We start from the raw sequence: 72,089 nt of genomic DNA on the forward strand, positions 1-72,089 counted from the left end.
GTAGGAAACATTCACCAATGCTGTTGTTTAACACAGAGATACACAGAGATGGTCCCTGCTCTCAAAGAACTTAAAGGTAAACAATACTGACAGCAATGCCACATCAACATCACAGGACTGTTATTTTCAGGTACATGAGCTCATCATCCATGTTTAAGGCTTGTATAACTGTGCTGTGAACCCTGGTATGCATCTTTCTAAAAGTGTAGTAATCCAATCATTCTAAACCTATCTTACTTGATTTGAAAGAGCCTGACATTGCAAGGTGGAAATAAAAAAGAAATGTAATTATAAACTGTTTCGAACTGCTTTCTGTGACTGCAAAAGTGGCCAGCATTTACAACTGATTTCCAAATGACTTTATATCATATTCTTGTGTTCACATATATTCTGGGTCACTGGAAGGGAAACAAAATTTGTCAATTTTTTAAAAAATACATCTGTATTGAGATTTAACTGCCTTTAAGTGAAATAAATTCTACTCCATTTTCAGGCAGCTATCCATTTATGATATATGTAAATATCTGTAATTAAAAGTAAAAAATATTTTAATATTAAACTAAAAATAAAATAATTTCTTGCTTGCTATTCTCAAATTTTATATACGGTGTTTTTTTTTTCATTTTCTTTTTTTTATGACTAAAAAACAGGGCTCAGAGAAAGTAATCTGAGTTTTCTAATTTACACTAGAACAATATAAATGTTTGGTCCAAATTTTATTTCAATGCCATTATATTTTCATGTTACGTGTTTGTATTAAACTCTATTCACTTATATACATTTATAAAATCGTTCAGTGTGAGTAACTCCATAATAAATTGCCATTCTGAAGAACAGTACTGTTAATCGGTTCAGAAAAGGTCATACTTTATTTGCTTGTTCTATAAATCATACACACATTTCTTTTAAGTGGCTTAAAGATGTGCAATCTCGATTCCACCAAGCAAAGTAAATGCATATTTTTGAATGAAAATTTTCAACAGCTACGATGAAAGAAATGACACGGTTTGCATTCTCCATAAATACAACTAATACTACCTTCAAGGACAAAAGTCAGCCTGCTAAAATGAAAACCAAAATGACTGGAAACAGAAGGCATACACTAAGTTAGTCATTGATTGATTTTTTGGGGAAGGTCCCAGGAAAAAGCTGACATTGATTTATCTTTTAATCTAACAGAATAACAACAAATCTTAAAGCAATCAGTTAACGGTCTTAATAACTCCAATCAAATTATTCACCTTCCACATTAATATAGGAGGTTGGCTTCATATTTATTCATTGGATTTGTGAAATAAATATCACTGTTTGCCAAACTAACCCCTAGTCCTTCAGTTCTAATAGATGCTATTAGCATTTCGTTTTTAATTGCCCTCCCCTCATAATTAAGGTGACAAGAAGTCCTAGTTTTCCAGGCATGGTCATAGTCCTGGTTTATGCTTTTTGTACTGGCCTAATTTTTAAGAAAGTTTCTCCATTTTCTAAAGTGTCCTGGTTTGAAAGATCAGGCATGTGGCCAGCATGCCCATAACTGCTTTTATTATTCCCTGTTTCTTTAGGGCCTGTTAAAGCTAAAAGTCTTCTTTAAGATAAGTCAGTATGAACAAATATATGAAAGGACCATGACTTAAGTCTATCTGATATTTTCTCACCTACCCAAAGAAAGATATTTTCTTCAGCTACATCACATGTCTGAGCTCTCAAAAATAGTAGCCTAGCAAGATAAAACTTTGCTGACAGGCTGCTCTATAAGCTTTTCTTTTCAAGGACTCTTCGAAAAAAAAATCTTTTTTTTTTGTCCTGACAATAGCAGAAACTGAGATGGTCCTTGTGAGTGACTTCACAATGAAAAGCTGCTTGATTTGGTTTATTTGACCTGAATGTTCTTAATATAAACTTTAAATGTGTAAAGTGGTGTTGTGATAAAAACTTATCACTGTTTATTAATACTGACTACATTTTGCATTGGTTTAATGTTCCATAACCACAGGAATTCTACTGGTGATGAAAATGGTGATAACACAGGAATTTTCAGGACACAAATGGAGTCACACTGAGGCTTTAACCATCAAGGTAATGTTTCTACATAGAAATGTGCTACAAGGGCCACCTGAAGCTCTCCATGGGGTGATGACAGATGACTAAAATGGACAGATAGACAGGAGAGTGCGCTCAATGGATACAAGGCAAGGTTGCTACTTAGAGAAATCAATGCCATAGCAAAACTACGGAGTGTCCAACCGAATGGATTTCTCTTAGCTAGACTGTAAATTTGATCTGTGCAACATTTACTTTCTTTATTTAGCTCAGGATTAAAAACGGAACACCTAAAAAGGCCACATAGGATAAAGAGACTGTGAGATGCCTTCAAAGGGATGAACTTTTCCCAGTGGATATAAATAGATTGTTGTTTTGATTCATTTAAAAGGTCATTAGTCAAATGTTTTGTTTCTTTTTCTCTCGCTCTCACTTCTCTCCATCTTTTTCTCAAACGTTGAGGCATATGTGAGAAAAATAAATTAAATCAACAATCCAACCCAGCCTTGGCTCTAACAACAAAACACAAATTGAGAATTAAATTTTTGAGGTTTTAAAATGCAAGTACCACGTGCATTTTAGATAAAGCAAGTCATTTTCATTTAACTAAAATGTACTTAAAATAATTTCAAAATTAAGGAGATGATGAATTCAAAAGCCTTCTCTCACCATAAAAATTTGAAAAATTACATTGGCAACTTTCGCCCTCTAAGATCATAAACACATAAAACCTTTAACTTGAAGTATTATGCTCCTCTAGTTAAACTGTATATGAAATTTCTAACATATTACTAATAGCTGATAATCATCAGGTTTTACCAGGTTCGCAGAGCCAATTTTGAGGTGCTAATAGACTCTAGTGGGGAAATCAGTCCTCAGTTAAATAAATCAATCATTAGGTTTGAAGTTGAATATTTAAAATAGACACAGTTTAAAATGGATAATCTCATTTATAGCCTAAAATATTGTTCAAGTGAATAATATAAAAATTATCTGAACATTATGTTGGGCAAGATGACCAATGCCAAAAAAGAAAAATATATAGTCTGCAAACTTGAGTTGCAGACACATGCATAAAGCAACAAATAATGATTCCAAGCATATCTAGACTAACATCTGATAAACCCCCAATATCATGACATGACCTATGTCTTAAATAAACCATTTACTATTTAACAAGTTTTTAATAAATACCGATTATCAGGCACTATATTGGACACTGGGATTATGCCAGCAGCAAAGATGTCATCCTTCTTATTGATGGATCTACTGAATCTTAGCAGGTAGGATAATGAATCAAAGTGAGTCATCCCTATGGAGATGACACCCACACTGAGGCCCAAGGTAAGGAAGAGAGTCATGTCATAAAAGAGTGTTCATGATAAGGCAAATGAAGTGTACAATTTCCCAAAGGCGTGACAGACCATTATAGTTACAGAAAACAATCTATGCCTTGCTTCTACTGACGCTCGGACCAAAGACTGTAACATAAAATAGGTCCCAAACAAAACTGAGTTTGAATTAAATTTTGAGGTTTTTTTTTTTTTTTTTTTTTTAAAAGTACAAGTACCCTCTAAGTTATACAGGCATTTTTAAATCATCACTATTCTATTCTGTCCTGGAGAGTGACATGTCCTGAAGTTCTCCTCTCATTTGCTTGCCCCTCTCTGAAACTACTTTGTTTCCTTGGATACCTCTGCAAACCACAAATAGCCTTCTGAATATCTCATAGAAGTCTCAAACTTGACAGATCTAAAAACTGGGCTCTAGATCTATTACTCCAAACCTGGTCCTTCCCTTGCATCCTGTGTGCTTGTGAAGGCAAATTGTATTCACCCTGAATCCAAGCAGAGCCAAGTGATCTTCCTACTTCCCTCTCTCCCTTACCTCGCCACATCATTGAATAATCAAATCCTCTCAATTCTACCTCCTAAATATCTCTAACTAGGTCTCATTTTCTTCATCTCCATTGACAACATTGGTTCAACCCTAGTGTCAATGATTTCTTCCTAACATTTAATTTTGGCCTGTTATCTTGCAAACTGCCCTGCCAGAATGATCTTTCTAAAATGTAAAATTGTCAAGTTACTCCCTTGGTGACAGGCTCCAGTGGCTGTGCATGATCTAGAGCATCCTCTATGATCGGGACACCCTGGGGGATTAAAACGCTGTTGTTTTAGATCCCTTTTTATGCAGCCTCTATGATCAGGACACCCTGGGGCATTAAAACGCTGTTGTTTTGTACACCGAGATCCCTTTTCCTAGAATCTACTCCATAATGGGTGAAAGCTCTCTACATACTTCTATCAAACACTGATCACACCCCATTTTGTAATTTAAAGATTTAAAAGTGTATTTTGATATAATGCAAAAATATAAGAAAAAAGGGAGAAAAATGCTATGCTAATGAACCTAACAACCAGACCAATTTCCATATTTTGCTATATTTTGGGGGGGATTTGTATTAGTCTGAATTCACCACAGAGGATTTCTACTGGCCTCTGCTTAATGGCAGGTTGTGTCTCCCACGTAACACCATGTTAATTTAATATCCCATCTTGGGGTTTCCCTGACTAAATGGTTAGTATAAATTTGAACACCGGACTTATACAAGAGCAGGTTAATAACTATAAATTGTCTGTAAAGAGCTTTGTTAATTACATTTTCCCCTGTAGCAACCTAGGAAATGTCAAATATCCTGGTGGGATCTACTTTTTGACTGGCATTTTTTTCTTCCCTAGCCCATCCTTTCACTATAGGAATAGCCCCGTTGAGGATCCAGGGCTATCCGAGGACTCTCAGGCTCAGGTTCTCAACTTTACAGGAGATGCAGAGCTCGGCCACCAGCTCCTCACACTTTTAAAGCCATCGGTAGATTACGGCTCTACTTTCACCTGACTCTTCATTTAGTTATCTGTGTGTTTACTTGTTTATTTGCATCTATACTGAGTGCCAATATATTGTTCTTAGTTCAGCGATGAATTAAAATATCTATTTGTATTGTAGCATGTGAATATTTGTAAAGAACCTGGCTTGCTATGTTGCTGTCAAAAGTGGAAGTGCTCCACTGATTTGAGCTCTTCCAATGGGGAACAAATGTTTTGTTTTTGTTTTGTTTTGTTTACTAGTATTTCTAATAAAGTAGGGCACAAGGCAAAATCGAATACATAAGGAATTTTTTTTTAAAGTATCATGTTTTAAAATTCACTTTCTAAAAATTTTTATCATGTTTTAAATCCATTTTATAAAAATTCTAATAGCTTTATTGAGGTATTAAAATTGACCTATAAAAATTGTACTTATTTAAAATGTACAATTTGATAAGTCTTGATGTCTTGATAGAAGTATGTAGAGAGTTTGATGTGTGTACACATTTATGAACCCATAACCACAGTCTGTATAATAACATATCATGTCCTTTGTAATTTCTGCCTCTCACTGTCCGCCACCCATCTCTAGGCAACCCTTGATCTGTTTTCTGTGCTTATATATTAATTACATTTAAATTGAATCATCGACTATGTAATCTTTTTTTTTTTTCCTGGTCTGTCTTTATTCACTCATCATAATTATTTTAAGTTTCCACAACATTTTCATTTTCATTTCATTTTCGCCAAAAGTGCACAAGAGTTCTAATTACTTCACTTACTAGAGAAGTCTTGGAATGAGAGGTCTTTTTAATGTATAACCATTGTAATAACTGTGTAGTTGTCTCCTTGTAGCTTTAGTTTCTATTTCCAAATGACTAGAAACATTCTAGTCATTCCAAATAATGTTGAGCACTTTATTAAGTGCCCATTTGCCATCTGTATTTCTTCTTAAGTCAAGTGTCTGTTTAAATCTTTTTACTCATTTCTTATTAGATCATTTTCTTATTTTTGAATTTGAGAGATTCCTTTATATATGCTGGTATAAGTCATTTATCAGATTTACGATTTATAAATATGTTCTCCCAGTCTGTGGTTTCTCTGTCTATTCTTTTAACAATGTCTTTCAAAGAGCAGAAGTTTTTATAAAGTCAGGTTTAGTAATCTGTTCTTTTATGGCTCATACTTGTGGAACCATATCTAATAAATCTTTATGTAAGCCAAGATCATATTTTTACTTCTATAACTTTTATAATTTTAAGTTTTACATGTAGACTCATGATTATGTTTAATCTTTGTATGTAGTGCAAAGATTAAAATGAAGTTATTTTCTTGCATATTGGTGTGCAATTACTTAAGCATCATTTGTTGAAGAACAATAGTTAAACCTATTTCTGGTGATGTAAAACTTTTATAATGGAAATCAAGAAGAATATTGTTTGCTTTACATTCACATTACAGAAAACCTGCTAGAGGATGTCTCTTCCATTATATAAGATGTATGTAGAGCTAAGAATTGTCAAGAAAAGTTGTGCTCTTCCCAGAGAAGACTGTGGTGGAGTCTATGTTAGAGGAATTTGAATTTGCAAAAATGTCTTCTCAATCAGTGCTATTTGTGTGTCTTTCATTGTAAGTTCAAAAGACTAATTCTACATCATTTTTAGAATAAAACATATTAATAAAATATAAATGATATGTCATTTCCATTTAAAATTAAAATCAAGTACTTTGCAAAACATGTGCTTTGTTTTCTGCATCTTACTCTATTTTTTTTTTTTTCCTACTATATTGATCTGAAGAAGACTGGAACTAGTATCACAGACAATTTTTTTTCTTCACACCAACATCTACACTTTACAGACCAGAGGCTATTTGGCCTACAATCAATCCATGTTAAAAAATATATATAATGTGTCTCAGAGATGTTAAACTGCCAAAGTTACACAGCCAGTTACTTATAAAATGAAGATTAAAAGCCAAGTATCTTATTTCTACTCTTAATTTGCTTCTTTCTCCCCGGTTTTATTGAGATGTAATTGATATATAACAGTGTATAAGTTTAAAGTGTACAACATGATGATTTGATACACCTATATATTGTGAAATAATTACCACAATAAGGTTATTAACACTTACATCACTTTACATAATTGCTGTGTGGCAGGAGTGGGGTATGGTGAGAACATTTAAGATCTACTCTTTTAGCAACTTTCAAGTTCATAATAATGTATTGTTAACTGTAGTCAGCATGCTGTATATTAGATACCCATGCTGTCACAAATAACAGGATTTCCTTCTTTTTTCTTATGGCTGAACAATATTCCATTGTATATATGTATCCCACATATTCTTTGCCCATTTATTCATGGATGGACGCTTAGGTCGTTTCTATGTCTTGGCTATTGTAAATAATGCTGCAATGAACATGGGGATTTAGGTATCTCTTCGAGATAGTAATTTTATTTCTTTTGAACATTTCTTTTGGTGGGGTTGCTGGATCCTATGTCAGTGCTACTTTTAATTTTGTGAGGAGCACCCATACTATTTTCCATAAAGGCTGCACCAATTCTATTTTCCTCATACTACTTTTATAATCTAATAAAGCATATTTAGTTCTCTACTACTTTTTTAAGCAAAAATTCAGAGAAAGAAAGAGCTGAAGATATTGGCTCATGAAGATTTTCTCAATATTCCTGAATTTTAAAATCAAATAAAATCACATTTGTTCTAAAAATTTAATTATCTGTTTATTATTATAAATCCTTTTTGGTTATCATAAATTAGGTTTACTATAAATTTTAATATATTCAATTTAAAATTTAATAATTAAGTATTAATTATGTAAAGTGTGTGTTTCAAACAAAGCATTACTTTCACTTTATTAAGAAAGATACTATCGAATTAATAAGCAAATTAAAATGTGTTTTTTAAAGATTCTAAGAAAGATACTATCAAATTAATAAGCAAATTAAAATGTGTTTTTTAAAGATTCTAAGAAAGATACTATCAAATTAATAAGCAAATTAAAATGTGTTTTTTAAAGATTCAGATTATTTATTAGAAAATTTTTAAAGACTAAGTTATGGTAGATTTCCTTACACTTTAATAATTATATATATTTAAATTGATATGAATGATAACATTAACTCAATAAATTCTAATGTGTGTCTATTATGTGCAAAATTCTCCTTAAGGACCTATAAACCAATATAAATAATAATATAAAGTCTATATACCTAAGGAATTTAGTTCAAAGGACAGATCAAGCAATTTCACAAAACACTGATTTGCAACATAACATCGTTGGTAGCAAAAAAAAAAAAAAAAATATGGAGAGCAACCATGTTATGGAAGCTTCGAAAAGGGAAATCAATGAAGGTTTCATAATATATGGGAAATATATTTCTATTTACCCTCAAAATCTTGTAGTACATTATCTATGCCACCTTAAAGAATTATTAAAAGATCTGTGATGTGATCAAAACGCTAACAGAAACAAAACAACTACTGAAAGAAGAAATAAACTATTGCTGTAGGTATGTTTTACCTGTGCGACACTATCTCACCCACAAAATCTGTCCTGTAAATTTACTCAAATGCTCAGTCTTAGGGATCCTATCTTTAGACTGTATGCAGACTTCCTTCTGAATTTATGTATTTTTTTAATTATAAAGAAATATTTTTATATAAGTGATATCAGGAGATATTAATATAAAAAATGATATTGTAATACATTACTTTGTCCCAAATATTTCCTATGCTTTTTTACAATTTGTCATGTGGACCAGAGGTGTGACAAGCCAATAAAGGTTTAGAACAGCAATTCTAATTTGTTTTCTGTCTCAGTGCATATTAAAGACATACTCCCAGTGGTACAGTACAGCAAAGTCTATGTACAGTTCCCAAACAATTAGGTTGTAATTCCACAGATTTCTTTTCAACTCAAAAATGGTTTATTAAAACACAAATGACTGAGTGGTATTATTGTATGAGTAAACTTGGGCCTAATCTAATTTGAAAAACTAAATCATTTATAAAACTTCAACACTTTATAATTAATAACAAATTACTTACGATTTACTTCACAGTTGATAGAACATTCCAGATTCACTGCTGAGAAACAGAGGAAAAATGCCAGAAGAAACCAGGAGATTGTTGTCCAGAGTGAACTCACAGTAGTCCAATGTCTGGTACTCTGCCTTGCAAGTCTTCAGATATATTTCTAATTACTGTTCAGAGTATTGGACCTAGGAAAAAGAGCTCATGTTAACTACCCTTATAAGAGACTGGCATATAAAGCCAAGAGCCAAATGTATTTCTTTACAGAGGACAGGCTATTAAATTATCGGAATCTTATTAACTTTTCCTCAAGGCACATTGTTTCTTCATTTTAAAGTAACTGATAAACTGACATTAATCCAAAAGCTATGTGCTGAGCATAGAATCAGAAGAAAGAGAGGTAAATCAAAAGATCAAGGAAACATTTTATTGGACATCTTTGCTCCCCTCCCAACTTTCTAGTTATCTAGCAACATTTTTATCCCTTTGACTCAATTTCTTCAACTGGTTAAAAACAAGTGTTTCCTTCTCTGAAGTTAGGTTTCCTACATTTCAAAGTCGACCATTCCTTTCTAAGTCAACATAATCTTATAATATTAAACTCCTCTCAAATCTGTGCTATTTTAAATAACCAAAGAACCCTCTCTAGGAATATTGGACTTTTATATAAAAGATTTTTAGAATTGGAAAAACATTTAATTACATATATTATGAGCAATAAAAACAACCCATAGATATATTTGTGTGAATGTGCCTTGTGAATAACTTACAGTGATTTTTTAAACTACCATCTGACCTCTTCATTCCTCAATATATTCCCAGTCTGTTTACACTTGCCTGTGAGTGCTAATGAAATATGACTTATTTTTTATTATTGGTCAAAAACAGAAAATAAATCTAAGTCAAAGATAAAAATAGTTTTATATTCCAAAGCCAAAAAATTTTACCTTCTGTATTTTTTTTTGCATTTACATACAGTATTCCTATTGCTTATCCTAATCAAATATTAAACTATACTTATGTAGGGGGCTTAACGATCAAAAGAGCCTTAGAAGAGTTTAAAAAGGAATCATAGAGTACGGTGCTAGGAGCTCTGGGCTCATGAATAGGCTTCCTGAGTTCAAATAAAAGTTAAGAGATTATCTAATGGCCATATACCTTGGATGAAATTAGAGAGTTACCAAATCTCTCTAACTGCAGTTTCTTTATCTGTTAAATTGAGATAATAATAACACCTCCATCACTGGTATTACTAAGATGAATAGAATAATATATATTGAGGTTTTAGAATAGTAAACAATCAATAAATGTGAGCTATGATTATTAAAAATCCATTTACACAGAATTCTAAAAATTCACTCTAAATTTCACATATTAAGCTATTTCTTTAAAGACTTAAAGACAACATATTCATATGGTTATCTATTATTAAACGCTTTAGTGTTTATAAAAGATATGCTTCTTTCACAATACAAGACTTTAACTATAAATAAAGCAGAATCCAGATATAAATTTCTAACTGACTTTGATCATATAATCACTAACTCAAATAAAGATTAATGGTAAGCCATGGAAAGAAAATATGAATAAACAATATATCCTGAAATTGCACTAATTACTTTGTAAAAATAGAATTTATATTTGAAGTGGTAACACATATTTGTACAAATGAGGCACAAAGCATCCAAGCACCTACACCATGTTGCATACTGATGCATTACAAAATCACTATCACTATGCACAAAAGAAACAAAACATTTTGCCAAAGCCTAATACTTAATTTCTCCGGCTCCTAAAGAAATGTAATTCCCAGCAATGAGTATTTATATACATAGCTTAGTTACAGAATGATCTTCAATTGAGCAAAAATGTAAGCTCTTGGAAAATAATTAAGGGTAAAGCAACATGAAAACAAAGAAAGGAGGAGTCAGAGTAAGAGAGAGACAGAGAGAGAAAGAGAGAGAAACGAAAGTATTTCACTTAATCCTTCCTTTCAAAGACCACCAAATCAATATCCCTGCAATTCTTTAATCATCAGGGTAGATATTTTAGAATACAAAATACAATATTTTTTACAGTGCCTCTTAAGATAATTATGTGTCCATTCCTTTACTTAATTTGGCAAAGCAAAACTATACTGGTGACCACACTGTAAAGTATACAAATATAGAATCACAATGTTGTACACCTGAAACTAATATAATATTGTATGTTAACTATATTTTAATAATAAAAAAAAAAGGCATTATCTGTCAAACCATTTTTCCATTCCTTTTCTCCTGTGGAGCAATTTGTTCTCCAGTTTAATGAACAGAGAATCTACCTTTAGAAGAAAAGATTTGAAATAACAAGGATTACTTATTGTTTTTCTGGACATTGTTAGACATCAACGATAACTTTTGATTTTAATAGAATAGTGAATAAGGTTTTATTTACTACCAGAAACTTAATCTCACTAAAAAACTAGTAGTTAAATATATTATATAGTCCTTTCTGTTCTGATCAAGCAGAAATAACACCTATTTCCACAGAGTCCCCAGAGCCATGTCAGGACATTACCAAAAGTAGGCCTCAGTGAAGTCCACCAGGCAAGCAGTTTTTCAACATCAATTTGCAGTTGAAATCCACAGTACACTTCTACTTTCTCCTTCATGTGTGACAAGCACTATCCTTGAAGATATCTGAAGGATTTACCAATACCCCTGCCCACAGTAACCATCATGAAAATACCAAATTCCATTCCCACCAAGACCGTTCTTACTGTATGCCTTTAAAATGAGCAGCAGTCAGATGTAGGAGCAGTATCTGTCTCCATGCAGACTACTGTGGAATTTTGAATAGCCAATGAGACCTTAGATTTGTAGTTCAAAAAACAAATCATTCATAGCTTCATTTAGTTTTACAGCAGCCATCCGAGGCTACAGACAGGTTGAAGAAATAAAGAAATTATGTGGATTTTAACTAATAAGTCTCAGTGCGGGGACTCAAGCCCACGTCTACCATTTCCAAAGTCTGTGTTGTTTTTTACTTTTGAGTAAACTAAAATTTATTGGTAGATTAACTCTCTTTTAAATTTGCATTTTAACAAAATTGCCTAAGAAAAATCAATAGACATTGATAATTTTGGATAATATAAATTTCTCACAATATAACTTAAAATTTCTTAGGAAACATATTTTAATACCAACAATTGATAAGCTGTTTGGTCAATATAGGATTTATCACATGCAAATATGTCAGCATTTAAAAAATAACTTTCTACAATCTTTTATTGTTCAAAGAAGTGAATAATTTTAAACAACTATAAATATTTTAAATACTTTATTAAATTAAATAATTTCAACAAATTTAATCATTGTAGATTATTTAAAATGCATGTAAATGATAACTTTCCATCATAAAATACATGGAAAACTCAGAAAAATGAACTAAACTTTTTATGAAGCACCTCTACACTGAAATAAAGAATATAGAAATAGTTGAACTAATTAATAAGATCAAAGAGATATTAAACTTTAGGAGACTATTAGTAAAACAAGCATACAGAAAAGATATTAAAATACGAGAGGAACCTTGTTCCATATCTCATTTTATTAAATTGTAATTTATATAAGGAGTGGAATATTAGAATTACTTCCAATTTATAGATATCACATATTATGGGCACTTGTTACTATGTATGACACATAAAATTGGTTGTTTAAAATCATGACAAATTGAAAACTAAAAATAATTCCCCCCATGAAGATATTAGAAAAAAGAGGGGAGAGAGAAAAGAAAGTGAGCCGCATTTATTGTAAATAACTGGGTAGGCAGCTGCATCTCTATAGCAATGGATAGGAAGTATAACTTGCCCCCAAATAAGTCTCCCCATTGGCTTATCACGTGGTCTGAAACCCCACTATTAGAAGTTTATGTTCCTGAGCTTTAAAGGTCTGAAATAGATTGTCTTATTTAAATAGAAATATCACTAAATGTAACAATTCAGCCCTTATTAGATTTTTACAGGCAGGTCAGATTATTTAGTGAGGACCCAATCAAGCGACAAAGGACATGGCATATCAATTAGAAAAGACACTGACCTGAGAAGCAAGTAAATGAATAGTAAGTATGTGATACAGTGTAACTATTGCCTCAAGTCCATCCTCTGAGTTCAATCAATGTATCAATACTATAGAATGTGTACAGTTTGAAAGTAAACATGCTAATATTGATCTAGATCTAGAAAAACAGGGAAATAGCATGTCTTCCCAAAGAATTTATTTTCTTAGAAAAATAAGACTTGTATATCTGGAAAAAAAAAACCAATTTGACAATTCTAGGCATTAACTAGTCAATTATACCACTGTGCATGGACAATATTGTCTTATAAGTATTGAATGGCATATTTTATTTGCATCCAGCTGGAATACCTCATCATAAAGGAGGGAAACAAAAGTGATCCAGTGTGCATTCAATTAATTTAAATTATATTAAATGAAATTCTTTTGTATGATCTAGAAAATTATATATCTACATATCTATCTATATAGATATAGATACTAAGATATATACATAGATTTAGTGTAAATGCTTAGATATAGAAAATAACAGTTGTGCATCCATGATAATTCTTACATAATCATGTTATTTCAAGGTCAGCAAGGTTCTGCTAAAACCATGATGGCCTAGACACACCTTTCTGATTTGGGGCTAGAATAAAATGACCTCCAAGGTCCTCTTGTCAGATAAATGTGATTCCTGAAAGACTAGGTGAACCTTGCTTTTCTCAGGCTTTTCAACATGTTCTCTGTCTTCCTAGTGGATGCTGCTTTAATTTTAACATGTTTTCCAAATGAAATCTGCTTATAGGTACCTATTGATAAATGTTATTACTGCTGTTATCTATAAATGTCTAGGTCTGACGTGCTTTTGAAACTGAGAAAATAGTTGCTTATATATCAAAGCAATAAAAAGGTGAAACAGCACCCTAGATAGCTCAAAATTGTACTGGCACCTTTCTATTCTGCTGTCTCACAATAGGTATAAATCACTGCCGTTTAGTTTAATCAAATCCCATTGAAATATACATTGTATAGTTTCAGAGAAGTGCTATGTCTTACAAATTGAAACATTTCAGGTCTGATTTGATCACTTTAAGTGGAAAATCAGTAATCACAAAAGCAAAGCAAAATTAAATTGATCACTAGGACATATTTTTTTTAAATGAACAAAATGATCACTGGTCAAAATAACTGATTTCCAAAGCCAAACTAAACTGAAAATTGTTCTGACAAATTGTTCTTGCTTTCGTTGTTGTTGTTGTTATTTTGTTTTGTTTTCTCTTGTTTGTTAATCCTCCAGCCAGCTTTCCCTACATTCTCTATAACTCTATCTCTCTAGTTGAAAATATTCAGAATTCAAAATTATAAGCAAACACAAAGCTCTCAGTTGATTTTCATGGTACTGAATTACTTACTTGTGGGAGAATATTAGGCCTGCTATTGCTTTCATGGATTCCAGCACTAAAGGACATGGCAGGGGCTTCTTCCTGGTAGAAATGCATCATCTAGAGATGATCAAGTACCTGGCATTTTGTTCTATAAATTATGGCCATAACAAGTTAGATTCTCAGTGAGTACACATGGAGTACTGACAGGGGAGATTCATCCTTACACTTCCTTAACATGAAGAAATAAGGTTGTTGGGCCCCAAATTTATAATTCTGAAAATGCTAGGGTTTATAAAAAAGTTATTGTAAAACTTTCTTCTATTTGTTATATGACTATCTAATTCAACTCATTATTTTATACCTAAATTGTACTTTTTTTTTTGACAAGTTTTGTTTGAGTAGAGCTTCCTATAAAAAACCATGCCATAATAAGGAAAAGTAAGAGAGAAAAGATGTATTTTAAAAAATGTTAAATCCCTATATAATATTAATATGCTGCCAAGCTTAAAACCAGACTGGAGGCTTAGGTGGAGAAAAGAACATAAATATTGAGGGGGCAGGGGAAGAGAGAATGAGAGATGGAGAGAGAGAAGAGAGGAAGGTTTTTTTTGTTGTTTTACCTTGCTGTTATTGTTTTTTCTTATTTTAAATATCAGACTCTTGAACACGATTTTAGCTCTAAAAAAAAAAAAAGAGAGAGAGAGGAAAAAAGATGAAACTATGGAACAAAGAAGGTACTATGATGGAGCTATGTACCTGGAAGATGAACAGCAATGCATCGGGAAATCAATTGGAAAGATTGGTCTTGAGCAGGAGAATGAACACTCTTCTGACCAAAAGGGAAGGAGCAGTATGAAAATTATGAATGGGCAAAGGCCATGAATTTAAAGAGGTTCAGTTTGACAGTTACATTTTATTAAGTAATCAAAGGCAAATTCAAGTGGTAAAAGAATAGAGGTATAAGTAATTTTAGAAGCCTTTAGATGAGTAGTAAAAATATAAAATAGCTGTTGAAAGAAAAGGGAATAGGATATAAATGAGATTAAAATTCTTACAAAATAAGCCATATTGATATTTCAAGAAAAAAGATAATAAATGAAAAGAATATGTCCATGTAAAAGTAATATAATCAATGTTAATGACTGAGTAAATAATTTGGTACTGGAACTGCCTACATATTAGAAGAGGATGGAAAAACAAAAATAAAGCTACTTACAGAAAAAGGCATTCTCAAAATTTGAACCAAGCAAATTTGCAGGGTTTTTTTGTTGTTGTTAATATATAACAAGAAAATAATTTTAACAGTGTGAAAAACATAGAACTTGGACAGAGAAAACCTGGAACTTTTACATATTTTTTATTTTCATAGTTTTATAGTCGAGTCAGTTATTTAAATGTCAGGTTCTTAAGCCAAAAAATTAATAAAATTTCTGCTCTTTAGCCACTATATAAAGTTATGAAGAAGAATGCCACAGTCTATACTAATATTTCACAAAAACCAAGAGGAAAATTTCTTATGGGCTCTTTTTAGGGTTACAACTAATTTGATATTAACCTTTGTACTTACCCTTTTTAATGTATAGTTTTGCACATTATGGCAAATCAAGATATCAGCTAGATCTGTCACTCTAAAACAACCCCATCTTCCTCTTTGTAGTCATTCCTCCTCCCTTGTCCCTCAGCACCTATGACCCTTGGTTTGTTTTCTCTCGCTGTAATTTTGCCTTGGCAATAATATCATAAAAATAGAGTCAGTCATATATATCTTCTTAAGTCTGGCTTAGTTTACTTAGCATAATACATTTGAAATTCATCCATCTTGTAGGGTGTATCAGTAGTTCATTCTTTTCATTGCTTAGTAATATTCCATTATATGGATGTACTATCTACAATCTGTTGATCTATTCTACAGTTGTGGGGCATCTGGATTAATTCCAGTTTTTGGAAATAAAAGTAATATAAATATTTGTGTGAAGTCTTTTATGTGAAAGTAGACTTTCTATTTATTTATTTATCCATTAATCCATTTTTTTTTTGGTAGGATTCTTTTTTTCACTTGGTAAATACTTAGAAATAGGAATCCTCGCTCATATGGTAAGTGTATGTGTAAATTTATAAGAAACTATCAAACTGTGTTCCAAAGTAGCTTTACCATTTTACAGTCCCACCAATAATATATTAAAGTCCCAGTTGCTTTGTATTTTGTAAGTTCTTGTACTGTTAGTTTTATTTTTTAAAGCCATTCTTATAGGTATGTCATGCTATGTCAGTTACAGTGGTAAGTACACTTTTAAAGCTCAAACTCCTCCTGTTACTGCAGAAAAGTTATCAGAAATATTCAGTGAGGTAAATATATTCAGGGGCAAGCAAAATGGTAACGATGCCTCTTGAAACATGACTTGAGTGTCACTAAGACCCAGCTTTTCTGTAGTTGTTCCTTCATGGATAAGGCGCCAGTTACATCAGAGGACTAAAGCTATTATACCTGAAACAGAGTTTAGTTCCTCCTTAGATCTGCTGAGAAAAACAGTAGTTTCATATAATATTGATAGAAAAAAATGTAATAAATGCACAGAAATTAAGAAACATTTATAGCCAAAACTCAGTAAGTTCTACAAAGTAAGTTCTGCTTATTTATAAAATTCAACAAGTATAAACTACCACTGAACATAAACATTAATTATGACTCCTCTATCTCATTTCACAAGTGAGATAATTATACCATATTTTTTAGAATATTCTCTTATATAGTAAACACACTCTCTTGTTTTCCTTACATCTGAACATGATACATGCACCTGCACAGCTTTAAAAAATACCTCCTGTACATCTCTTTTGTAGATGCTGATACAAAGAGGAAGTTTTGTATGGAATTGTCCCAGAAGGCAAGTTTACAATGATTTCAGAGGGTTAAATATGGGAGGACAAAGGAGAAAATAATAAAGTAATCAGTCCTTTGTTAGTCTCCAGGTGTAACTCCAAGAATTTATTATGCCTCAATGGCATACTTAACCCCAATACTTCCTAATTCAAGATCTGTGTTACTGAATTTATAGGTGCCTGATTTTTAATCTCATGTCCATGGATTTTAGAAAGTTCATAAATACCCTGACATTGTTCATAAATTTAATTTTTGTGTCTATGTGTATGCTTTATGAGTTTTTGTTTGTTTGTTCCCAGAGGGAGGATTTTTCTCTCTGCTGAAAGAAGTTGAGAATCACCACTTTAGAAAATATCAAGACATATTCACATCATAATTTTCCAAAAGGCTAGCATTACATTGACAGACATCCAGGATGCAACAAGATCAGTAAGCATGTAAGGGCTGTCACAATGTTCTCATAGCCAATCACCCAGAACCTAAACACAGTCTTTCATGCCTGAGTAGCAGTGAAAAAGAAGTAATAATTAGGCACTATGTACTTGTCCTTATCTCACCCACAAACATATCACATACACAAACACATACATGCACACAATTATTTTAGTTTTTCTTATTTTCCTATTCTTTATTCCTAATTGTTAGATTCAGTAATAGTGTTTGTAGAAGGTACATTGTGATGCCTAATAATCATTTTGTATACTTTTCGGCACTAATAGTCTTAGAAATTACTTTGGAAAAGCATGAGTAAATCAAGATAAGAAGATCCTTTATGTATCTTCAGCAATTGATAGTATAGTTGGGTAACAACTACCTGAGATGGTGCTATGTGTTTGGTAGAGACTTCAAAATAGTTTGTTCAGATTACCCTCAAATTTACTTTCATTCTAAGAAATGCAGAGCCCAATAAATAGCATCCTCTTTTTTCCCAGTTTGAGTTCTAATCTATCTGTTAAATGAAAAAAATAATTAAAGTAGATAAGGCCAAAATATCATATTGATTACCAATAAAGGCTAGATCATTGGACATAGCAAAGGTATATGTTGCCGACAATGAACTTCTTAATACTAAATGGCATAATTTAATAGATGTTGTCCCCACAATAATCACAGGCATAAAACTTATAAAACTTATTAAAGTTATGGCATGGAGAAGCAGCACAGAAACTATGTTCCTGGAACTAAAGGTAGAGAGAAAAAGACTGACCTACCCATGTACTGTACTGTTTATCTCCCAAACTCACAATAAAATCATTCCTTCCTAGGGAGAAGCCAGAGGTGCTACAAAGCTGTAGATCCCTCTACATGAAAGGAAACATTATGTCTGACAAATGAGTGTTGTCTTCTTCCAGGAAAGGGTTTATAAATTCTGAGGATGTTTGTTAATCCCAAACCATGAAGGAATGAGGTTCCCAACAGAGCTGCAGATCCTAGCTTTGCTTTCTCCCAGCACATTATTTAATAAATATTTGTAGACACAGGAAGAGGAGGAAGCTACTCTAGCCCAGAGCAGCTGATTTAGCTACAATCACCAAGTATAACAATCTCTCCTGGAATTTGCATGATTTGAGAAAGTGGCTACTATGTTATTTTAACATTGGTATAAGAATGTTGCTTCAAGGAAAAATCAAGATTTATTTTTTTCTCTTTTGAATTCCCTAAGGAGAACTCAAACTAGTATCTTTTTAAGCTTGAAGTAAGGGGAGAGGGATTGTATCCTTCAAGCTGAACTAAAAACAGTAGATCTAGGTATTTCTATAAACATTTTCTAATATTTTAAAAGACCTAACAGTTTCCCCCTGCCTGTTTAGCCTAAGCATTGCTTCTTACATTTGAACCTATTACTTTACTCATCTGTCTTGGTAACTATAGTGAATAAAATTTTGTTTTCTTTATCACATCAAATAATGGTTTATATGCTTATGAATTGCTATCATGTATCTTTGTCTACATATCTTTTCTATGTTTATATCATTACTGTGTTGTATTTCCAGTTATCCTCAGAGGTCACATAAGCTTTATTATGTACATTTGGTGAAAAATTATATTTAAAAACACAGCTTTTGTTTGTCCAAGCTTCACATAGCTGTTAGTTACAAGTAACACAGGAGTAGATTTATATCATGTAGTGGAAATGCTGTGCAGAGCAAAAGGAGTGACAGAGACAACCTAGACCCCGAAATAAAGATGTGGATCTCAGAAACCAACAAAGACCTCTCAAAATTAATTCTGGACTCAAACTATCAAAACTGTAATGTTATATTAAATAACTACCTCAACATCATTGCCCTAAGGAATACAAACACGAAAATAGTAGGTTAATGTCAGATGGAAGATGATTGAAAGATTGAAAGATTAGCCAAGAGTTGTATAAAGATGGTTGTGCCAATACAAATAACCATATCCTTAATCAAAACCAAATACTGATCCAGGAATTGTCTTACTCTACTCCTTGAAGATCCCATCAGTGAGCTCAGTGTTTAGCTACCATTCCCTCCGTTCTCAGTCAAACATTAGTTTTGTTCTGCCTCATGGAAACTGAACAAACTAAGTGTGGATCTCTAAGACCCTTAGTCTGACAAATGTTTGTAATCCTAGAAAATTTAGCAAAAGGAACAAAAAATCGAAAATGTGCAAAGCTAAAATAATCACTACTGGTTACATTTCAGAGGAAGAAGAGCAACTTGAACATAAACATTTAATATTAAGGGGTAATACTAAAATATAGTATAGGTAAAAATTTCAACTTTTTAATTTGACCCCAAAGGATTCTTGGTGTATAAATTTAAATTATTTTGTAAGAATAATTGTAAGAATATAATAATTCTCATGCAATTGTTTCATGGACTAAAATATAAATTAATATATGAAGATTCCATTCCAACACAAACTTTTGGGAAAAAAGAAACCTCTACCTCATATAATAGAAAGCTATAATTAACCTATTTGATTGATTCTACTGGAATGCCTAGATAGCAGAGAAATCAGGAAAGAGCCTAACCAGTTTGAGTAGCATAAAACCAGACTATCAAAAAGATCCTTGCTAAATTGGGAAATGACTCCTTCAAAGAAAGAAATAAGCTGAAACAAGAATAGTCCAACACTTTTCAACATTCAAATTACAATTGAAGCTCTGGTGCCCCCGAGGGTGTGCTAGACCTGGAGTATGAGTGCCATTTGTCAAATGGTCACAATTGGGCAAAACCAGTTGATGTATGTCACTCTGGTAACTCGAAATTGGCCAAGATGGAAATATGTACATCTTTGAAAAGAAATAATGCCAGAAATCAGGACCTTTTTTTTTTCTTTCAGAGAGCTTGTTGTTAAATATTTACTAGCATGAAAGTGGGAATACCCCATTCTAAGACAATTAATTATTATATTCAGTAGGAAATATCATAATCATTATAACAAAACAGCCACATTAAACAGCTATCATATGTGTTTTAGTTAGCCAAAAGAAATATTTGGTTCTATCCTCAATACCAGAACTAAAGTTTCCCCCTTTCAGCTAAAGAGCAGTACTAAATCATATAAGAATAAAACTAGAAAACTATCTAAATGTGGTAGAAAATAGTTGACTGGAGCTAAAATAACAATGGTACCCAGTAGGGGTATAAATAACAAAATGTGGAAATGTTACAAGACTTGCGTCATTCCATCAGGGGTGATGAAAATGTGAAAAACAAATACACCTGCAGATGAAATTATTTGATTTTACTGTTGTTAGAAATTAAATAATGCTGAAACCAAAGGATTGCTTTATCTGGATTTTATCTTAAATATGACAGAAACAAAAGATGCTTTGTAAAGTTAAAACAGTACAGGGCTATTGATGTGTAAGAATAGTGGCATAGAACAAATATGGCACTATTGATACTCTTAGCTCACTTTACTTTCTTATGATAAGTCATAAAAATTGTGCAGAAATATTTTATATTTTTTAAAGAAATCCAGAGAACATGAAAAGAGCTTATAACCTGAACAGAATATAAACACCATTAAATAATGACTAAAAAATAAAATATTATTTTATGAATCTCAACTGAACTGCCACATCAAAGTGAAGACTATTCACAGAAACAACAAATACATTCATCAAAATTAGAAAATGTTATAAAGGAGTGCCTTTTGATTCCCTTTTAAAGCTATGATATTAGGAACGAATCCATCTATTAGTAGAAAGAAATTTATCTCCAAGAAGAAAAACACTGCAGGAGTAGTACACTTTGAATTAGTTCATAACAGATCCATTAGATGTAGATCTATTAGGTGTCTTGTAACACTTTATATAAACTATTACTTGATGTAGACTCTATTCCTAATATATTTTACTAAAGACCATTAAATTAGCATTTATTTTGAAGTTTAATAAAATTAGCTTATTTTATATTATAAATGAAATAATACTTAATAGAAAAAAGAATTAAACAATATGAAAGAGTATAAGAAAAGAATAAAGGAAATAATCCCAAATTCCTTCATTTTGAGATCATAGTGACCTCATTTATTTGAATCATTTTTTATGCACATGTACCTATACACATTTACATAAATTATTATATGTATATAATTTTTGCATGTGGGATTTCATTGTATGTAATTGTTTTAATTAACTAAAGTTCACAGTTCACATGAGAGTTTACTTTTTGTACTGTGCGGTTCTGAGTTTTGATGAATGTATATCATATATCCGCCATTATACCATATTATCTCATATAGAATTCTTTCGCCAGGCTAGAAATGTCTCATGCTCCACCTTTTCATTTTCACTTCCTCTTCCAAGTCCTAAGCATATACTTTTTGATGCCTTTATAGTTTTTCCTTTTAAAGAATGTCATATAATTGGAATCAAATGATAGGTAACATTTCAGACCTGCTTCTTCTTTATGCATTCACCTATTGAACATTTTTGTTGCTTTCAGAGTTTAGAAATTATGAACAAAGCTATTGTAAACACCTGTGTGTAGGGTTTTGCATGGACTTATGTTTTCACCTCATTTGAATAAATATCTGAGTGCAATTGCTGGATCCTATGGTAAGACTATGTATAACTTTGCAAGAAACTGTCAAATTGTCTTCCAAAGTGACTGTGTCATTTTCTATTTTCACCAGAAATGAATTAGAATTCCTATTGATATACAGCCTCACCAATATTTGGTATTGTCAATTTTTTGGATCATAGCCATTCTAATAGGTGTTTAGTGATATCTTATTATTGTTTTAATTTGCATTATCTGATGGCATATCATGTGGAAAATCTGTACATATGCCCACTTGCCACCTCCATATCTTATTTGGAGAGGTGTCTGTTTAAATATTTTGCTCATTTTGTTAACTGAATTGTTTTCTTATTGTTGAATTTTAAGAGTTTTTTTTTTTTTTAGATAATATTCATTTATCAGATGTGACTTTTGCAGATACTTTCTTCCTGTCTATTTCATGTCTTTTCTTTCTCTTAAGAGAATGTCTTTCATAGAACAGAAATTTTTATTTATACTGAAATCCAAATTTTTTATTTTTTCTCTCATGGATAGTAGTTTCGGTGTTGCTCTAAAATGCCCCCACAAAACTCAAATCATTTAAATTTTCTCCTATATTATCTTTGAGAAGTTCTATACTTTAGCATTTTACATTTAGCTCTATATTCTTTGTTAGTTAGTTTTTATGAAAGTTGTATGCCTGTAGGAAATTATTTTTTTGCACCTAGATGTCTAATTTTTCTCGCACCATTTTATAAAAAGACTATTCTCCACTGAATGGGCTTTGCTCCTTTGTCAAAGATTAATTGACTGTGTTTGAGTGGGCCAATTTTAAACTCTATCCTGTCTCATTGATTTGCCTATTCATTCAACAATACCACACCATCTTTATTAAAATACCTTTGCAATAAGCCTTGAATTAGGTTAGTGTCGGTCCTCCAACAGTATTGTGTTGACTATTTAGATATTTACCTTTTGATATAAACTTTAACATCAGTTTGTTGATATTCACAAAATAACTTGTTAGGATTTTGATTGTATTGGATCTATAGATGAAGTTGGGAAAAACTGACAACTTAACAATTATTGAGTCTCCCTAGTCATGAACATGGAACACATTTTTATTTATTTAAATATCTTTATTTCCTTAAATTTTATAATTTTCCTCACATCAATTTTGTACATATTTTATTTTCTTGTACATAGAAGTTCAAGTTCTTATCATCCATTGTGGTCATACAGAAAAGCAATTATCTTTTGTTTATTAACCTTATATTCTGTAACCTTGTTATAACCACATCTTAATTCCAGGAGTATTGTTATTGTTGCTATCATTGTTGTTCTTGATTTTTTGGATTTTCTACATTGACAATCATGCCAGCTACAAACAAAGATAGTTACCTTTCTTCCTTTCCCATTTGTCTATTTTTTTATTTCTTTATTTTATTTCAATAACTAGTACTTACAATGTCAAAAGATTTTTCAGCATCTATAAATATTCATTTGATTTTTCTTTAGTCTGTTGATATGATGGATTGCTTCATTTGATTTTTGAAAATTGAACCAGAATCACTTACCTGGAATAAATTCCACTTGATTGTGGTGTATAATTTTTATACTTTGTTGGATTTAATTTGCTGATATTTTGCTAAGGATTTTTGCATCAATGTAAATGAGGAATAGGTCTGTACTTTGCCTTCTTATAATGGCTTTATCTGGTTTTAGCATTAGGGTAATCCTGACACATTGAATGAGATAGAGTATGCTACCTTTGTTTCTTTTTCTTGGAATTATTTTTCTTTAAATTTTTGAAAGAAATCATCAGTCAAACCACATGGGCCTGTTTTTGTTTGTTTGTTTGTTTGATTTTTTCTTTTGAAAGGTAATTAAAGATGATTTGATTCCTTTGTAGATATGGGCCTTTTAGATTTTCTATTTCTCCTTGTGTGAATTTTAGTAGATTGTGTCTTTCAAGGAACTGGTTCATTTCATATAAATTATCAAATTTGTGGGCATAGAGTTGCTCAAATTAAATGTCCATGATGTCAATAGTGATAGCCTCTTTCTCATTTCTGATAAAATTAATTTCTTTTACTTTTTTCTAGGTTAGCCTGGCTAAAGGTTTATCAGTTTTATTGAACTTTTCAAGGAACCAGATTTTGGTTTTATTGATTTTCTTTATTAATATCCTATTTATAAATTCATTAATATCTATTCTAATATTTATTATTAATTTTCTTCTGCTTGCTTTAGTTATATATTCGGCATCATCCTTAATAGTATTATAATATTAGGCAGTTTTGAATTTTGGTCTTTGGGCCAGTAGCTTCTAATTTATTAGAAATGCAAATGTTTGTATCCCACTGCTTACCTACTGAGTCAAGATCTGAGTGTGGGGTCCAGTAATCAGTGTTTTCACAAGCCCTCCATATGAACTGTTGCATGCTAAAGTTTGAAAACCATTTATATGAGCAAATGATATTAACACAACACAAAGAAGCTTTTAGAACCACTATTGTTTAACATTATAATAGAAATATTAGAAAATTTAACTGGAGAATAGAATGAAATAAGAGTGTAAAACTGGAAAACAAGAGGAACATTATCATCTTTAAATTTTATATAATTATATATCTAAAAAACATGAGCAAATTAACTTTAAAAAGATTTAGAAACCACAGTAGTAGGATATAGTAAGGTGGTTGATTATAAAATTAAAACATAAAAATAACAGCTTTTCTATGTAGAATCTAAAAATAGTTATATTATTACATAATGTTTTCTATTAAAGTTTTCTATTAAAAAATAAAAATATACTATCATTAAATCTTAAAATGTCAGCAACAGTTTTTAAAGACCAGATATGCTAACACTAAAGATGGTATGAGAATAATTTAAAAATGTTTGAAAAATGATGAGTAATAAATAGGAATTAACTCAATTGTACATTATAATATAAAAAGTTATAGCAATTCTGAACTATGGAACCAGTCTAAGATTAGACAGATCACTTGATGAATAGAGAGATGCATAAATATTTAATATTTTATAAATAATAAAAATGACATTTCAAAGCAGTGGAGAAATATGGTTAATTCAATAAACTCTTTTGGGTCCACTAAGGTTTTTATTTGTAAAATAAAAGCCTGGATCTTAACTTATAATTTACACCAAAATAACTTTCTAATGAATAAAATATTTAACTGTAAAATATAAAAATTTTAAAAAGTACTACAGAAAACACAAGCATTTACCAAAAAATGCCAATCATGGAAGCAGAAGTCATAAAAAGACCATTTGACTACATAAAATCTAAAACTGTTTAAGCAACTAAATATTATAATAAATTTTAACATTAGTGAAAAATGGAAGGGAAAAAATCTACAATATATTCTGTTAGACTATTTTAAATATATTAACATTTTAAAACAAAAACAAAACAAAAAATTAGTAAATTCCAAAGCTGCAGTGGAACACAAAACAAATAGTGGTATGTGTCTATTCATAGACATAGACATTAAATGATTGTTGGTGGTGGGCAGTGGAGGTAGATGGGGTAAAAGGAGTCAAATATGTGGTGACAGAAAGAAACTTAATTATGGGCGGTGAACACACAATGTAATATATATACATATATGCCTTACTGTTGAAATGTACACCTGAAACGTATTGAATTTCATTAACCAATGTCACAATAATAATTTTTAAAAAAAATAATTAATAAATAAATAATTGTTGGTGATTATGTTTTAAAATACACATAATCACATAAGCATTGCTGAAAAAGTATATTGGCACAACTAGTATGTACTGTAAGCTAATAATATCTATAAAATATTTGAAATACACCCTCCAGTGAACCAGAGAGTTTAATTGCATGAATTTGTCCAACAGATATAATTACTCATGTATTCAAATGCATACACATATTATCACAGCATCGATTATGATAAAAAAGGAAACAACTAAGAATCTATGAATAAAGAGGCTACTTAAATTTACACAAGGCTGCTTCAAAAAATGAGCATGCTATAATTTGCATTAAAAGAAAAGAGTACATATATAGAGAAAATATATATGTAACATATCTGAGACTCTGCCCAAAAAACTGTAGATGGATATTATCTCTGGAGACTAGAAGACTAGAACTATGGGTCAAAGATGAAAACTAGTTTCATTGCATACTCTTGTATTATTCATTTACCACACAAAAGACATAAAAATAATTTTTAAAATAATAAAATTACAATAATTTAAATATTCAAATATCACTGTAAAGTTTAGTAAGTAACATAATAATAGCTATGTACCACAACTTCTTTATCCAAGCATTTATCATAGGACACTTTGGTTGTTTCCATGTCCTGGCCACCATGAATAATGCTGCTATGAACATCGGGATGCATATATCTTTGTAGACAAATGTTTTCAGGTTTTTTAGGTAAATACGCAGAAGAGGGATTGCTGGATCATATGGTAATTCAATTCTTAGTTTTTTGAGGAATCTCCATACTGTTTTCCATAGTAGGTGCACCAGTTTGCATTCCCACCAACAATGTATGAGGGTTCTGTTTTCCCCACAACCTCTTCAACACTTGTTATTACGTGTCATTCTAACAGGTATGAGATGATATCTCCTTGTGGTTTTGATTTGCATTTCCTTAATAGCTAGAGAAGTTGAGCATCTTTTCATATGTCTGTTGGTACTTCGTATGTCTTCTTGGGAGATGTCTCTGTTCAGGTCCTCTACCATGTTTTAATTGGATTTTTTTTTATTGTTGAGTTGTATGAGTTCTTTGTATATTTTGGACATTAGGCTCTTATCAGAGGCATTGCTTGCAAATATCTTCTCCCATTTGGATGGTTATCTCTTTGCCTTGTTAACAATTTCTTTTGCAGTGCAGAAGCTTTTTAGTTTGATATAATCTCATTCATTTATTTTTGCTTTTATTTCCCTTGCCTTTGTGATCAAATTCATAAAATCCCCTTTAAGTCCAAGGTTCATGAGTTTAGTACCTATGTTTTCTTCTATGCAATTTACTGTTTCAGGTCTTACAATGGAATGATACTTAGCCATAAGAAAAGATGAAATACTGCCATTTGCGACAACATGGGTAGATCTTGAGATAATCATGCTAAGCAAAATAAGTCAAACAGAAAAAATTGAAAGCCACATGATATCACTCATTTGTGGGATATAAAACTGAAAGCAGCAAATATGACAAACAAACAGAGACTCATGGACACAGATAGCAGATTAGTGGTTATCAGAGGGCCAAGGTAAATAGGAGTAAAAGGGGTCAAATAGTTGGTGACAGAAGAAAATCTAACATTGGGTGGCAAACATACAATGTGATATATATACAACTTACTGTTGAATGATACACTTAAAACTTATTTGATTTTGTTAATCAATGTCACCTCAATAATATTTAATTTAAAAAAGATTTAAGTTTTTTCTATTTTTAACAAATATGTAAACTATAATACATGTAATTGTCACTGTATATCTAACTGTGAAAAAAATGTGTGGATGTAATTGCTTTTGAATAAAATTTATACTCTAGCCACTTTAAAAAAAAAACCTGTTCTAATGGTTCAGATATATGAATTCATTTATTGTAAAAATAATCCTAAAAGTAGTTACTTGTAACTAGTATTTATATATTTATATAATTTATAGTTGGGGAAACAAAGCACAGAATAGTTAAATCATTAATCAAAATCACACATCTAGCAACTGGCAAAGAATTCTAACTCAGGTAGAAATATCCAACATTGAAGTCTTTAGCTACTAAGATAGTCATTGAACAAAATTCTGGCATATGTTAGACTGTCAATAGATGTTTGTTTGTTTGTTCTGTGTCTTTATTTTGTGACTGAATTGATTCATGGATCAATGTCAATCTAGAAGGGAAATCTATCAGCAAACCACAATATTGCCCTATTTAAAACTTAACATTAACTACTTGGATAAGAGCACAGAAGACAAGCAGTTAATTTTACTGGAAGATATTAAAGACATAAAAGAAAGTTTATTCAAATGACAAAAAATAAAATAAAATATTGCTGAAATAGCCAATCTGTTATGTCATGAATGAAAATAGATGCAAAATTTTAGTAAGAAATCATGGCTTAAATTTGAACAGATATAGCTAGACCCAAGGTCACTAAAAAGAGATTTTAACTTTATTTACATATCCTTGGCAAAAACATTAAATGAAGCCCAGACAGGGAATTTAAATAATCACATGAATCACTCTAGACATCTTTGGTAATGATGAGACTCATGAAAGAAACATTTTTCAAATTTTTAAAGATTTTATGTGATTCATAGTACAATATGTATGTTTCTGTTCTGTTGAATTTAAATTAAATTCACAGTATCGAAAGATTCAGAATCCAAACTTTATAGAAAACTTGGCAAATTTGATCTGAGAGAGTTGAAATAATTCTGTAAGACACCATTAGGAAATGCTGCAAATTTGAATAAAAAGTCATGGGATCTATGTTATTCTACCACTTCTTTGGTTTTTCCACATAAGTCAATAGAGTCAGATAACAATGTGGAAGACTAGCCTGACTTAGGTTCATTTAGTCAAGTTGTTCATCTAGAAAGTTATATCTTAAATAAACTAAATTCTTATAATTTTTTTAATTAATTTTTTTCAGTAGTAGCTAGCTTTTGGTTTTCCCTTTTATGCATAACAGAAGCTAAAATGAATGATTTTACTATTACTCTATGGAAGACTTTTAAAAATAATTTTAAAAATTACATTTTAATGCTCTTGTATTGGGAAGGTCAGATGCCAGAAAGTTTTTATAGCACTTTCTAAAAACAACTATATATTACATCAAAATGGAGTCAATGAAGCCAACCCATAAATTTTCAAGGTGCCTAGGTTCAACAGACTTAAAATCAATAAGCCATTGAAATCAATACACTGTTCTCATGAATACAGTCTGTTAACTAATCAGGGTTGAAATGATTCTGCTGGCTAGAATATAAATGTCTCACTGCTTTGGAATGTACTATCTGGATCAAACCCTTATTCATTAAACATATCAGATTCATTAGAAATGACCTATTGATTCTACAATCAATAAAATACATTCACAAATTCCTGAAAGGATTATTTATTAAAATCCTCTATTATAGCTAAATTCAGTGATCTCTGACTATTTAGGTAATGGATAAACTGAAGGTTTTCATATTAAAATCCTTCCGTAATAGAGAAATAATTTATTGTCTTATATGTCTTCATAACAATTCTTATTTGTTATAATTATAAATTTAACCATGTTGACTTTAGGATTTTTTAAATATATAGAAAATCATAAAAGAATACAAAGTTATTGAATGGTCCCTTCATATTCCAAATAAACATATATATACACTTATGACTAAATACATAGATGTTTATGTGTTTATATGTGTGTATGCATATAAATACTTTAATATTAAGTAAAAATAAGTTTATATTTTCCCTAAAATTAATCCATAAGTCTGCAAACTCACCTCTAGGTGTTCCTAAACTGAAATTAACACTTACTTAAGTTTAATTTTTATTATGTAAATTTATGTTAAGCATGTGCAAAAGGAGAAAAACTAGTACAATAAACCCCTTCACATCCACCACTCATACAAGCATAACTTTTCTCCAATATTGATTAATCTATTCCCACCCTTGCTGTTTTTTTATAGTATATTTAAAAACAGACCCTACATATCATATCAGTCAACATATCTTTTAATGTGATCAGATTTCTTATAACTATTTTTATTAAATATATTAAGTGAATTTTCCTATAAGGAAATATTCTTTCATAGTATAATTTCATATAGTATAACTTCACATAGTATAATTTCTCATATATTTACACATATGAACATAATGTGATTTATTTAGCCCTTCCCCTGCTGTCAAACATTTTGTTTATTTTTCCCTAGCTTAAATTCAGTTTTGATCTATATGCTTGTCATGAGACCTTTGCACATATACATTATGATTTCCTTAGAATAAATTTTTAGAAGTAGAATTCTGGTCAAAGTGCATACTAATTCTAAGGGGTTTTATATGTGCACACACACACGTATATTTGATATTAGGGTGTATTTAAAATGAAAAAGTTAATTTTAATGGATTAAATGTTAAATTATTCGTTAAAAAATTCTGACAAATAACTTTTAGATTGAATATCTTAGCTTTTTAAATACAGCATCAGCTAGTGGTTTGAGGAAATATTTACATTTCCTTTACAATGTTTGCATTTCTTTGGGAAAAATAGACTATTTAAATTGTCTTTGCAAGTATGAACTAATTAGTTTTCCCAATAAACCTATTAGCTAGGCGATATTATTTCTAGTCTTACTTACATCTTGAAACTATGTTAATGAAATAGTAAAGTTGACTATCCTGGGGCCATGTCCTATTGATCTTCTAATGAAGATGATCAGAGCAGAGAGACAGGCCACATATGAATAAAGACTTCAGAGCTGGTTTTCAGATAGGCATTCACAAAAGAGAAAACAAAAAGAACAGCTGGAGCCAGAAATTGAATTGAATTTGGTTATCAGATCATGATGAATCAATCCATAACTAATAAATACATCAAGTGAATGGAGTCCTTTCAAACAATAGACCATAAGCAAACATGAAAAATGTCCTAAACAACTTAAAACATGTGTAAATAAATAAAATATAAATAAAGCAACATGATTTTTGGCAACATCAGTTTCAACTATTTTTTTCAGACAATTTATTAATCAAAGTAGTTAATAAAATATTGTGAAATTTTTAATCCTCATAATGCATGTATAAATATAAAATGTAATCAGTAAATAAATTTTTTCTAGGAATTGACACTTTTAAGAAACCATTCATTCCACTTAAAATCTTAGGTCTGCTTTTGGTATTTATTATCGGTAATTTGTGATGTGTTTCAGAACAATAACAAAATAAACAGTTTGTGTTGCTCTCTGCTCTTTGCTAAACTTTTCTACAGATTTCTTGCAGTACTAAAATACATCTCCCTAAATTAAAACAAAACAAAACAAAACAAAAAAACAGCAACAACAACAACCAAAAAATAAAAACAAACCCACAGAGACGGAATGTTCTTTGCAATATTTGGTGTTCGAGTCATAGGAAGCAGGTGGTCGATTCAAACAGCCTTATGATTGAGTATTATTAAACTATTCAGTACTGAGGTGGAATGTAAAGGGAGGTGGTAGTCAGAGAAGAAAGGCTTCTAGAAAACTAAAGGAAAGAGGTTACAAGAGGTAGTCAAAGTCCTCTTGGGCAGAAAACTTTGTAAGTATCTATTACCACCTTCTCCTGGCCATATGAAAAGAATAGAAAACAGCCATTTATGAATAGAAATGATCACAATCCTTTAACCTGAGGAAGTACAGGAAACTGAAAGCCAGAGACTCATGCATTTTCTACATCTATGATGAGAAAAATGTGACAAGAAGGTAAAATTTAGTCAGTCTGAGAGAAAATAGCTAGGGTTTGGCCATAGTTGTCATTCCTTGAAAGAGATCAGAATTAAGGCTATTTCCTCACAAAAATATATAACCTGTGCCAATAGCCTATTATAAATACATTTTGGAAATCAATAAATTTGAAAACATTTTTTAAAGAATTGAAACTATATCACTATAGTAAAGATTTTCTAATTATTTTGATCAAGCTTATTGCAACTCAGTGTGAGTCACCATAATAAGACACGAAAATTCAAATTTTATTCAAAAGAGATGACTATAACCTAACTCAAAAATACCAGTTTGAACTTTGCATATAACATTGTTAAGACCATAACTTCATTTGATTTGTGTGGAATTAATCTAAGTGGACAAGGAAGAGCAAGACTTTGGAACTTTAAACAAGAAAATAGAGTAGGATAACATTAATTGAGTGTATCACATTTTCTGTGTTATAATTTGAATATAAGCACTTTGCAAATATTTATTTTAAAACCATAAATAGAAATGCAATATAGTATCTATCATAGACATAGCACGAGCTAGAACTTCTGCTACATCTTACATGGACTATTGCAATAGTTGCTAACTTACTCTGATCCCATTGCCCACATAGCAATCAGAATGATCTATTAAAAAATATAAACCAGATCAGTTAAGCCCTTTATTTAATATTAGCTACTTCGAGGCTTGTTGTTAAGATTAATTGGGATAATTTGTAATAGGTGCTGAATAAGGTGCTTAGTACTTAGTTAACATTGTAGTCATAGCTACAGGGACAAAAGGAGCTACCATCACTATCATAACATCATTATCATCTTTCCTATCGCTGACTAGCTGTTGATCATTTTAAATTGAGAGTGGGCACCTAGTGTTTAACAATGTTCAGGATTCAAGGTTTTACCCTACTTGCAAGCTAACAAGTGGCCAGTTACTGCAATTTCTGGATAAGAAAGAAAAGACACTATTCACAGCAAAAGTAGTAGCTGGAGCTTCATTTTTGTTTGTGGCATTTCCTTATACCTCTTGTTCTCAAACTTCATAGGACCAACGCAAAGGGCCTGTATTAGTCTGCTCAGGCTGCTATAACTAAATGCCCCAGGCTAGGTGACTTAAGCAGCAGACACTTATTTTCTCATATTTTGGTGGCTGGGAAGTCCATGATCAAGGTGCCAGCAGAGTTCGGGTCTTGTGAGAGCTCTCTTCCTTGCTTGAAAATGACTGCCTTCTTTCTGTGTCCAAGAGAGAGAGAGAGAAAGACAGACAGACAGAAGCAGAGGCAGAGGCAGAGACAGAGACAGAGATAGACAGAGACAGAGAGAGAGATTTGTCCTCTTCTTATAAAGCCACATAGGGGCCTATCCTTATGACCTCATTTAACCTTAATTACATCCTAAACACCAGTCTTAGTGGGGTTTAGGGCTTCAAAATATGAATTTGGGAGGGGCACAGTTCAGTCCATAGCAGAGTTCATAATGAAAACCTGCACATGCAGTGAGTTGCACTGTAGAAGAGAACCACTGATTATGGGGATTTTACTGCTTTTTGGATGAGTGGAAAGAAGCCTGCTTTATACCTGGAGATAGAAGTCATCCCATCCCACAAGTTTTCTCACTGTAAACACAATCCTGAGAAATGGTCTCCGAAACACAAGTGATCATTCCAAATAGAATCTGACAGGATCTTGAAAAATATAGTACAGGTATACCAAAATTAAATAGGTTGGTAGAAAGAACCAATTATTTTTGTATATTATAGGTTTATTCTTAGCAATGGATTAAAAAGCATGCTTATACCACACCCACAAGAGTTATATCAATATTTGAATATATTTCAAACATATTAAAACCTAAAAATCATTTTTAATTTAAAAATTGTTTTATATAACAAGATCTTATTAATGTATCTTTAATAAATGTAAACTGTTATGTATTAGGTAATACATATAGACTAATCTTTATACAGATAGGAACACATTATTTGATAACAAAAACAAAGAGATTACAAGAAAATAAAACTATACAGAGGAAAAATTATTCAACAAAATCTTAGCAAACTAAATCCAGCACTATAGAAAAAGAAACAAACATTATGAGCATATTAATTCAGTAATATAAAGCTGGTTCATCATTTGAAAACCAACCAATGTAATTTACCATATTAACAGACTAAACAAGAAAAACATGATCAAATCAACACACATAGGAAGTTTGTCAATATATATTGACATATATATTGACAAACTTCAACATCTATCTATAAATTTTCTTTTTAGAAAATTAGAAATAAAATAAAACTTTCAGTCTGAAAAGAACATCTACGAATGTCTACAATCACATCAGGTTTTACAGTGAAAGCCGAATGGGCCTAAGATTAGAAACTCTGTATAGATGTTCACTCTTTTCACACCTATTCAGTAATGTGCTGAAAGTAGTAAGTAATAAGACAAGGGAAAAAAAGACATTTGCTTTGGAAAAACTGTAATAAAACTGTTTCTATGTTCAAGTGACATATTTGTCTTTGTAGAAAATCCCAAAACATCTGCAAAGTGCCTCCTAAACTCAATCAGCTTAGCCTTGTTTCAGGATATAATATCGATATGTAAAAATTAGTCACATTTCCATATAATAACATTGAACAACTGGAAACTAAATTTTTAAAAATACCACGTAATTTGTAATACTTTCAAAAAACTGAAATTTTTTGATAATTATAAAAATAATATTCAGGATCTGTAAAATACTGATGAAAGAAATTTTTCAAAATCTAAATAAATGGAGAGACATACAGGATTACTAGACTGGAAAACCTAATATAATTAAGATGTTTATTCTCTTCAAATTTTCTAAAGTTTTTTTTAATCTAATCAAAATTTTAGCTGAATGCTTTGTAGATATAAAGTTGATTTTAAATATTACATATAAAGGCAAAAGAACTGTAATAGATAAAAAAACATTTTGAAAAATGTTACAAAGTTGGAGGACTCACGATGCTATATTTTAAGACATATCATAAAAATATAGTACTCGAAGCCATGTAGTACAGGTATAAACACACACACACACATAGAATAGAGATTATACAAAGGTACAAAGTAATCGAAAGGATAGTCTTTTTCCAAAATGGTGTTTGAACAATTGGCCAGCTATATGACAAAAAATAATAATAATAAAAATAAAAAAATAAAAAATAAAAACCAGTATGCTATATCAGAGCATATAAAAATGAGTTCATAGAGATCACAGACCATATGCAAAATGTAAAACTCTAAAACTCTTAGAAGAAAATGTAGGATATCTTCCTGATCTTGTCTGATATCAGTATCAGATAACTTTGGCTTCATCTGAATGAGGGAAGTTTGCACTTTTTCCCTCCTATTTTATTTTCTGCAAAAGTTTTTGTGGAATTGATACTAAATTTTTCTCAAATGTTTGACAAATTGTTGATATCATTCGGCATATTAGTTTTTCTTTTTAGAGAAACACACACACAAAAAACACACATTTTATGTTTTAGCTTTATCCTTCAAATTTTGAAGAAGTAGGGTATGGGAAATAAAGAGGGCACAAAAATATGCCTGATTTGTTCACAGATAGGCACCCAGTGAAGTTGGCCTGGCTGGTGTGAGGAGTCACTATTAAAAATCAATGAGGAGCTCTTTGGAAACATGGTGGAGTGAGAGATGTCCTCAGATCTCTCCCCTTGAAACAACAATAAGCTGAACATCTGAAACTCAACAAAAAACACCCAAACTGTATACCAGCACGACTGAGCATGGGATCTGTGCATAAGAGCTACCACAGGTCAGAACCCTGAGTGTTGAGTAGTGAACTGGGAGAAGCTGCCTCTCGCAGCACCCAGAGCTCCCTGCAGGAGGAGAGGAAGGGGAGAAGGCACAGCAAGTTCTGTGGCAAGTTCCCTGAACAGCTCTGCATGGGAAAGTTGTGAGCTCCCCAGCTAGTGGCAGGGCCCAGTCATCAGGGAAGAAAGCAGAGAAGTGGCCAGCAGAGAAACAACAGTTGATTTTTACCGACCTCAGTTGCAAAACTGAAGCAGAGCCACAGCCCCCAATCCCCATCCCAGAGAGCTACTCTCCCAATACTCTTCAAGACGGAACACTACAGAGCCACAGGGGAATCTGAGCAAATGTTACTGAAACTGTTGCTAACTCTGACAGGGACTGAAACTGAGGGTAGTGAACATGATTAAATGTCTATCAGAAAATAAAAAGGCATTTTTAAAGCTTTATGTAAAGCAGGGATCCAACAGGCTTAGACGCCACCTACTGAAAACTAAAAGTGCCTTCTTTGCAACAGGCTAAAGAGAGACTTTTATATAATAAATCTTCTTTCTGGAAAAAAAGCAGAATACATTTCCATTAATGCTCAAGCGGAGAAGTAGTCCATTAAACACCATGAACAACCAAGGTGACAAGGTTTCTCAGAAAGAAAAAAAAATCTCCAGAAAATAAGCATACAGGCATAGAAATATGCAACTTAAATGACAGAGAATTCAGGAGACACATCTTAGTTCCAAAGACAAATATAGACTCAAAGTGAAAGGGTGGAAAATAATATTTCAAGCAAATGGCATTGAGAGAAAGGTAGGAGTAGTGGTACTAAAATCAGATGAAATAGACTTCAAAATAAAAAAGATAAAGAAAGATACTGAGGGAAACTTCATAATGATAAAGAGAATCATACACCAAGAAGAAATAACACTTATTAATATCTATGCTTCCAGTTGGGAAGCCCTGAAATATATAAAGCAATTACTAACAGAACTAAAGGAAGAAACAGACTAAAACACTATCATAGTAGGGGACCTAAATATCCCACTGTTGGAAATGGACAGATCATCCAAAGAGAAAATCAATAAGGAAATAACATCCTTAAATGACACATTAGTCCAACTGGATATAATTGACATTTGCAGAGTCTTCCATCCCAAAACAGCTGCTTATACATTCTTCTCTAGTGCACATAGAACATTCTCAAGAATTGACCACATACTGGGACAAAGAGATAACCTCAACAAATATAAGAGGGTTGAAATCATACCAACCATATTCTCTGATCATAATGCTTTGAAACTAGAGACCAACTGCAGAAAGAAATCAGGAAGAACCACAAATACATGGAAATTAAACAACTTGCTACTGAAGAATAACAGGGTCACAAAATAAATAAAAAGAGAGATTAAGAGATACATAGAAACGAATGATAATGATAGTACAACATATCAAAACTTTTGGGACATAGCAAAAGTAGTCATAAGAGGAAAGTTCGTATCATTACAGGCCCATCTCCAAAAACAGGAATGAGCCCAAATAAACAACCTAATGCTTCATCTTAAAAAACTAGAAAAAGAAGAACAAATGAAGCCTAAAGTCAGTAGAAGGAAAAAAAAATAATCAAAATTAGAGCAGAAATAAATGAAATTGAAAACAAAAAAAAAGATAGAAAAAATAAATGCAACAAAATGCCGGTTCTTTAAAAATTGAAAATTAACCAACCCCTGGCTAGACTCACTAAAGAAAAAAGAGAAAGGAAACAAATAAACAAAATCAGGATGAAAGAGGGGAAATTATGACTGATATTGCAGAAATACAAAGGATCATAAAGAATACTATGAAAAAGTATATAACACCAAATTTAATAACCTAGAAGAAATGGAACAGTTCTTAGAAAAATGCAACCTTCCTAGACTGAATCAAGTAGAACTGGAAAATCTAAATAGACCGATCAGCAGTATGGAAATTGAAACAATCATCAAAAACCTACCAAAAAGTAAAAGTCCAAGACCAGATGACTTCACCAGTAAATTCTACCAAACAATCAAAGATTTAATACCTATTCTCCTCAAACTCTTCCAAAATATCGAAGAGGAGACAATACTTTCCAACTCATTTTATGAGGCCAATATTACTCTGATATCAAATCCTGGTAAAGATAATACAAAAAAATAAAAGTACAGACTAATATCTCTCATGAACACAAATGAAAAAATCCTAAATAAGATACTAGCAAACCTAATACAGCAACATATTAAAAAGATTATAGACCACGATCAAGTGGGCTTCATCCCAGAGGCACAGGGATGGTTCAGCATACACAAATTGATTAATGTGATACATCACATAAACAAATTAAAAAATAAGAATCATGTGATCATATCAATAGGTGCAGAAAAAGCCTTAGACAAGATACAGCATCCAAAATCAGTATAGAAGGAAAGTACCTTAACATAATAAAGGCCGTATATGACAAACCCTCAGCCAACATTATACTTAATGGTGAAAAGCTAAAAACCTTCCCTCTAAAATCAGGAACAAGACAAGGCTGTCCACTATTGCCACTGTAATTCAACATAACATTGGAAGTCCTAGCGAGTGCAATCAGGCAAGAGAAAGATATAAAAGGCATTCAAACAGGAAACAAAGAAATCAAACTGTCACTATTTGTGGATTACGTGATTCTCTATATAGAAAACCCTAAAGACTCCACAAAAACACTACTAGAAACAATAAGCAAATACAGTAAAGTCTCTGGATACAAAATCAACATTCGAAAATCCATAGCTTTCCTATACTCTAATAATGAAGTGTCAGAAAAAGTGGAAAAAATGATTCCTTTTGCAATTGCAACAAAAAGAATAAAATACCTAGGAATAAATTTAATGAAACAAGTGAAGGACCTATATAATGAAAACTATAAGACTCTATTAAAAGAAATTGAAAAAGATACAAAGAAATGGAAATATATTCTGTGTTCTTGGATTGGAAGAATCAACATAGTTAAAATGACCATATAACCTAAAGCATTATATAGATTTAATGCAATCCCCATCAAAAGCTCATCAGCATTTTTTAAAGAAATGGAACAAAAAATCATCAGATTTGTATAGATGCACAAAAGCTCCGAATTGTCAAAGCCATCCTAAGAAAAAAGAACGAGGCTGGAAGCATCACTCTGCTGATTTCAAATTATGCTACAAAGTGACAGTAATCAAAATGGCATGGTATTGGCAGCAAAATAGACACACAGACCAGTGGAACAGAATCAAGAGTCCAGAAGTAAACCCATATTTACATAGGCAAATAATTTTCAACAAAAAAGCCAAAAACATACAGTGGAGAAAGGAAAGCCTCTTCAATAAATGATGCTGGGAAAACTGGAAAGCCATCTGCAAAAGAATGAAATTAGACTGTTGTCTTTCACCACACACCAAAATTCACTCAAAATGGATTAAGGACCTGAATATAAGACCTGAAACAATAAAATGCATAGAAAGAAATATAGTAATGAAACTCAAGGACCCTAGGCTTAAAGAGGATTTTATGAATTCAACCTCAAAAAAGGAAGAAGTAAAAAGCAAAAAAAAAAATAAATGAATGGGACTATATCAACCTAAAAAGCTTCTGCTCAGCAAAAGAAATCGTCAATAAGGTAAAGAGACAACCATCCAAATGGGAAAATATATTTGCAAGCAACACCTCTGATAAAGGCCTAATATCCAAAATATATAAAGAACTCATACAACTCAATAACAACAAAAAAAGCAAACGATCCAATCAAAAAATGGGCAGAGGACCTGAACAGACACTTCTCCCTAGAGGACATACAAATGGCCAACAAATATATGAAAAGATGATCAACATCCCTAGCTATTAGGGAAATGCAAATCAAAACCACAATGAGATACCATCTCACACCTGTTAGAATAGCTATAATCAACAGGACAAGTAATAACAAATGTTGAAGAGAATACAGAGAAAAAGGAATCCTCATACACTGCTGGTGGGACTGCAAATTGGTACAGCCACTATGGAAAACAGTATGGACGTTCCTCAAAAAACTAAGAATTGATCTACCTTATGATCCAGTAATCCTTCTACTGGGTATATACCCCAAAGACTTGAAAACTCATATCTGAAAAGATATTTGCACACCGATGTTCATAGCAGCATTATCCACAGTGGCCAGGACATGGAAGCAACCGAAGTGTCTTACGATAGATGACTGGCTAAAGAAGCTGTGGTACATATATACAATGGAATATTACTCAGCCATAAGAAGAAATGAAATACTGCCATTTATGACAACATGGATAGACCTCGAGATAATCATGCTAAGTGAAATAAGTCAGACAGAAAAAGTTGAAAATCACATGATATCACTTATATGTGGTATATAAACCTAAAAGCAACAAATGAGCAGGACAAACAAACAGACTCATGGACATGGACTATAGGCTAGTGGTTACCAGAGGACTATAGACTAGTGGTTACTAGTGGGGTGAGGGAAGAAGGGGAGGTAGATAAGGTAAAGGGGGTCAAATATAGGAGGGCAGGGGGAGGATGAGGTTGGTAAAGAAGATCAAATATATAGTAGCTAAAGGAAACTGGACTTTGGGTGGTAAACACACAATAGAATATTCAGATGTGAAATGATAATGTACACCTGAAAATTATATAATTGTATTAACCATTGTTACTCCAATAAACTTAATTTAAAAAATCAATGAGGAGGCAAAGAACACACAATGTAACATATATGACTTACTGTTGAATTATACACTTGAAACTTATTGGATTTTGTTAATCAATGTCACCATAATAAATAAAATTTAAAAAATTTAAAAGAAAGAATCAATGTGGGGAAAAGGGCAGAACTGAAGTTTTTTATCTCAGTGGAAATGGGAATCAGGATACCATTCTTAGCAGTCGGTGGCATGATAAAAAAAAAAAAAATCCTGCACAAGAAGACAGTAATTACTAGTGTGCAAACTGGAGTGTAAGGAGAGACTAAAATTAGGAAGAGAGGCTCAGAGAGTTTGGCAGAAGTCCATACAAGTGATAAGGGCATGAACTAAGGTGGACAGTTTAGGAATAATAATGAAAGCCAGAGTATGCATCATATCCTGAGCATTGATGAGCACTCTGCTGAGTGTTTTACATACATTATCTTCTTAATACTGGAAACAATTTTCTGAGGGCACTGAGCTCACAGAGATGTTACATAACTTTCTTAAAGACTTACCTAGCAAGTGGCTGTGCAGACTGAAACCAAATTCTGTATACACCACTTCTAGAATGATAATGTAGAAAGGCAAATATGTAGTTTAAAACAGAAATGTTAGAATTTTTGAAAAACTGGATAAACAAAAAGATAGAAAAAGAAATCAAATGACTAGATAAAAGGGTAAAAGAGAGGAAATCAAAAGAATGTGGATATTACAAATTAGCAGTTTGAGATTTTTCTTTACAAAATATGGATGTTAGGAGGGGTGGTTTATTGTTGGCAGAGACGAAAGTAATGAGTAGCTAATTTTAGATATTTGAATTTGAATTAACTTAAGACATCCTGATGAGAATGTCTGACACATAGTTGTATACAATTAGAACTAGACTTTAGTGAAAATCGATGTTACATGGCTTGAATTACACGAGTGTCTCTATGGCAGATAATAGGCATTACTCATTTTCTTTACCATTGTATCTCCAGTAGAAGCCTTTTCTCCCCCTTACCTGGCTTTTAGTAAAATTCAATAAATATTATTGAAAAAACATTACCAATTTTCTAGAAATTTTTAGATAATATTTGATGTTTATAAATATGTAAAAATATTTGCTTTGCAAATAATTCCACAACCCACTGGAGATATTTAATGGAAAATTCCTAATACCTTTAAAGATAAAAATATGAGGAGTGCTTATAGATTATTTTTAAAAATTCTCTAAACTACAAGAAAAAAAAATTGTATACAAGAGCTATCATCTTCTTACCCCACTGTGATTATTAAAATTTTAAAGATAAAAGATCTTTTCTAAACAAAACACATTTATATTTGATAACGTGATTATGCATAACACTTTCTTCATTTATTCTTAAAACCTCTAATTCTTTACAGTACCTGCTTGGGAAAGAAGTAATAACATAAGATTTTGCTTTTAACTTTTTATTGACACCACAGAATTTTTCATACACCATATTAACCCTGAAGGATTTCCTTAAATTATATATCAGAGCATGTGTAAATTATGTTGCATAATTTTTTCTTAGTATTTTACTTTTAAGGTATTGCACACTATAAAAGTAGCTTTATTTATTCAGCCTTCTTTTCTGTAGATGTTAATTGGTTTAAACATTGTGCAAAATTATATAGACAAGAAAATATCTGTTCTTTCTGCTGCTAAATTTATTTCATGGCATCGCTTAGACATTAGAAGAACCTGGATCATTCTTAAGCATAACAACACCCAAAGGAAGAAGTTGGTAAATTCTCGTCATGCCATATTTCTAAACAGATTTCAGAAACATCAGGAAACTGATCTTTCTTCCTCTTCTCCTCTTCCCACATCCCTAAAGGAGGGGGTCAATTAACTAACCAGCCACCTGAAAACTTTCCAATATTTCTTTAAGTAAGTCTAGCCCTGGTTGTGGTTATAAGTGGTAAGGTTATGCTAAAAAAAAAAAAAAAAGTCTCATGCTCTGAAAACACGTGTGATGACACTTAAAGCATGTTTATGCTGCTTTAACTGGGCTTTTCTCTTTGTGAGAGAATGGCATTATTTTCACACAGACCAAATTAAGAACCCGTCTCAATCCTAAAAATGTTCTAAAGTTGCCATATTCCAGAAATTACCCGATGAAAACAATTATTAATATTCTTGCATCTAAATACAACTTAGTCTCATATTTCTTTGGAGGTTTGGTTGTGGTTTTGATCTAGGCTTCAAGTTTTTCTTTCTTAGTTAAACTGACCTTCTCAAGATGACATCCCATGATAATATATTATATTACATAAAAATATTTCTCCAAATCTTAACTTGATGAAAAATAAACATGTTGATTTTTTTTTAATCTGGTTTAAATATTATGTATCTATCAAATAAGTTACATTGCTGGCACTTCTCTCTTTTGCATGGCATTGGGCCACATCAAAACAAATTCTCCCTTTTTATTCTAGCAGATGAGAGGAATAAATCACATTACATATGAACCAGAAAAAAAACTGGCCAAGCGAGTTTTTTGTTTTTGTCAATGTTTTAAAAACACTTAAATGGTCAAGCTTTTCTTTTTTAAGCAAATCGTTGTTCCTAACAGTATTTTTATTTTTATTTTGTTTTGTTCTTTACATCTTATAAGTTAAAATCTTTGATTATCTCTAAAACCATCCATGAATATCAGTCTTTGTTATAAATTATTTTTGTTGGAGTAATTGGATGTAAGTCTTATTAAAGCCTGGTTTTAGTAAGGCCATTGATTACTTATTGGCTATTGCTCAAAATGATTATGTTAATAACAATTTTACCAACAGGCATGTGAGAATGCTATTGTTTATGAATGAAGAATAAAATCAAATTCAGAGTTTCCAGAAATTTCATAGAGTTCCAAAACTTTGAAAGAAAGAAATGTATAATAATCTAATATTAGAAATGTTATAACAATACAAAGAGAAAACTTAACTGTTTTAACCACTTCAAATTCTTATTGTTAAATCAGCTGAAAAATAAGATGCAAACAAAAAGACTGAAAGATATGAAAGAGATAGTGAAGAATAATGGAGACAGGAAAGAAGAAAAGTTAAAAGAAGGAAAAAAAAGCAAATATTTCCATCTTAATAATTATCTGTGTTCACATCCAATGTACCCACCTATAAAATAATTTTCACCATAAACTCTGCCCAAATTAGAAACCTCATTCATCATCCCTCAATACATATCTTTTATACACAACCCCATTTCTATCTTCAGGTCCTAACATTTCCATCACTGAAAATCTTGTATAACTACTCTGCTTCTGCCTATTTCAACTAATCTCACTTTAAATTCTCATAATTTATCACTGCAGATTCCTAAACGGTCACCTTTTTTTTAGTCTCTTCTCTTCTAAGACAAATTCTATCCTGTCACCACCATTGTCTCTGAAAAACATGCATTCAATTGTGTTATTTCCCAGACCAAAAGATTGCGAAAATTTACCATCACCCTGCTCACCCTTTCCATCTTATTTCCTGTTATTTCTTTTGTCCAATGTGTTTTAGCCAAACCACAAAATTTTAGCTTCAGTGCTAAAATGGTCCATTCTGAATGGTATTCTTGTCCATATTCTTATTTGAAATTTCCTTCAAAACTCAATCTCAGTGTCAACCCTTTGCTGACTTCCTTGGACTCACCCAGCAAAATCAAATTCTTCTTATTTTTTTTTTTTATCAAATCACTTTGGTTATTCCAGTAATATTTCTTTTTTTTTTTTTTTAATTACTGACTTCCAATTGTGTTGTTATATATCTCTTTCCTGTCTCTTAACAATATCTCTGACATCTTTCATATCTTCTTGGTTACTTTTATCATTAAAAAAAAATCTGTCTATTACAGTCCAATTCTTCACTCATATGTGATTTAGTAGCCATCTGTACCCCTCTCCCCTTGCCAGATATAGAACCAAAAGGAACCCAGGTGGGTTTCAGAGCTGGATCTGCTCTTTTACTCTTGTCTTCTCCTTTTTCAGTTTCTAGCTCTTTTGTAATTTGGATCTGTCCGAAAAGATGAGATGAAAAGGCCAAACATCTGTTTAGCCAACAATTCCAATTACTGGCTTTGTTGACTCTTGCTGCTTTTTAGCTATCATTGACTTGCTGATGATATCTTTCTTTAGTGGGATCTATGTGTCTTCTCCATGGCACAGATCCTTGACAGGTGGGATTTCCTCTCTGACTTGATCCATTATACCTTTCCCTCTGACCTGGTACTGAATTTCTTCAGTGGGATACTGACACTCTAGCCCAAGACTTTCTACAGGGAAACTTACACATCCGTGTCATGCCAAATGACAGTGCAGAAGTGGAGAAGGGATGACTCTTCCTCTTCTGACTTTCCTCTATTTCCTACTCTCTCTCTCCAGTTTGCTATTCTTCTTGCCAGTGTTTATATAGGCTTTTGGCATTTCCTCAAATCTGCTGCATGCATAATCAGGGCCTGAGATGTCAATCTCATCTTCTTTCAAGAACCTTTGCAAATGATTATCCTGCATACTCATTACTGGTTTTCCATGGAAGAGACCATTATCTCCCTCCTCTCTTCAAACTACTAGGACTGACTCCAATTCAATAACTCAGAACCCTGATGTTATCTTCTAATTTGTATAAATTCTCTTAGTCTTCTGGTTTAGACAGACAGAAGAATGAGAGGATGCGAAAAGTGGGAAATGGTGGAGTAATAGATTGAGGAGCAGAATTTTAGGAGATCTCTTTCCTTTATTAGAAAGTAGAACACTCTTCACTTTCTGCCTTCTCAAATTTGGATCTTATTTTCCATTTCTGAGGAAGGAGGAAATTGTCCATTCAACATCCTCATTGTAAGCAATAAATATTTCTTCTATCAATCAATAAGTGAAACCAGTCAAGTAATCAGTCATTCTTCTATCAGTCCTTAGAATTCACACTTGCAGAATGGAATTAACTACAGAGAATTAGGCAACTCACAGAGTTCCTAAAATGGCCAGAGAAATAAGTCTGGAGGCTATACAACCAAGAAGAACACAGACATTAAAAACACCCAACTGCCTTCCTGAAATCATTGTAATAGAAAATCCAGTGCCAATCTGTAGTATTTACCACAAAACAAGACTTTTGTTATTCATATTTGCTTATGAATATTGTCAACTCATATTCATAAGCAAAACAACAACTCTAGCAAAAACTGTGTAATCCTGTGTAAAAGATTATAACAATTCATCATACAAATGAAATGTGGTCACCTCTCACCAAAAGAGTACATCTATAGTCTCACCACATACCCCATCCATTGCTAGGTGATGTTTTTTTCTGTCCACAGTTCAGTCACAATATTGGCTTGATATCCTCTAGTCTATATATGAAATTATATTTAACTCTTGCCCACATAATTGATATAAAATAATAAGAAAAGTTTAAAAAAATCTGCATACAACTAAGTATATACCTAATTGAGTAAATAAAAATTTATGGTTATGTACTACAAATTTAATGTTTGGATTTGTTCACAAGACTGTGGTTTATATTTATAACTTCCTTTCAACACTACTATCCACTCCTTCCATTTGCTCTCAGACAGAATTGCTTGCTAAGTCAAGACTTTTTGCCTGTCGGTCCAGCCATTCTGTGGTGTGAAAAGCAAAAAATAGGTGGCTGATTTTTTTCTTGTACTAGTTTGATGGCAACACTGCATCCATTGTTGGAAGTATTAATTCCTTGTCTTCGAAGACTTCTAAATCAGCACTGTAGAAAGTCACAGAAATAGGAGGCAATTTTTTGAGGAGTGGATCATTTCAGTGCTATAGTGAAATCACTGCTCTCACTTCCACACCTTGGTTCCCACATCTATGCATTCTGGTTGTAGGGAGCTATTGCCATACATTGTTTGCTTGTAAAGAACCTATTCTACACACTATAGGATGACAGGAAGCATTTTAATGCATTGTTTCCCATCTCTCTGCTAACTTAGTTTTAAATAAACATTTATTTTATACAAAGCAATTGGCTACTTGTTGATAAAATACATTATTTTTGAAGTTTAAAAAATATGAATCCCATGAATACTAAAAAATACATTACTTCTTTTATTGTAAAATAAATTCCTTGGTCAGAAGTCATGTTTTCCTTTGTTTTGTTTTATTTTTGATGAGAAATAATTTTTTTAAAAATCAGTAAGTATCTGAATAATATTGCTGGCAGAAACAAGTAAAAAAGAAAGGAAAAAATGTATATTCATAATAAGAGTCATTTCCAATGGGGAAGAATCATTGCCCTTTCATAATTCACCTCCCAGGTTCTTGACTGATCCCTCCAAACTGTGGTGCTATATCAAGAGTTCCATGTATGACCCTGCTTTTTACAGGTTGGGAACTCAAGAATACTAACATCCGGGCCACTCATCAGGAGGGGAATCCCATGTTTATAAGCTTATCTGTTTACTTTGTCCTGGCCATCATGGCGATTTGTTCATGACTACATAGAATAAGAACTGGGATGAATCTAGAAAGAGATTACCTGACAAAAAAGAAAAAAAGTGAGTTTTTCAGTTGATTACTGAGAAAGATCGCTGAAGACAGGGCCATCTGTTAATCATTCACATGGGGCAGAGATATTTCAATTTGGGGCCCATTTGCATAATTTTCTCTCAAATTTTGTCATCAATCCTTCAAATATATCCCTCCAAATCCCTGATCATCTGGCCAAAAACTAGCTACAACTCATGAATTTAAATGGTGCCACACCCTGCTCATCACTCCTTCCAATCAAAGTGGAAAAATCATCTGTACTTATCTAAGTTTTTCTACTGAGAGAATGTTTTTATGCGTTGTCCTTTGGGGCTGATCATGAATTATGTTTCTAGAGTATTCATTCTACTCTTAACTGGTGCCAGAACATCACACAGAGCTAACTACAACGAGAATGAAGTTTATCATCCTCAGTTATTAGACACAGGGAACTTCCCAAAGCTATAAGTTGAGGAAGAGATAGCAGTGCAGCAGGAGTTGGCGCATAGAGAAAGCGATCATCTGTTCATTTGCCTTTCTAGTATCTTCAGTATTTTCTTGAGTTTATTCTCATATATACCATTTCCAGGTTTGAGCAAAATTATATTTTTGTGAATAATAGGGACTATAATGGGAAGCTCAGGTTATATGATTACTTGGTGTTTTATGAATGGCCTTAAAGTATCTAGCAGAGACCAGAGCTCTTTGTCAAAATTATAGTACTTACCATAACTTTGCTTCAAAACCTGGGGACTGGTATGATGATTCCTTTATTGGGGCTTATCACTGCTTTCTTTCAGCATCATAGACATGTCAGACATCACAAAATCTGTTGAGTTTTAAGGGTTAAGTGGCAAAACTGCTTACATTGCAGCTGAAGAAGACAAAAGGTCTTCTTTTGTGTCTAGACCCAGTTAAAATCTGATAGTCTAATTATCTAATAAATAGGTTGAGATTACACATATGCCAAATTTCATAGGTTGCCTCTAAAATTCAAATTAAATTGTTTTTCTATTACTATACAGAACAAAATACAGTGGATTTACTTTAAAAACAAAATGCCACTAGGCTCCACACTGCTGTATTCTTGGAAAAATACTATGCTTTTGAAAATCTGAATTTCTTTAGAGTTTGCCTCTTAACCTCCTGCATCCTTGTGTCTTATCAAAGTATCCAGGTACCTGCTATTTATTACACCCTGGATTCTAGTCTCATGTGTCACCAATGAAAAGGACAGTTTAGATGTTCTGGGAGATGCTGAAATGATGAAGTTCTCTGCAGATGAAATCATGGCCCAGAGTTAGAGAAATGACATATATCTAAAGTTAGACACTAAAGGCTTACTATTTGCCCAGCCAAGTGAAATAAATTCTTTCCAGTGTTCTAGACTTATTGGAATAGAAAGTAGGCCAAATCAATAACCGTATATCAAGTGCCACGGTGCCACAGTGATGTTTGTTTCATTAAAGAACCATATAGCACATATGATATTAAATGTATCTTTTACAATAATCTAATGTCAATCTCTAAAACCAATTTTCCTATATAGGCAAGCAGATGACTTGAATTAGGAAAGATAGATCAAGATTCCTGCATCTGTTAAGTCAGAAGTGAACTTCATTTGTTACCTTACTCTCAATAGCTCTCTTTGAACAAGCAAAAAATTACTTTCTTGGTACCCAGAAATTAACAATAACTCAGTGTCCATTGTCCAATAATAAAAAAACATTCTAGTTATATCCTTTTCCCACTGCACAATTACTTTGGTAAATGGTCATAGGTTCTTTTGAGGAAGACTAAAAAAAATCTTATTTTAAATCTTTGTGATGTTTTAATTATCTTCCTCAGATAGATATGACTTTAACTTCTTTCAGGTGGTGCTGTATCTACAAACTTATTCAGGTTTGGCAATAGTGTAGATGATAGAATTGACTACGTGCAACTCAGTTCAGGTATCTGTTTTTTGCTAGATGTAAAGTAGTTTCCTTTTCTTTTTTTTTTTTTTTTTTTTTTTTTTTTTTTTTTTTTTTTTTTTTAAGTGAGGAAGGCACTCACAAAAATCAAATAGGACCTTACGGCCATGCCTATTTATTTTCGTACCAAAGACTCCATGATAAATTAGATGCCAACGAAAATCTAGATGGATCAAAATATTTTGATTACATGCTGCCCAACATTTTTACTATGCCATCTTATCTGACAGCAGGATGCAGATGTTTAGCCTCTTCTACTATAAAATTAAAAAAAAAAAAAATTTCAATTGAAACTTCTTCCACCTTTATTCCAGGCTACAAAGGACAGATGCCATAGTACTTTTCAAGGGTGCTAGTGCTCACCCACGTTCCCTGAAGAAGGGAATCCTTTGGAATGTCCTAAAAACTGCATTTGAGAGTAGAAGAGTAGGATGCACATAAGAAATTCCTATGTCTCTAAGCTATTGCATTCCATCTTCTGTTTTCTTCTACAAGGAAATTTTGTTATTTACATTTCACTAAGTATAAACATCTTTTGAGGCCTAATACAGGTTATTTAATTAAGTAAACAGAACCCTCGTCAGCTGCTCTTTCTAGTGTACTGAGTCCAGAATCTGGTAAATTCCCTACATAAATAAATTAGTCAACAATTATACTTCTGCCACTATTGCCTCAGAACCCATTCAAACTTATCTTTAACTATTTTTTGCACGATCTTCCCCAATTAATGTTTGAACTTTTCCAAAACTGTGAATTCAACCAACCAACAATTATAACTCAGCAATCTTAAAATTAAATCTTCATCTTGTTTTTCAGGATATCAATATTGCGATTTTGAAAAATAAGAGATTTCTTTCTTTTCTTTTCCTTTTCTTAAAAAAATCTGGGGAAATCACAAGAAACTATCTGACAGTTATTTGAGCCAAACACTTAAAACCTAAATCATGTCATTTTCCCCTTGTGAGTTCCCTACTGCACTTAGAAATAGCCAACTTATCTCACAGTACTTTTATTCTTCCTGTTATTCAAAACGATCTGTCACAATATCCATTCCATCTGGTCAAGTCTTGACATTTTGAGGGAATTAATTTAAAGTGTTAAGAGGGATAACTTAAGCAACTATGTGGCCTTCCCATAATGGACTATCAGTATCTCATTCTCTAATGCTAACTGAATTTTCACTCTTTCAAACTCTATCTAGATCAAAACACCAATCATAGGCTCCATATTTTTGAGATACTGTCATTTGAAAGCACTTCTATTTTGGTTAGGGTTCTTATTTACAGACAATAGTATACATTCTTGACTTTGTTTAAACTAGGTAGAGGTTATTAAGAAGTTTTTTTTAAAAAGTCTTAGATGCCCAGGAAAATTAACATGGTTCCTACACAACCAGAGTATTGAAACCAACTCCACCATTAGTCCTGTGACCCACTGTTCAGCATGTATACCACTAAGCTTGAACAGTAGAAATGCTAACAAAGCTGTTCCAAATCTTATCTCCTCAGGTGTGTTTATTTATGTTCCAACTTAGCTGGGCTAAGGTATCCAGTTATTTGATCAAACATTAGTTTAGTTGTTGCTTTGAAGGTATTTTTTAGATGTAATTAACATTTACAGTTGACTTTGAGTAAAGCAGATTACCCTCTATAATGTGGATGAGCCTCATCCAATCAGTTAAAGCCCTTCAGAGCAAACACAGGCTTCTTGAAGAAGAATAAATTCTGACTCAAGATTGCAATATAGAAATTCTGCCTGAGTTTCCAGCCTGTTGACCTGCTCTGCAGATTTTAGACTCATTACTACAGTATCAGCTCTTATATTATTTCCAGCCTGTTGACTTGCCCTTCAGATTTCAGACTTTGTCAGCTCTCACGATTGTGTGAGTGTATGTATGTATGTATGTATGTATGTATGTATGTATGTATATATACACACATACATGATACTACTGGCTATTGGTTTTGCTTTTCTAGCGAACTCTGAGGAAGTAATATACTATAAAAACCTGCCATCTCACATTGCTCATCTCTGGCTTCCAAATTTCATATGGGTTTGTCTCTTGAAAAGATCCTAGATTACACGCTTTACTAGCTACAAAGCAATCCAGAAAATGTACCTATTAGCTTCCCAGGCTCTACAGAAGAGAAAAGCATAAAGAAAGGGATTGGAAATGGTATTTAGTGAGTCAATCTAAAGAATCTGCCACACAGATATGATTAATTATTTATGTAGTAGCCTCCCCTACTATTCAGCCTTGAATCAATAGTTGTAACCTTATACTATCCATCAAATCAGGCCATATAATTTCTAACTTACAAATAAATGATAAGATATATTAGTCCCTGATTTATCATTTACAGAGGACTTAAACAACTAACTTAGTTTTTGTCTGTTTACTTATTTGATGATACTAAATATCTCTGTCTGTAAGAAAAAGAAAATGAATAAAATAGTGTAGAATCACTATTTTGCAGAAACTATGGCAATAAATATGAACAATTTAACTTGTCTTTTAATAATTTAATATAAGGAAGTAGCAGAGCCTTGCTCAGAATGCAGGTCTTACGAGTTCTCCATCAGTGTCCTTTCCACTCTAACATGCACAAATAAACGTTAAACTCCACAAGGAAATATTCACCTAACTACAGCACAACTGACTTGCGCATGTGTAAATAAACGAAGGCAACAGGAAGAAACGTGGAGTTGAGACAGCAGAAACTGCAAGTAGACAAAAGCTTTCTGGCCAAACCTCAAACTTCAGCATTTTGCATAGGGATGAAACCCACAGAACATACGCTTTTTCCAGAATGTTTAATTTGTTACCCTTTTATATGTAGAAATTAGAAAACGTTCTAAAAATCTAACAGCAGTCTGTGCTCTTTCGCTGAATTCAAATAGTCCACTTTTATTGAACATTTTACTAAGCTTAGATAAATCAGAGAGATTATCCAAAAGCATTCAGCTCATTGTATAAAACACCAGAGAGACCTTTAAAAGGATTGTAAAGACTCTCAATCAAACTAGTTCTCACAGAAAATGTGTAAAAGGACATAGGACACAGTTAAGAAGCTGGAAGCAGGATCCATTTCCAGGGCTACCATTTAAATTCAGGCCTTTGTGAACACTCATCTAGAATTCCCTAACAGCACTCCAAAAGGGCTTTCTTTCCTAACCTTCCCCCTCAAATTCTACCTGAGAACACTGCTTCTATATTAGTCTTGAAAAAAAAAATATGCCATTCGACTATTTAGGCAAAGTGATGAAGGAATAAAAGCCAATAAATCTTGGCTTGAGTCACTGTCCTGTCACCTAAAAACTGGTCTTTGGCAAACATACTTTTCCTGACTCTAGTTTGCTGATTCTCTGTCTCTGTCTCTGTCTCTGTCTCTCTCTCTCTCCATTAATGAAAATATTTAATAACCTCTGACAAACACATGGTTCATATGACAATCAAATAAAAATGATTAATTGGAAAAACCTGTTGAGCAATTTTAAATATTACGAAATAGTAAAGAGTAAATATTTTAAGGCTATCAACCCAACAGTCTAAGCTTGAAACTTAACAGACAGGCTATAAAATTTGTATTGTGACCATACTTAAATTCTGATGCCTTTTCCTCTTGGCAAAGTACAATCTGTGAAAATAAAATTAATTTCGTCCACTTTTAAAGAAACATGGTTTATTAGCTTCAAGATCAAATTCCTAAAATTTTATCCATTACATGTACCGAACCTTACAAGTCTTGTTTTTCAAATACCTCAGACATTATTTTAGTGTTATTGTTATTACTTTTTTAATTCTCTTTCCAAATACACATGTACACGCTCACAGTGCGAGCACACACACCCACACACACAACATATTTACACCTACCATGCTAATCATAGAGCATTTTACTGAAAACATAAAGATTGAATTAATGATTTAAAGGACTATGGTAAGAACTGCTTTCATATGTCATTTTAAAAAGAGGAATTGTTGACTATTGTGTAACAATGATATTTAAAATGACTCAAAAGGTGAAAATGATTGTACTGTCTTAGAATTCTACAAATCAGAGCAGTATTCTCCAATGAAACAAAGATTGTTCTAATGTCATATTTTTCAGTAGCATTATTATTTTTTTCTTTTCTTATTCTTCCTTGAAGAATTTAAGCCACAGTGACAAATTCTAGTTAGGAATACATCTTTAAATACGTATTTCACATGTTTAGTTACTATTATGTAAATTAAGGCATCGATATACTTACTTATTCTCCACCCACTCCCATATAAGATAAACCCAAGTTAAGGAAAATATGAAGCTAAAATAACCATTCCTAGCATCTTATATTAAATTGATTTAAAATAATATTAGTTCAAGCTACTAACCAACATAAATTGTTCAATAACGTGCCCTTACTTTTATATTATGGTATTGATTCCAACTTGTCTCTTTTTCCTTAAATATTTTAAAAATCTGTCAGATTTATTGATGTAGTTGTACATAGCTATAATACATTTTTCATGGCTAGATAGTATTTCCTTACATAAACATACCAGCTTACTGACCTATTCATCTATTGATAGATATTTGAGGTATTTTACTTGTGACCTTTATGAATTTGCTGCCATGCCTATTTTTAGGAGGGTCTCCTGGTACAAATGTGCAAAAGATTCTCTAGGGTAAAAATATAGGCATAAAATTGCCAGGTCAAACAATATATGCATGTTCATTTTACTAGAGACTAATAATTTGTAAATCCTGCTTTTGCATCACATCCTCAGAACTTTGTATATTCATCTCTGTTCAAGGTACGTGAGGTATGGCAGAAGCCCTTAGGGTTTCCTGGACACTTGCTAACCCCCAAGTTTGCCTGGTTTATTTTATTTGGGTCTATTGTTTATTTGTCCAGTGTATTACATGCTGCATTTGGAGACTTTTGGTTTTATTTGTTTGTTTGTTTGTTTGTTTAGTTTATCCTGGCCACCATGCTGAAAAATAGAAATTTAATTATATTCTATCATCTTCTCTTAATTTAATTTTATTTTCTATTAATTCCCCTTATGCATTATCTTGCTTTCTCTTCTATTCTGTTATATGATTTAAAAACATTACCCCTTTTCTCTCAAGATTCCATCTCTAATTCTCACTTTCTTCTTTTTATTAGTTAGTCCAAATGGCTTACATTATTGTTTAATGTGTTGTATGTAAATTTTAGATTTGCCATAACTCTTCATTATAAGGAACAATTATTATAGATTATGTGGTGATAATTGGCAGTGACAGAAGAACCGTCATTAGAAACAAATATAGAATGTATCAGTTATAGGCCAAAAAGGAGAAAGAAACCAAGAAATAATTTAAAAAGGGAAAGTTTAATTGAAAGAATTATTAACTATAATAGGGCTCTGGAGAATAAGGGATTGCTTACTAAGGAGTAAAGAGGACTCTAGAGAATAAAGGAAAAGCAGATATAAGAACTAGCCACTACTCCAAGGGCTATGACAGAGCACCTAAAGGAGAGCTCCATAGCTTGTTGGAGAGGGCATGGCTGTGGTACCTGCATGAAGAAGAAGCTCCCGGGATAACCACTGGAGGGGTTTGCAGGAAATCTTCCCTCTGGATATTACCAAACATTCTCCTTCTGTGGTACAGAAAAAGTTGTTTTGGGGGAAGTGTCTTAGTGGAGGCATTCAGCTATAAAACCATCCAGAAAAGCTGTAGGGGAAAGCAGTTTTTCACTGGGCGCTGCTCATAATGTGAACTTTTCTCTAAACAAGCCCAGTTTGCAAGATAACCCTGAGCTCAAGAAAAGTACGTAGCCCAGCCAGCAGCAAGACTGTAGCCATGTGGAATCCCAAGCAGAGGACCTAGCTAAGCTGGACCCAAACTCCTCCCCCACAGAAACTATGAGATAATACATATATGTTAGTTTAAGTTGTTACATTTGTGGTAATTTATTATGCAGCAATATTATTCTGAAAAACAGTTTATTGACCATCTATAGTGGCATTATTCCCAGGGCCTCTGCTAATTTTGGATGTGATTAATGGATGAGAATCCACATTTTGCCAAAGTAGAAAAATGCTAAGTGGAAAACCGAAGATATGAAGGTATCAAACACATAGCCAGTTTTCCCCACAAGGTATCTACTGAATTATGAAGCTGAGCAAGGCTAGAGGCTAAACAGATAAACCACAACCCTTTACAATACGGAGCTTCCGGGACAGCAGTCTTTGGTATAAAGAAGCAAAAAATCACTAAGAGGAGGTTTCATAATCACAATATACTGTAACTTAAAGGTCCAAGAGAGCTATAACCTAGAAACTGGGAAAAAGAGATACAGGTTGACTACTACCAAAATAGCAACCTAGCCATAACTCAGCTTAATTCCTAAATAGGTTGAGATGGTGCCCAACCACCTATCTGCTTAGAAAATGGAAGTGTGAAACTCCTTATTATAATGTAACATCACATGAAGTTTCTACTTGTTTTTAAATGCAATATAGAGAATTTTTAAAAATTGAAAATGAAATTATAAAATTTATGTCAAAAGAAAGTATACAATTATTCAAAAAAAAAAAAAAATAGAAGAGATCTACAGCTAATCCAGGTCTAACAAACAGGGATAAAACTAAGATTAATTTGTTCAAAGAAATATAGAAAAACATGAATAAAACTGTAAAATATCAAGACTTTCATTAAAAATTAGAATCTATAAAATATCATAAAATAGAAATTATAAAAATAAAAATATATGTAATTTAAAAGGAATAGATTATTTTAATATCAAAATAGATATAAGAAACGAGATAATTAGTGAATTGGGAGACAGCTCAAAAGAAAATATTCAAACTGACAGACATAGAAGAAAACAAAATATGAAAAAAGTGTAAGACACCAGTGGAATGTAAAAAAGAGCTATACTACTTGCAGTTGGCGTACTAAGAGAAGAGACTGAGAATTGGGCAGAAAAAAATATTTGAAGAGACAATGACTTTTAAAAATATTAGCAAAGGTTCTTAAATCTTAGAACGAAGAATCTCTGCATGCACCAAGACACATAAAAATCAAATCAAATCAAAGAATACACTTACACACATCATAGTCAAAATGCTAAAAATGCCTTCCTCAAAAAAAAAATTTTAAAAAGCAATCAAAGGAATCATAGATATAACCTTCAAAAAAAGCAACAATCTGACAGACAGCTAACATCTCCTTATCCAGAGGTGAGTCAATTTCCCCGCCTACTCTACTCCTCACCCTCCCTCCTCTCTTCTTACACCTAATATCTTATAAAGATGGTAGAGCCAGACAACAATATAGTAGCATCTTTAAAATGCAGGACACAATTAAATATCTCTTCAAAATCCTATCAGCTACGATTATGTCTATGAAATATGAAGACAAATTAAATATATTTTCAAATAAACAAAAACAGAGACATTTTTACCAGCAGACCTGTATTTTAAAAATGCTGAGGGGGAATTATTTAGTCAAAATAAAAATGATATCAGAAGAAAAGATAGAAATTCAGGAAGAAATTTAAAAGGGAGCATAAAATAGAAATTACGATTGTATAAAAATAAATAAGAATGTCCTAAAGATTTAAAACATATGCATAACTTATATTCCTGATAATTACAACACAAAAGAAGGGATGAGAGTAAATGGAGTTGGTAAAATTGATCATTTATATTAGATTATAATAAGTCAAGTATGTATGCTATAATATTTAGAATAAAAGTAATGTATTTCATTAAACTAAAAGAATAGTAATATTATACTAACAGTAAAGAAAAAGTTAAATAATAATAATAAATATTTGATTACTATGAAAGAAAGCAACAAAGGAAAGAAAAAGGAATATAAAACTCCTAGTTAAAATAGGAAACAAAAAATAAGATTTGAGATACAGACCCAAGTATATCAATAAATTAAATGTAAATGACATAAATATACATCAATAAGGACTTATATTAAGAATGCATAAAATGCTCCTACAAATCAGTAAGGGCTAGACAGACAACTCAATAGACCATTGCACAAAATGTTTGAATATAAACTTCACAAAAGAGGTAATTCAAATGACTACAAACATTTGGAAACTACTCAACATCATTAGTCCTTTGGGAAAGGCAAAAAAAAAAGTGCAAAAGTTGTACAATGCGATAGAACTATAAACACACATAAATGGCTAAAATATAAAATACTGCCAATACCAAGGATTGGTGAGAAGGTGAAAGAGAAAGTTGAAGCAACCACCCACTTTTTATAATCATTTTGAAAACCTATTTTACAGTATTTCGTAAAGGTGAATATATGAATAGCCTTTGACCCAGAAATTCTGCATGTACATGAACTCCCAACAATCATTGCTTAAGTTCACCAAAAGACATACAAAATATTGACATATAAGACAATCTGTGCTATATGACTTGTGTTAAGTTTAAGTATGTGGTGAGTCAACTGAAACATGTCATTGAGAGAGATCTAGAAAAATAGTCATCAAAATCTTAAAGGGTTTTTTTTACTGTGTCAACATTTAAGTGATTTTAATGTACACATTAGAGTTTTTTTACTATAGTATTTCTATACGAGCAATGTATAATTTTTATAATTGCAAATAACTATTTTTATTATATAATTGCCCTATATGTCTTCATTTTTCAGCAGCTAAATCAATGACACGACTATGTAGGAAAATTACTTAAGCCTCCTTTTCCCTCTTGAATAACATATTTAAATTTCCAGAAATTCAATCTTTTTTTTCAAGAAATATAATCAGTTTAAATAAAACTGATTGGCATCTAACCAACCATATTATGTTTCCATTTTAAAATTGCAAAATATCTGAGGCACAGAATATTTTCATTAGAGCTGAGTTAGTGACAGAATCTGGTTATAAGCTTTACATATATTTCTCTTTCTTAGTATAAACATTAGTAGTAGAATAAAAATGGTTCTCTTGTAAATGCAAATAAGCTAAAGGAGAGCAAAACGTATGGTCAAAACCTTGCAAGTATTCCAAACTGAAGTAGAATTTCCTCTCTATAATCCTTTACTGATAGGTTTATATATAAGTTTATTAGGTTTATCAATCTTCTTTAACACACTTATTTTCTATAAAACATCTGGTAAGAAGAAACAGAACACAGTATTTGGCTTAATGCTAGTGTAGTCAGGATATATGTTTCTTATTGTATTAGTAACAGACACAATTCTACAACACAATAAGTAAAAATGTTTCCTCTTAAAAGCAAAGTACTCCCTTCTTGGAAATAAATTACCCAGGCGAGGGCCATCATGGGGCTCCTGAGAATAGGTAATTCACTTCAAATGAATAAACCTTCAGCTAAAGGGAAAGTGCTTCTATTGGCAAATTGTAAGCCGCTACTTAACATTCTGCCTCAGTTTCCTTATTTAAAAGATGGGATGATATTCATTCCTTCTTTTAAATGTGAGGCTAATACTAAGACATTAACTAGAAGGTTGTGAATGTATTGAAAGAGATTTAAATCTCTTTAAATGGCAAACCCCACACAAATGCTGAATAATAAATGCTCCAGGGTTAAATGTATCCCCTATTTGCTTTTAATTCAATCTAACTTCTCAGCATTGTCTGAGATATACCTATGTACTAAATAAAAATGCTCCCAGTGTCTCACCAGTTTAGTAACATCATTAGACAAATGTCTCTTGAGTTGAAAACAAACTATTTTGGAGTTATTAGGGTTTTTTCCCTACTGTAAAAGGACTCATGACTATTGCAGCCTTTGGGTTAGAATGAACAATTAGTGTCTTTTTCAATTGTGCACTACTTATAAAATCAACTTTATATTTATCTGGGTGCTTTGTTTATTCACTTTTGTCTGAGCTATTTTGAACTGGAGCTTTAACATTTAGCTGTTTTTCTCATCCTTTAGTAAAGAAAAAATATAATGCACACCTCCTACACACTACTTGAAAAATACACACTTTATTGACCTATTATTGGATGTTTTGTGATTCCTCAGACACTATTTTATATAATTTCATTTTGAAGTTTGGCTTGAGTTCAGGCATCTTGGAAAGTAAAGCTCCGATTACTGACTTGTATGCAGAGCATAAGCACGAGTAAGTAAACACCTCCCTCATCCCCGCCCAGCCACTCAGTTCTAACCTCATATTCCCTTTTCTTGGCTTCCCTTTGAAACATATATAGTCAGGTCAGATAGTATTTGAGTATTTGGAGGTTAACGATGTGTTCTGTTTCCTTCTTCAGTTGGCATAACTTATGTCTAAAGAGATTATCTTTCCTCCCTGGGCCGTTGTAGACAAAATGCAGTCCCTAAGAATGCCTTAGAGATTTTTCTAAGGATGTTACTGATCTCCATGAATAAATTACTTCAATAGAAAAGGATCTTCATAAGTTTTCCTCTATTACCTTCTCTCATTCTCTCACCTTCCTCTCTCTCTCCTTTTCTCTATTTCTCGCCTATATTACATAACAAGAAATAGAGTGTACACTAATGGATCTCTTTGTGTAGAAAGGGAATGGAGGAAGAATATACCAATTCACTGAGTGCTAAACACATCTCATTTAATCAAAAGGTTGAAGTTGATAGAGACTCAGTAAGGTGAAGTATATGGACCAAAAGCCTTTGAGCAGGATGAAACTGAGTTGAATCTCAGCTCTGTTGCTAATAATTATACGACCTCAGACAAACGTACTTAAAATCTACGTCTCAGTTTTCTTATCAGTTAAATAGGGATAATAAACTCTGCCTTGAATAACTTTTTTCTCTGACTCTTCTTCTATACTTCTTTTCAACATAAATATTCCTCAGACAAGATCTTATCTTTCTACCATCTATTCCAACTAGTTGAAGGGTATTATCCACCCATGTGGTTTTAACTCCATCTTTATGCTAATAACTATGAAAGGTATATCTACAGCCCAGTCCTCTACTCTGTAATCTGTTTATATATTCCAGTCAGCCTACTCCACATCTTCTGAAATTCTGAACAGTACTTCAAGTTTATAATTCTAAAATCAAAGTACTGATCTTCCACCTGGCCCAAAACTGATTCTCTTACACTATTCTTTCCCTAGATGAGGAGAAAAATCCATCCAATTGCCTAATGCAAAAACATTGTAGTTATCCTTGACGTTCTTTCCTTTAAATGTCTCTCAAAATTTTGTCTGGTTTTGTCTGTGTCTAACTGAATCCTAGAACCATCATTCTGTGCCTCTCTAAGGAGACACAATAGATGTTTAACTATCTTTTCCATTCAGTTGAGTATTCCACACAATTGGCAGAGTAATCTTTTAAATTGTGAATATGATCATATTATATTCTATCTTAAATCCAATTACAATTAAATCCAAATACAATATAGTTATTCTGTATTGAGTATTTACTACATTCTAGGCCTTGATCTAAGAACTTTACATATATCACCTAATTTTTTACATAAGTATTAATATTATTCTCATTTTATGGCTAAGGAGACTCTGGAACACCAAGAGGCTAAGAAACTGGCCCATGGATACACACCTACCTAGAGTGGGAGAGGCAGGCTATCTAGCTCCAGTATTCAAATTCCTCATAGGACCCTAAACTGCTTCACAATAGTGTCAATTTATTCTTGAGAAAAGATGTGAATTTTAAGAACATTATACCTCTGCGATATTTTTATTATGTCTCACCCTGTGGTATGTGCGAGCTGGCTTGTACTAGATTGCAAGAATCCATTGCTGAATTTTCAGGAAAACTGTAAGCTCATTACTAAACACTGTCATTATTAAAAATTAAATTTTATATACTTATAATTAAATACATTTTATTTAAAACAAAGGTAATAACTACTCAAAACTCATCACTTTCTAATTATTTTATGTTTTTGAGGTTATTTACATTTACTACATCAGTATGATGAAAATACAATATACTAGTGAACTAGTATACATCTCTTCCCAATTCTGTGTTTAGTAACACCAGATTGGTAGCATGAAATTGCTCATGGTTGGAGTATTAATTGCAAGAAAATCTTTGAATATCACAAATCAGGGCTTGATTTATTATTTTTTTGCATTCTTGACTTAAGAAAGTAAAGAAAAATATTAATAATAAATTAACTTAAAAGTGTTTGATGACTATAGACATTATATTGTGAACAACACAAAAAATTTGAGGAAATATATTTTCAATATTTGAAAACTATTATTCAATTCAATAAAGAGGTCTCTCACCATCGATGAAATTAATATTATGTTATTATTATCTATAACTGGCTATATTATATTATAGATAATATTTTGTTATCTATAAGTTGCTATTCTATATCTATAATTTTGCTATACTATATTTAAATGTTAAGTATATTTTATTTTTACTAATTCAAAAATATTGTTCATCCAAAGAAATTAATAATTTTCTTTTTAATTAATTTGAAAAAATTGATTTATTCTTATTTAAGCTATTTAGAAAGGCATAAGTTATGCACTTTTTAAATAATAGAGAATGTTATTTTTTATATTTAGCCTGAAGGTTTTTATGGAACTTATGGACTTGATAACTATTTTATATGTTCCAAGGTATTCTGTAAACTTGACATGTACTTGTTTGACATTTACTTCAAGCAAGAAACTAGATAGACAAGTTAAAGAGATAATTTATAAGTACAGAAAAAATAAATGACAAGCCCCATAAGAGAGCATGTGTTCATTTGACTCAAGTAATGTCCAACTAACCATATTCACACTTTCTTAAAAAGTGACTAGACTCTTACATTTTTGAAGTGCAATATACATGTAATATATTTTTGTTTCAATAAAGCATTTAACTGACTCAAGACATTGTGTAAACAAAACACTGAAATACAAATTGAATCATAGTACCAATGGGTATAATTACATGAGACAAATATCAGCTCAACAGCAAGAACTTTCTATCAGTTAGCTTTAAACAAGAAAAATAAAATGAATAGACTTGATGAATAGGGAGTATCTATCACCAGATATATATACTCAACCAACTGATGAATATATACTGGACATGTTGTATAGTAGAACTGTTCAGAAGATTGCATGAGGTTGGCCCAGCATCCATTTCCAAGAGTCTCTTAGATTCTTGAGTGGGTTCCAAATGTTTGTGTAAATTGTGCACTATTCTAAAGCAATTTTAAATTTTCTAGCAAAAATGTGATGAGAGCTAAAGATGTATACAAGCCCCTTCTAGCATTTTGAAAAAATTAGTCATTAGTTTTTTTTTTTTTCATGCTAAGTAATGCACCTGGTATCTCAAAATTAGCCCACATGACTAATATATTATTTTCAAAAAGACTAGATGGGAATCAGATCAAATGTTATCCTTATATAAAAATAAACTTATTTTTATCCTCTAGTATTCAACAAAGGACTTGGAAGTGTCAGTAAACTATGCTTCTGTTTTGTTTGAAGCACTTTCAGCTCTTTGATTTGATAATGCAGGAGTATAGTAGTCTTAAAATAGTTTACTCTTGGAAATGCTCACATCAAATAACTAACTTGGAATTAGTAACCATTTGTCATAATCAGCACATAGTGAGAAAAACCTGGAGGAAATTGAAAATAAATACCAAATGATATCCAGAAAGGCCTACCAATAGAAAAGAATTACCATTAAATTGTAAATGAAGAAATTTATCCACTATAATTACCAAGTGAAAAACATAAAAATAAGTGTATGAAACTAAAACATGTAATACAAACATCAATCATAAGAAAATATTAAAAGTCTGAAATAATGTGGTGGCTCAGTGGTGATTAGCAATTAGATTTCATAGTTCTTAAACTTCATCTGAGCCTAAAGTGTAGGTAACTCTAAACCTTGATTAGTTAGAAGTGCATTCAGCTTCAAGTAATGGAAAACCTCAGCAATTGTGCATACCAAAATAGAGATGTATTTTTCTCATATAATAGAATGTCCAGAGAAAGGCAGTTTCTCATCTTGCTTTTACTGTTCAATATTGCCATCCTAAACTCTTTCCACTTCTCTTCTCTGTATCTGTGATGAGTCGGCTTCTCATTCTCATGAAGCATATCTTATGATCTTAACTGAACAACCACAAACCTCTGTTGTCTGACTAAAAATTTGTGCTAAAAATTATCATGTATAAAGAAATGGGCTATCTAACAATTCCAGGGCAAGTAGGAATTTAATACTTCCAAATAATATTGAGGCAATAATTTTTATTATTATTAATAATAACAAGGCAATAATTTTCTAGTATCTGTGAAAATGTATTTTTATAGAAAATGGAAGAATAAATGAGTATTTTCAATTTGATAGCAGTTGTTTTAAACTGCACAGTAGTTCCAGTAAATCATCATTCTCAGCTACAGAATCAATATGTTTTAGTTCGGGCATGGATCTCATGGGTCATCTGACCCAGCTTCTTACTTTATGGTTAAAGAAACTAGGATGCAGATACTTTAGATGATTTACTTAAGATCATGCATGCCACGAGTTTGTGGGTAAACAGCAGGCACAGATTGCTAGCAAGAACACATTTTTTTTAGGTACCCATAGAGATCTGTACACAGACATATAAAAAGACTCACAGTCTAATAGCTGGATTGGAAAGCATCCAGAGTATTGTAATGGTGTGTGGAAACCTATTCAGAATTTCTTTTCATCCTCATCCAGATTCTAATACTATATTTAAATGTTACACATTAAATAATTGATTCCCAGTCTTTGCAGGTGGGATTAAATACAGAAACACAAAATAATTGGAAGACATTTAACATTTAACAGCATCATTATTTGCCTTTCAAACATTTTTCATTTGGGTTGATCAGTGCTTTTAAATTTTATTTTTGGAAAGACTGTCTACAAAGGCTAGAAGAAGTGGGAACTATATTTAAATGGTATATTTTTTCTAGGAATCCATGTGTAATTGTGCCACACCGAAGAAGGAGAATTTAGAGTAACATCAACAGATATTATTTTTTGAAAGGCATTAAGAAATGTAAAAATATGTAGACTTATTGGCAGCAAATAGCCTTAGATTGTAGGAAATGATTGGTGTAGGATGACAAGGTCAATTCTGCTTGGAAAAGACATCCACGCCATAACACAGACCCAGAGGAAAGCAAAACAGATATGTGGGTGAATTTTGGACTGATAAGCTGTATTTTCAAATAGGTTAAGTAATTTTATAAAAATTCATTGTATAAATGATTTTAATAACCTACCTGTATTACAACTGGGTTATAAAACCAGAAAGACATACTATGAAATCCAAAATATCTAAAAATGTGTTGACGGTCTTAGCTGCCTTGTGCGGAAAATGTGGATAACAATACTTATTCCATTGCAAAAAGTAAATGAGATAAAGAAAAGCAAAGCACCTAATCTGAAGCCTGGTATATAGAAAGCACTCAGTGACTGTTAGTGATCACTATTATAACCAAGCCACATAGTTCCATTTCTAATAATCAACCTCAGACCAGTGAAGGGACATTCTCCATGAACTCGTAGGCATGAAAACATGATACATTGAATTTCTGCACCTTTGACATAAATAAAGATTTCTTACACTTCTTAAACAACATTTCTTTGTTTCAAAAGCACTTTGGAGGATAGTCATATTTAAATGGCATTCAGAAGTATCATATTCCTGTCATTCTATTAACTGTCTTTAAACCAATAAGATTTATGAAGGAGGATAGAGAAATTTATTACCTTATTATCCAAAATATTTCATGACATGTAAGCCAAATTTACAATTTGAACATCAAATTTCACTGGCTATTCTCTATTCTCATTTTATTCCAAAGCAAAGCCTTCCCCATTACCTAAGATATGCTAAAAGCATCGACAAGAATAGCATTCATTCTATTTAAATATAGCTCTGCATTGATATTTTTTTACTACCATAATGGGAGTGTGTGTGTGTGTATGTGTGTGTGTGTGTGTGTGCACGTACATGTGACAGAGAGAAAGAGACAGAGATAGAGACAGAGACAGAGATAGAGACAGAGATAGAGACAGAGACAGAGACAAAGATAGATATTAAGGGAGAAACTATGTGTATTATATTATTGCTCCTGTCATTCTAAGAGGATTTAGCTGTTAGTGTTATGAAATATGTGACAACCAAGATGCAAAACCATAATTGCTACACAGAACAAATCCTTAGATGAGCAAATCCAACTGTTTCTGTCTGATATGTTATTTTCGATATGCTATTATGTCTATTTCCCTATGTTTGTCTCTGGGAATTTAGAATTTTTGCTCAAATTAAAAATTTTTTATTTGTCCTTGTTATGCAGTACAAAATAGCAATCTGTATTAATTGTCCTTTAGTATTCTTGATGTAAATTTCATGGCTTCTAATAAATCATTCTTCTTTGATGATTGAAGGGTCCATATCTTATTCATCTTTGGGTCTGTAGAGCTTGGAATGATATCGTTGGTAATGGCAGACACTAAGTGACTAATCACTGTATTGAATTGAATCATACCATTTAAAATTGTGTTTATGCAACTGTTTTTATATATACCCCTTCTGGTTTTTCTAATTGAGTTCAGATACTCTGAAGTGAGGTTTCACTTGTTGTAGGTGGGTGGCATTTCCATCTTTAATTACCAGTGACCTACTCTTATCTATCAATGTTAACTCTGAGTTTTTAATGTCAAGCATGACATTGATCCAGAAACCAAATGTGATCTCTTTAGTTTGAAGAAAAGCCTAAACCTGTATTGTTTTAGATGACGTTTCACACCTATCCTTAAACATATTCTTTATGATTACACAAATTTCATAGTTTAGAAACTCTAGAATAGCTTTTGTCTTAGATACAGGATAGAGACATCATCCTGAATGTTATGTCTTTAATTATTTCAACATCTTTAGCAGGGTAAATTCATATATATTTTCTCTATTTTTTTTTTCTTTTCAGTAAAATGATTGTGGAAAAGTTTTGTTTGTTTTCTTTCTAAAAAATATTTTTCTGATAAAATTTATAAAACTATTAATTCTAATATTTATTATTGTAGTAATTCTTTACATGTGAATTAAATCAAATGCAAAATCTAAGATTAATTATCTCATTTAATTTATTAAACTATTAACAAATTATCATTAATTTGACTATTTTATTTTCTTAAAAATCTATCCTTGGTACATATTATAAAAGCAATTATATGATAATGAAAATCTAGGAACATTATGGTATAACTTGTAGCCTTAATGTATAAAATCTAGAAAACTGATTATAGTCAATTTTTAAATTTTGTATCTTAATGAGACTTCAGAAATAAATTGCCCTATTATTTTATAAATAAGGAAAATAAGGAAAGTTATATGTGAGTTAATGTTTGCCCCAAATCATAGTTAGTTGATGAAATTGAAAGCACATTTCTTACTTGGATTTAAGTATTTATTCTTAATTCATGTGGACTCTTTGACTAATCTCTTTAGAAAATAATTGATTAGAGAATGTATATGATGCCATTTACAGACATTTAGAGTGACGTCCGTGATTGTAGGCAGGTATTATCAATTACTATGCAGATAATTCTATATCATTACAGTATATCATCGATCCAAACATTTAGTGACAATATAAACCCTTGTCTTATAAAAAAATAACTAAATGTTAAGAAATAAAAAGCCTGTATAATCAATTACAATGATACTGTGAAGACACATGGAGCATGGGAAGAACACCGTTTTGGTGGACATTCTTGGTTTTTAATTCCAGAACCAATACTTAATATGTGATATATAATTAGTTATATTTATTTCATAATATTTACTACATAATATTATTGTTCTTTATCAGCATCATTAAGAGTAAGAGCTAGTATTTTTGAGAACCCAAATTTTACTACATCTTTCGAGAGATTTACAACAACCCTTTAAGATAAATGTGATTATTCTTTTATAAAAACAATATGGTATGGAAAAACTAAATTACTGAGTGGTAGAGTGTGGATGAAAATCCAGGTATGTATAAAAACCTCACCCAATACAACAACCCTAAATAAATACATACATACATACATACATACATACATACATACATACATATATAATAAATAATAAACTCTGTGTTTTCTTCCAATATATCATTCTTCCTCCCTGGATCAGATTGGATCCTTTGGAAAGAAAATGCCAAAACAGAATTTGCAGTACAGAGGATTTATTTTAAGTAATGTATGTGAAAGATAACAGAAAGAGCAGGAGTAAGCAGGAAATTTCCTCAGACAGTGGTATCTGACACTTATGAAAAAAAGAGGGGACAAGTGGGAAGAAAGTGACTCAGACTGTGGTGTAGGTCTGAGTAAGACTGAAACCCAAAGACAGACCTCTAAGGCAAAGATAGCGGGTAGAGGAGTCCTGCCTTTAGAAGAAATGACCACACTCTATTCTTTTGAGCTTGGACTATAAGTGAAGTTGTCTGAGGAGAGCATGTCCTCAGCTACAGGGCTGCAGGAATTCCAAAAGCACATTAATTGGAGATATCAGTTGAGGCAGGACCTCTCTCAAAGAATGACTAGAGTGGTGTACCCCTATGGCTGCCATACTCTGCATAAATTCTTTATTAGCTCTGACTCATAGTCTCCTTGACTAATATGGTAACAACCCTAATTTAAGGTCTTAGCCTTTGTTTGCTCGTAAATAATTACTAGAAAGCATCTAGGAATTTAGTTGGTACATAAACAGCACTCTAAAAATATTTACACAAAAGTAAATGTAGGGCATTAAAGAATACCACTTTCAGTATTTTAAATACTCTATTTCTACAGATGTTTGCCTGATTTAAGATATAAAAATATAGAAATGGTCTTTTAGAACATATTATTCTCAGTTTGTCTGTCTCACTCTGGATCTGCCTTCACTTCTGCCGAGGATAATGTTAACCCAGATGAATTGACCATTAAACATCTATGGCCACTCACTTGTACTATGGAAGAAATGTCATTCCCAAGGGTAATATTCCTGTTACTATTTTACATCATCACACTCAATTAAAAAGTTCTAACTAAAGTTCTTTGCAAAAAGATTGCTCAACTCTCAAGTGAATTGACAATGACTAACTTAGACAAACGGAATAGATCTCTATTTTCCATTCCTTATCTGGATACTTCAGGTAGAAAATGAAACCAGTGAAGAAGGGCTGAAAGATTCATTAAAATTGAGGAGATTATGGGATGATATAATTTGAAAAGCTATTCTGTGTAATAAAGATATTATAAGTAATACAATGGCCATATTTTCTCTATCTTTATTAACAGTTAAGCAAAGGAAAATTAATGCTACCATAAAATATTTATTTTAGAGTATTAGGAAAATTTTCCTATATTCGGGATATTTATATTGTAGAGAAAGTCACTTAGGTGAGTAATAAAATTTCTTTATGTGAGTACTGATTGATTTATTACTTCATGCATGCATTCATTCAAAATTATTGTTCAATGTTTACACTATGTAAAATTCTAGGCTTTACAGTGGAAAATCATCAAAGATAGTAAAAAATAAATGTCTAGACCACAAGAAGTATTCATTCTGTCTATAATTTAAAATCAGTATTACAAGGTAAGTTAGAGTGACATCAGAGAGAAATAGCATAGCAGAAATTTAAAAACTTTGTCACATTGTAAAATCAAGAAATAAGCTGGCAAAACTGCAGAATTAACTCTTTTGGAGTTCAGGAATCAAATAAAAAAACTTACAATTAGGAAAATTTTTAAAGAAGAAAAAAAAACAACTAGTGGGTTTTGGTAAGAAAGCTCTGAGGCATTTTAACTTACCTGGTTGCCACCCATTATCACCTAGTTCAGCAGCAGTCTTGAGATGGCAACCTGCTTTGCTGGTGCAGGTTATTAGTACCAGAAGGGGCAATGAAGACCTTATTCTTAAAAAACTGTGGCTGTATATTTTGATCTGTCTAGTGGGTCTCTAAAAGATCATCTCAAGGGTTTGATGTGTCGCTTCTCCCTCAGAACTTGAGTCGGTTTCCCCAGGGGTGTTTATTGAAAGCACTGAAAGATAAATAAATGTATTTGCCATGGCCACTTGGACCAAAGTATATAGTTGAGACAAACAATAGATAAGAAGCTTGAGAATGAAGAAATTTAGGAAGGAAAAACATGGGACGGAAGGACTTTGAAAAGCTCCCACATATTCTGGGAAATTTAGAAGGTCATGCAAATGTCCGAGTCTGGATGCATGTTCAAAACACACCTAAGAAGAACCTTTGCTCTCTCCTCTGGCTTAACCAGGCTCTTTGTGAAGTTAGTAAAGTCTAAAGAAAAATTACAAATTGTCTTGATAGCATTGCTTAAGAAAATCTCTATCAAATTTTATCTGACTACTAAGCTGAAGGAACAGAGATATCAGTTGCCAGCAAGACAAAGAATGCAGATATATCAAAATTAGTTTAGAAAAGGAACTGCATGAACTATTACAACAAATTGCAATAACAAACTAGGGGGAAGGAGAAGAATCTGAGTTGCCACATTGCAATGTTCAAAATATCTTTCAACAATAACAACAACAAAAATATGAGACATACAAAGAAATAAAAAGGTTCATTCCACTCAGGAAAAATAAAGTTCATAGTAACCATCAATAAGAAAGACCCAAATATACTTGAAGTAATGCCAACCTACATAAAATAAATTTTTAGAAGAACAAAACTGCTAAAACTGACTCAAGAAGAAATAGAGAATCTAATTATATCAATAACAAGAGATTGAATCAGTAATCAAAAACTTTTCAACCAAGTAACTCTAGGACCATCTGGATTCACTGGCTAATTCTACTGAACATTTAAAGGAAAATTAACACAAATACTTCCAAACTCTTACAAAAAACAAGAGAGATAGGAATACTTTCTAATGTGTTCTGAGGCCACTATTACACTGATATTAATGCCAGATAAAGGCATCACAAGAAAAAAGAGTCACAGAGTATCTCTTATGAATATAGATGCAAGATCCTCAAGAAAATACCACCAAAATAAACCAATTAGCATATTAAAAGGATTATATATCATGACTAAGATTTATTCCAAGATTACAACAGGGAGTCAACATATGAAAATCTATCAACATAATACATCACATTAACAAAATGAAGGAAAAAAATCACATGATTATGTTAACTGATGCAGCAAAAGCACCTAACAAAATCCATCACCCATAAGGTCTATTCAAAATACATACACAGAATTTCTCCAAAAAAGATATACGAATGTCTAATAAGCACTTGAAAAGATGCTTAACATCATCCGTTATTATAGAAATGAAAATTTCTCGATACCAGTTCACACTTAATAAGATAACTATAGTAAAAATGAAATAACTATATTATAACTATAATAAAAATGACAAAAATAAAAAGCACAAAATAACAAGTGTTAATGATCATGTGGCGAAATTGGAAACTCTCACATTTTGCTGGGAGGAATGTAAAATGGTGCAGCCACTGTGGAAAGAGTTGACAGTTCTTTAAAAATTAAACATAGTATTACCATAAAATTCATCCATTTTACACCTAGCTCTATATCTAAAAGAATTAAAAACACATATCCAAACAAAACCTTTTATACAAATGTCCAAAGCAGCACTGCTCAAATTAGCCCAAAGGGTGGAAATAACTTGAAGCGAACCAAAGTTTTGCCATTCCAAAGCTGCCTTTGGAGATACTGACTTTAAGCTGTTTATTTTTTTTAAAAAGCAAGACTCAAAAAGACCTTTCGGCCCTTCTCCAACTTTCTTGCCGAAGAGATTCAGACAGAATCTTGATTCGGGAAGGAAATCTTAGAATGCTGCCTTATCCTAATTTGAATTAAGTATGGTAAATAAGGACATCGGGTAGGTGCTTGTTAGCTAGATACCTCTGTGTTCCTTTTTTTCTGAGTTGCCCAATAAGAATTCACCTGCCATGTATTTTCCTGTTCTTCCTCAGTACTTATAAATTGCTCATTCTCAGATCTGAAATCTAGGATTCCATACCCCTCCTTTTCTGTTTTGTCCAAAATGTCTTATATACCCAATGTTTCCTCACCGTCTTTGGAATTTTCATGCTTATGTACATGAATTTAACACATGTGTGAAACCCATGCTCATGTATTAAAACTGATTTTCTCCTGTTCATCTGTCTGTTAATTTGATTATTAGCTCAGCTAGAAGAATTTAGAAGGTGGGAAGAAAAGTATTAATTATATTAGCCCCCACAAACTCAAATGTTCATTAACTGATGAAAGAATAAACAAAATGTGGTATGTATATATAATAGAATATTACTCAACCTTAGAGAAGAATGAAACAATTATATATGCTACAACATGGATGGATCTTGAAAACATGATAAGTGAAACAAGGCAGACACAATAGTCCACATATTGTATGATTCCATTTGTATGATAAATCCAGAAGAGACAGATTCATAGAGACAGAAAGCAAACTATTGGTTGCCAGGAGCTAAGGTAGGAAGAAACACAGAGTGACTATTTAATGGTTGTCAGGGGCTGGAGGGAGGAAAGAATGGACAGCTTAATGGGAAAGAAGTTTCCTTTAGGGTGATGAAAATACTCTGGAACTAGATAGTGGTGATTGTGCACAACATCGTAAATGTACTAAAAGCCATCGGATTGTATATTTACAATGGTAAAATGGTAAATTTTATCTGAAGAGAATTTTATCTCATTAAGTAATATAAATTAAAGGGCAGCATAAAATGATTCTGTAATACCTGTCCTGTAGTGGCATATAATTCCTATCATATAGGTGAGACAGAAAACATTCTGAAAGAAAGCAGGGGTAGAGAGTACATGAGCTTCAGAAAGGGAAAAGATTACTAGAAAATTCAAAATTTCCTCTAAACTTTTCAAGAAGTTGGGACTAGGGTAGCTAAGGCCTCAAAGAAGGGGGCAGATGTTGGGAGCAAATGATGTTCCTTTGCACAGGGTGAGTTAGCTCTGTTACCTCTAGATAAGAGTTGTTTTCTGAAAGAAATGACAGGCAAGTCAAAAGGCAAATGTAGCCCATGTTAAAAGTGTTTGGTCTACACAGTTATTTTAAAATGGAAAAATTACTTCAAATCTGGATTTTGAACTCCTGTGGCGGGGGTGGTGGTGGGAGAGTAATCACACTCACACCACACACACACACACACACACACACACTGATATAATTTCACTTCAAATCTGGATTTCAAACTCCTATGAGGGGAGACTTTATATATATATATATATATATATAGCAATGGGCTTCCTATTTTTACACATTACAAATTGATTAAAGCAAGGAGTCTACAAACATTCAGTTGCATTACTTACTTTTTATGCATTTAAATTTGAAACAGAATTAAAATATTT

This window comes from Pteropus medius, unplaced genomic scaffold, assembly GCF_902729225.1.
Source record: "Pteropus medius unplaced genomic scaffold, Ma_sr-lr_union100, whole genome shotgun sequence".
NCBI lineage: Eukaryota > Metazoa > Chordata > Mammalia > Chiroptera > Pteropodidae > Pteropus > Pteropus medius.